The following is a 72089-nucleotide window of genomic DNA, read 5'->3' on the forward strand; positions in this document are numbered from 1 at the left end:
GGTAGGAGGAGCCGGGGTAGACCAAGGAGAAGGTACCTGGATTCGGTTAAGAATGATTTTGAAGTAATAGGCTTAACATCAGAAGAGGCACTAATGTTAGCACTGAATGGGGGATGATGGAGGAATATTACAAGGGGGACTATGGCCCAGACTGAACGCTGAAGGCATAATCAGTCTTAAATGATGATGATGATGATGATGGTGATGATGATTTTATAGCCGTTCCAGGTGGAGCATAGATAATGACGACGGTGATGTCAAAAATTTGGCAAGCTATGCCTCTACCTGATTCCAAAATTTCAATATTGCTCACTGGGATTCCTTCTCGTGATAGATTGGCCATACTTGTACCCTCGTCCGCTGCGGTGTTAACGATTGTCGCAAATGCTGATACATGAAAACTTTAGATAGACACTTCCTTTAACACAACTACATCAGCTTAATAAAGGCAACGCTTCCGGTCGAGGTTGTATACCAGTCAGGTTCCTCTCAGAGTATACCTATAAAATAGCTCCATATTTAGCAATTATATACGAGGGCAGTTCAATAAGTAATGCAACACATTTTTTTTCTCGACCAATTTTGGTTGAAAAAACCGGAAATTTTTTGTGGAATGTTTTCAAACATTCCCACTTCGTCTCGTATAGTTTCATTGACTTCCGACAGGTGGCAGCGCTGTACGGAGCTGTTAAAATGGCGTCTGTAACGGATGTGCGTTGCAAACAACGGGCAGTGATCGAGTTTCTTTTGGCGGAAAACCAGGGCATCTCAGATATTCATAGGCGCTTGCAGAATGTCTACGGTGATCTGTCAGTGGACAAAAGCACGGTGAGTCGTTGGGCAAAGCGTGTGTCATCATCGCCGCAAGGTCAAGCAAGACTGTCTGATCTCCCGCGTGCGGGCCGGCCGTGCACAGCTGTGACTTCTGCAGTGGCGGAGCGTGCGAACACACTCGTTCGAGATGATCGACGGATCACCATCAAAGAACTCAGTGCTCAACTTGACATCTCTGTTGGTAGTGCTGTCACAATTGTTCACCAGTTGGGATATTCAAAGGTTTGTTCCCGCTGGGTCCCTCGTTGTCTAACCGAACACCATAAAGAGCAAAGGAGAACCATCTGTGCGGAATTGCTTGCTCGTCATGTGGCTTAGTGTGACAATTTCTTGTCAGATTGTTACAGGTGATGAAACATGGGTTCATCACTTCGAACCTGAAACAAAACGGCAATCAATGGAGTGGCGCCACACCCACTCCCCTACCAAGAAAAAGTTTAAAGCCATACCCTCAGCCGGTAAAGTCATGGTTACAGTCTTCTGGGACGCTGAAGGGGTTATTCTGTTCGATGTCCTTCCCCATGGTCAAACGATCAACTCTGAAGTGTATTGTGCTACTCTTCAGAAATTGAAGAAACGACTTCAGCGTGTTCGTAGGCAAAAATATCTGAACGAACTTCTCCTTCTTCATGAGAACGCAAGACCTCACACAAGTCTTCGCACCTGAGAGGAGCTCACAAAACTTCAGTGGACTGTTCTTCCTCATGCACCCTACAGCCCCGATCTCGCACCGTCGGATTTCCATCTGTTTGGACCAATGAAGGGCGCAATCCGTGGGAGGCACTACGCGGATGATGAAGAAGTTATTGATGCAGTACGACGTTGGCTCCGACATCGACCAGTGGAATGGTACCGTGCAAGCATACAGGCCCTCATTTCAAGGTGGCGTAAGGCCGTAGCATTGAATGGATATTACGTTGGAAAATAGTGTTGTGTAGCTAAAAGATTGGGGAATAACCTGGTGTATTTCAATGCTGAATAAAACAACCCCTGTTTCAGAAAAAAAATGTGTTGCATTACTTATTGAACTGCCCTCGTACAACCACTCCATCACAGAAAGATCCGTACCTAATGACTGGAAAATTGCTCAAGTCACACCAATACTCAAAAAGAGAAATAGGAGTAATCCGCTGAATTACAGGCCTATATCACTAACGTCGATTTGCTGTGGGGTTTTAGAACATATAGGCCTACTGTATTCGAACATTATGAAGTACATCGAAGAAAACGATTTATTGACATATAGTCAGCACGGATTCAGAATATATCGTTTTTGTGAAACACAACTAGCTCTTTATACTCATGAAGTAATAAGGGCTATCGACGGGGGATGTCAAATTGATTACATATTTTTAGATTTCCAGAAGGCTTTCGACACCGTTCCTCACAAGCGTCATCTAACCAAACTGCGTGGCTACGGGTTATTGCCTCAGTAGTGCGACTGGATTCGTGATTTCCTGTCAGAAAGGTCGCAGTTCGTAGTAATAGACGGGAAGTCATCGAGTAAAACAGAAGTATTATCCGGCGTTCCCCAAGGAAGTGTTATAGGCCCTCTACTGTTCCAGATCTACACTCCTGGAAATGGAAAAAAGAACACGTTGACACCGGTGTGTCAGACCCACCATACTGGCTCCGGACAATGCGAGAGGGCTGTACAAGCAATGATCACACGCACGGCACAGCGGACACACCAGGAACCGCGGTGTTGGCCGTCGAATGGCGCTAGCTGCGCAGCATTTGTGCACCGCCGCCGTCAGTGTCAGCCAGTTTGCCGTGGCATACGGAGCTCCATCGCAGTCTTTAACACTGGTAGCATGCCGCGACAGCGTGGACGTGAACCGTATGTGCAGTTGACGGACTTTGAGCGAGGGCGTATAGTGGGCATGCGGGAGGCCGGGTGGACGTACCGCCGAATCGCTCAACACGTGGGGCGTGAGGTTTCCACAGTACATCGATGTTGTCGGCAGTGGTCGGCAGAAGGTGCACGTGCCCGTCGACCTGGGACCGGACCGCAGCGACGCACGGATGCACGCCAAGACCGTAGGATGCTACGCAGTGCCGTAGGGGACCGCAACGCCACTTCCCAGCAAATTAGGGACACTGTTGCTCCTGGGGTATCGGCGAGGACCATTCGCAACCGTCTCCATGAAGCTGGGCTACGGTCCCGCACACCGTTAGGCCGTCTTCCGCTCACGCCCCAACATCGTGCAGCCTGCCTCCAGTGGTGTCGCGACAGGCGTGAATGGAGGGACGAATGGAGACGTGTCGTCTTCAGCGATGAGAGTCGCTTCTGCCTTGGTGCCAATGATGGTCGTATGCGTGTTTGGCACCGTGCAGGTGAGCGCCACAATCAGGACTGCATACGACCGAGGCACACAGGGCCAACACCCGGCATCATGGTGTGGGGAGCGATCTCCTACACTGGCCGTACACCACTGGTGATCGTCGAGGGGACACTGAATAGTGCACGGTACATCCAAACCGTCATCGAACCCATCGTTCTACCATTCCTAGACCGGCAAGGGAACTTGCTGTTCCAACAGGACAATGCACGTCCGCATGTATCCCGTGCCACCCAACGTGCTCTAGAAGGTGTAAGTCAACTACCCTGGCCAGCAAGATCTCCGGATCTGTCCCCCATTGAGCATGTTTGGGACTGGATGAAGCGTCGTCTCACGCGGTCTGCACGTCCAGCACGAACGCTGGTCCAACTGAGGCGCCAGGTGGAAATGGCATGGCAAGCCGTTCCACAGGACTACATCCAGCATCTCTACGATCGTCTCCATGGGAGAATAGCAGCCTGCATTGCAGCGAAAGGTGGATATACACTGTACTAGTGCCGACATTGTGCATGCTCTGTTGCCTGTGTCTATGTGCCTGTGGTTCTGTCAGTGTGATCATGTGATGTATCTGACCCCAGGAATGTGTCAATAAAGTTTCCCCTTCCTGGGACAATGAATTCACGGTGTTCTTATTTCAATTTCCAGGAGTGTATATTAACACATAGGAGACAATCTGAGTAGCCGTCTTAGATTGTTTGCAGGTAATGCTGTCATTTACCGTCTTGTAAAGTCATCAGGTGATGAAAACGACTTGCAAAATGATTTAGATAAGATATCTGTATGATGCGAAAAGTGGCAATTGACCCTGAATTAAAAAGATGTGAATTTATTCACATGAGCACTAAAAGAAATCAGCTAAATTTCGATTACGCGATTAGTCACACAAATCTGATGGCTGTGAATTCAACTAAATACTTATGGATTACAATTACAAATAACGTAGATTGGAACGATCCCATTGATAATATTGTGGGTAGAGCAAGCCAAAGACTGCGATTCATTGGTAGAATACTTAGAAGGTGCAACAGGTGTACTAAAGAGTCTGCTTACACCACGCTTGTCCGCCCTATTCTGAGATAATGCTGTGCGGTGTGGGAGCCGCATCAGTGGGACTGACGGATGACATCGAAAAAGTACAAAGAGGGGAAGCTCGTTTTGTATTATCGCAAAATGGGTGAAGTAGTGTCACAGACATGATACGTGAATTGGAGTGGCAATCATTAAAACAAGAGAAATCAGGGCTCGCACAGAAAAATTTAAGTGCTCGTTTTTCCCGCGTGCCGTTCGAGAGTGGAACGGTAGAGAGACAACATGGAGGTGGTACATTGAACCCTCTGCAGGAACTTTATTGTGAATAGCAGAGTAATCACGTAGATGTAGATGTAGAGGATGACGCACGCGGTGTAGAGCATAACATAATCACCCGCCTCCTCGAAACTGCTTCCAAACAACGCGAGGAACCGGATAGCTGCATACAAACAGCTAGTGCGGATCCAAACAAACACATTGAGCCTACTGAAGGCGTGTCTTCGGACTTACCGTCACCCGTTCCGCAGCAAGGACTTTCACATACTGCTTACAGCCATGACTCGCCAACTCCGCCCTCTTCTATAATACTTCGGACGACTACACAATGGCAAAATAAAGTTAAAACAAATGACTCAGTGGCTAGGAGTAAGTCAAAAAGTAAAGTCAGCCCAAAAAATGGTACAAAAACTGCGGATGTAGGTTGGAAGTCCGACAGTGAGATGGACTGGGCTTCCAACGCTTCCCAACACCCATACGTCTCTGACGATCATGAGTCAAGCTTATAAGTCTTTGTCCCTGAACGTTAATAGAGTTAGGACAGATTTAAAATCCCTGTATTCGTCACAACACTCACTATTTGTCGAGGATTATTTGTTGCTAAAAGGTCAAGCATGCTTTCGAAACCATTTACGCTTCGAGTAGGCTCAAGAACTAATTTTCAAATTAATTTTCTGAGAAAGTATTCAGTTCAATGTAGGATGATGTTTTATGCCGGCCGCCGGCTTTAAACGTATAATTTGTCCAGCATTTCGAGGATAGATTGGAGTCACCACCGACTGTAATTGTATGAGCGGGATACTCATTTGAAATGAGACTCATGTTTCCTTTGAACTGTTCAGCAACTATATCTTCTCAGTCGGGGGTTGGTAAAACGATCCAAGTAATAGTTTAGTCCGATTGTCAGGTATAACCTCTACCCATACTATTTCACACGAACTATCTACTTCAATTTCGCTAGAAGGCAAACTACCTCTGACAGCAATAAATACTCCACCACCAATTGTATTTAATCTATCCTTTCTGAACACCGTTAGATCGTTTGACAAAATTTCGGCTGAAGCTATTTCCGGCTTTAGCCAGCTCTCTGTACCTACAACTATTTGAGCTTCAGTGCTTTCCGTTAGTGCTTGGAGCTCTGGTTCTTTCCCAACACAGCTTCGACAATTTACAACTACAATACCAATCGTTTCTACAACTACCTTACTGTGTTTTACCTGCCCACTTTTAGACGGACGCCCCTTCTGTGGTTCCCAGAGACACTCTGTGTTTACGATTATCAGTTCACTGACTTCCACCTCTTGTATGTTGACCACCTGTGGCGAGTCGAGAAGCGGCATCGCAACAGATTGCTGTAAACACTCGACTGCACTTGTATTGACGATTTCTGCGACGGGAGTTTTAATGTGAATTTGGCGGGTCGTAAATTAGCCACTATCGTCACTAGTGCGGCGTCGTTTCTTACCGACAGATAATGTAACACCGGCGGCTAAGGGGTGACTGGCCACGGTTTTCTGAGGTAAGGGTGGGAAAGTGCCTGTACCGAGATCGTTGTCCTCGGACACAGACGCTGTTGGTTGGGAGTCAAACACAGAAAGTGTCTGGTTTTGAGTTAGGACATCAGCCAATGTTAATCTTTGTCGTTGTTGCAGGTTGTTTCGAAGTGCGAGAACACGCCACGGCCTATCACCTCGTACATGGCCATTCTTGTTACAGATAAAACAAGTGCCTAATTGTCCATCGTAAATGACATGAGCCTTATAACCGCAAACCAGTAAATAGAATGGAATATTGACTTTAATAGCCATGTCAAGTGTGCGAAGCCCACTATAACATTAGAGCCTGTGTCGGCTCGACCATTTTTCGTTTTTAATCTGTTGGATGTCAACGTATTTGGTAAAGACATCTCTAAGAAAACATTTCTCAATCTCAGGTGGCAAATTGAAGACTCTCACTGTTTATATTCGATGTCAGCGTTAGTAATTGAAATTGTACTCACCGGCTGATCACGATGTCGGAACTCTGCTTTCCCACCAGTATTCACCAAAATTTTCTCTAGTTGTAACTGACCTAAAAACTACACAGAGAAACTGTATTCCACCATGTCATAATACACTGTGTGGACCTGGTCTGACGTGATGCCAATGATATCTACTATCCAGTCATGGATTTCTAGAGAACTCGGTTGAACATTCCTGGAAGATTTCTCAAATTCAAAACACAAGGTATTATTACGGGGTACAAAAAAAAATGATTCAAATGGCTCTGAGTACTATGCGACTTAACTTCTGAGGTTATCAGTCGCCTAGAACTTAGAACTACTTAAACCTAACTAACCTAAGGACATCAGACACATCCATGCCCGAGGCTGGATTCGAACCTGCGACCGTAGCGGTTACGCGGTTCCAGACTGAAGCGCCTTTAACCGCACGGCCACACCGGCCGGCTTAAGGGGTACACTGAGAGCCATAACTGCACAATACTGGGTGAAAAGTATTTAAACCGACTAACTCTGGGTGGTTGTAGGGGACAGCAAAACAAATATTTTACCATACTGTAATTTTTAGCTGTGAGGATTATTTAAACCGGCGGAAGCCGTATTACGCCCCTCAGTTGTTAGAGGGCGTATTACGCTCTTCAGTTGTAGGCAAGTGCTGTCCACCAGTGTAGTGGCGTATTGTCTCTGTTTACTAATGGATCGATACACCTGGAGTGAGCACACCGATATGGTTGGTGCGTACTAGGTAGCGCACCACAACGGACGAGCTGCACAGCGGGTTTATCTACAAAAATATCCTAATCGCAGCATCCCGCATCATACGACCTTTGCTGCTGTGTACCAACGTCTGCGTGAGACCTGGTCATTTAGCAGATTACCTCGACTGGGACGCCGTCACATGGTATGAACACTGCAATTTGAGGAAGCTGTCTTGCACATTGTGGAGCGGGAGCCTTCAATTAGCACTCGTGCCATTGCACGTAACATGGGGACGAATTAGACGAATGTAAGAACAGTCCTTCGAGATCAATTGTTACGTCCATTTCACTTTCAGCGTGTACATAACCTGGAACCAGTTGGATATCCACCCAGAGCACAGTTTTCGCGGTGGTACCTGAAACAATATGAAATGCATCCTACATTTCCATCCTCTGTGTTGTTTACCGATGAAGCAACGTTCGGGCGTGATGGAGACTTCAACATGCACAATGCGCATGTTTGGAGTGAGGATAACCCACATGCCACAGTTACTAGCGCTCATCAAGTGCGGTTCTTCGTTAATGTGTGGACCGATGTTGTTGGGGACTGTTTAATTGGGCCGTATCTGCTACCTAGGCCATTAAATGGCAGGCACTAATACAATTTTCTCACCGGAGCATTGCCAGAATTGCTGGAAGACGTCCTGCTCCCTGCAAGACAATGCATGTGGTTCCAACATGACGGGGCGCCGGAACATTTCGGTCGCCGTGCGCATCGATTCCTGGACCGACGGTTCCCAGAAACGTGGACTGGCAGAGGTGGTCCTGTACCATGGTCTGCCCGATCCCCATATATGCCCCCACTGGACTTGTTTGTGTGGGGAGAGATGCGCAACCTAGTTTACGCAACTCCTGTTGCATCAGAAGAGGATCTGGTTGCCCGCATAGTAGCAGCAGCAGGAACAATTCAGGATACTCCTGGGGTTTTTGGTCTTGTCAGACAGAAAATGAGCCGACGATGTAACCTTTGTTTACGTATCAATGGAGGCATTTTTGAATATCTACTGTAACTGAATTTGGGTTGTGTTAATGTGTTGTCTCTTTGTCATAAAAAAGATGAAAAAGTGTTTGTTGGTTAAATTAATTTGGCGCCAGACAGATCTTCCTCTACTGGTTTAAATACTCCTCATAGGAAAAAAATGACATTAAGGAAGAATATTTGTTTTGATGTCCCCTACAACCTCCCAGAAGCTGTCGGTTTAAATACTTTTCACCCTGTATGAGCGGCCGAGACCGCTGCGAGTTAATTAAGAAGCAAGGTCACAATCCAAGAATTTCGAAGCACTGAAGCAACGTCAGTCTCATATTAATGAATGGGGAATGGGAATTTTGGAACTAGTGGGAACCTGTCTTGTTAAACTGACAATTGGTGAGAGCAAATATGGGTTTGAAATGGAGCCATTCAGAAACATAGTGCAGGATTTTGTTGTATACATCTACGTGGCTTCTCTGCAAACACGTTTAGTAACCTGGCAAAAGATTCGTCGAACCACCTTCACAATAAGTCTCTGTTATTCCAGTCTCGTACAGCCCGCTGAAAATAACACCTTCTATGTCTTTCTGTGCAAGCTCTCATTTCCCTTATTTTATTATGATGATTCTTTCTTCCTGTGTAAGTTCGGCCTCAACAAAATATTTTCACACTCGGAGGAGAAAGTTGGTGACTAAAATTTCTTGAGAAGATCCCGCCGCAAAGAGAAACGCCTTTGTTTTAATGATTTTCACCACAAATTCTGTACCATATTTATTACACTGTCTCCCCTATTTCTCGATAATGCAAAACGAGGAACGTGCTCCCCTTGTCTGAAAGTTATCGACGTACTCCGTTAATTCTATCTGGTAAGGATCCCACATCGCGCCGTTTCACTCCAAAAGATGACGGACAAGCGTAGCGTAACCGGTCCCTTTACTAGTGTTATACCACTAAAACGCAATCTTTGGTTCGCCTTCCTCATAAAATTTTCTGTGTGTTCCTTACAATTTAAGTTGTTCGTAACTGTAAATCCTAGGTATTTAGTTGAATTTTCGGCCTTCATTTATCGTGTAACCGAAGTTTAACAGATTTCTTTTAGCATTTATGTGGATGACCCGACGCTTTTCGCTATTCAGGTTCAATTGCCCATTTTTACCCCGTATGTAGATCGTTTAGTGGTTTTGATTTTCTGACGACTATATTAAAGACGACAGCATCATCTACAAACAGCCTAAGACGGCTTCTAAATAGTTTATATAGGTAAGAAAAAACAGAAAGCCTATAACACCACCTCGGGGAACACCAGACATCACTTCTTTTTTACTAAGTGACTTGCTGCAGTCACTACGAACTGTGACCCCTCCGCCATAAAATCATTATGCCATCTGATAACTGAGACGGTATTACATAAGCACTTAATTTGTATGCAAAAACGCCTACCAGATTAATCAAGATAATAACCAAATAATTTTGCTGCCTGCAATATCATTTGGCAGTCCATGTTTGCAAATCTTTCAACCCTGTATATCCATTATACACTAGAAATCTGAATGCCCACTATGGATTTTATGGCAGTTCATTACTGACACAAATTTAAACACACAAAACACTCAAAAGGATACCAATATAGAACGCTGCCCATCGCTGAGGTATGGCAGTCAATGATTGGCAAAATTTTACCATATTCAGACATATGTTCTACCTCCAGTATGGCAAGTCTTTTATGTTGCCCACTCTGTATTAAAGGCAGTCCTTTGTTATTTTCATCATCAATACTTTAATTGCCTATGGACACATTTGGCAGTCCTTCTGAACGGACTGCCACCTTCTATTATTGCAGTTCTTATACTAATCATAGCCTGGAATTTATATATAATGTATATCTCATTATCTTATATAGAATCCAACATAATAACACTTGGCAATTCAACATCAAGAACAAGAACACACAATTGAAATATTATGTTTCAGAAAACTGAATATTAGTTGTTGAAGTGACTTCCATTAAGATTACCTTTGAATAGCATACTGGATGCAAACGAATACAGACATTCTAAGTTGTGGGTACCCATAGTAACCACCAATGCACAAACCAGTAGACATAGAAGGCAAAATTATACCCAACTCATAATAATAACAGTTACAATCACGATCATTACGTGACACACTATTGAGATGTTACTGCAGGTAGCACCAAACTAAAATTGGACATGGAGGGGCTTCTGACTTAACTGACGTATAAATACCGCTAATAAAATTAAATAATACTAGAATTACACTGTTTATACTCCCATTTATAGCATTGTATAAGATTTCCTTAGTAAGAATAACATTCCAATTATCTTTCTAATATGAGAAGAATATGGTGGGGACTCATAAACTGATACTGTATCGCTAGTCTAACTCTATGAATATTTCAGTAGTAAGATTCAACTAAATTTAATACTTAGCCTCACTCGAGATGGTTTATATTTTCATCTTACAAAGCGAATTACCCAACACTCAGCTCGATTGACCTCAAAAACTCGTTCATGATAGCGATCAAGACTAAATTTTGTTTCAAATAAGTTTCAGTTACGTGCCTTTTGCATCCCTGTGGAGCTGGTATTTTAGACAGCAACACTTACACAGTCTGGCACTGAAATTCTGCGCTTTTAAGAAACAGAACTAAATTATTAGTTTTTTTAAACAAAAATTCTCGGTTTTCTGAACACTTAGGAGGGGATCTTGCTCAGGTTCATGTTTAGGATAAAAGATACGGTTCTAAACATAGGTTTATAGCACTAGGATTATTATTAAATCACTCACAACAAATTAACGATTCCATGCTCTAATACATATCTGCATGCATGAAGTTGGTGAAGCAGTGGCGAAGTAGTGGTGGCAAGCGGCGTGGCGGCTAACACAACCCACGGCTCTTGATGTTTGAATACTCTTTACAATTTCTTCTTGGCGGTGGAATTTTAACGTGTTAGAGCCATTCCTTATTGCCGAGGGTACCATGCAACAGCCGAATCCGCATCCGTGGCAAAATTCATTGCGAAACGGCTTCCAATTGCCTCCCTTGGCACCCTCGATGGGTGCCGTGTAACTGCCTACCTTTCCCACCGAGGGGCCGCCCTGTTGCACCACCAAATTCACCTCTTACATTGCTCCAAGCCACATCCGTTGCGGTGGGGCTTCCCTTCATCTTTTACGTTATACAGTACCAGTGTCTTAAGCATGTACCAGCTTCCAATATACAATGTTTTCCTTATAAAGATAGATATATTATAAAATTTCATTATTTCAAACATAATTTAGTTTTTTCCACACATATATTACAAATATCAAATTTCCTGTCACAAATTAATGACCATAAGTAACAATGAACAAACACTTCATACCAGAATGAGATTTTCACTCTGCAGCGGAGTGTGCACTGATATGAAACTTCCTGGCAGATTAAAACTGTGTGCCCGACCGAGACTCGAACTCGGGACCATTGCCTTTATCCTTTCTTTCAGGAGTGCTAGTTCTGCTAGGTTCGCAGGAGAGCTTCTGTAAAGTTTGGAAGGTAGGAGACGAGGTACTGGCAGAAGTAAAGCTGTGAGTACCGGACGTGAGTCGTGCTTCGGTAGCTCAGATGGTAGAGCACTTGCCCGCGAAAGGCAAAGGTCCCGAGTTCGAGTCTCGGTCGGGCACACAGTTTTAATCTGCCAGGAAGTTTCAAACACTTCATAACCAGAGATACAAAATTCCATAGTAGAAACCTACTTATAACCGATACAGGGGTTACCTGTCCTAGTTGATATTGCTCTGCGAGATCTAAGGAGGAAGGCAGCTAAGATAACCTTTCTCAAGAACATCACATTTTTCTCCCTTGTATGAGGCTCTGCGACATCCACTAGGAAGGCAACTTAAGATACGAAAGCTACCCTGGGTTGATTTAGGAAGTATCATTTCCTTCGACGTAACCTCCAAGAGGCGTTAACGCTGGTACGAACACCCATCCAACAATGGTCATCTAGTTCAACAGCGAAGATTGAGGAATTGAAACTAACGCAAAAAAAACCTGATCGAGGGTGAACGACATCACGCCGGTAAGAAGGGTGTAGTTATACCTTGACAAAGTGGTGTTTTCGTTAATCTACTGACTGCGATTGCGGGGGGAAGAAGCAAACGTAAGAACGCATGCTCTACGATCATAGAACGCATGCTCTCCGAGCACTATAGAGTGATCTGAGGCTCCACAGTAAGTGACTCCGAGTTCCATGGACTGGTTATCGAATCTGGCCCATTTGATACACACCACAAGAGGAAAGTAAGTGATATGAACTGTGTCTCGCACTAGTTGGACATTTGAGAATATACGAATGCACTAGGCATTTTTTTGTTCCTTGATATTAAGGTAGAGGCAAATATGTCAAATTTTATAATAAACAACAGTACGAAAGTGCAAAACAACTGATGAAGTACGAATGTGTTTATAATCCTGTTAATTGATTCTAGGGTTTCAGCAGTTCATCGTGGTACTTGCCACTAGCATCTCCATTAGAGGATATAATAATCTGAAATGTGTTCCTGAATGATTGGGTTGCCTCGCTGTGTGATCTGTGCTATTTGTTTTGAACCTATTCACTTTCTTATGTATATACAGACTGAGGCGGCAAGCGAAAATTCGTACCAAGGCCTGGGTTTCAGTCTGGATCCCATATTTACATTCGATTGTGAGCTGTTATTCCAAAACATGGGGAGGGGCGGCAATTTTTCCGTGTGGTAAGGGGGAATTTAAAGTACACTGGGGCGGCAGTGAGAATTTAGACCGAGGAGAGAGGCGTGACAGGGAACCCGTGTGGTTGTGTAAACAGCTACGCCAAGGTGCTGTACCTCCCTAGTAAGCAGAAGACGCGGGTTCGGTTCACGGCCGTGGTACAAATTTTCACTCTCCGCTTCAGTCTATACTCACCGAAATTCATGTCTGTGTGAGCGAGTACAGTATCTGAAATAATATTTTATTTATTCACTTTCGACTCAGCTTATCAAATGTTCGAATGTTCAGATGTGTGTTAAATCCTATGGGACTTAACTGCTGAGGTCATCACTCCCTAAACTTACACACTAATTGACCTAAATTATCCTAAGGACAAACACACACACCTATGCCAGAGGGAGGACTCGAATCTCCGCCGGGACCAGCCACGCCGTCCATGACTGCAGCGCCTGAGACCGCGGCTCATCTCATCCTTGTAGTAATTCATTCAAATGTGTCAGTGACTTTTCTAGATCCTCTTAATTCTCAGGTGTAAGGGAAATTTGATTCGGTAATGAGGTTTTGTTATGTTATTTTCTGTTCCTTTTTTATCGCATGGAATGAATCGGCAAGCCCAGTTTTAGGCCCTTAGCCACCACCAAGAACTTTTTCAGACCTCCGTACACCACCTTAAGTGGAGCGGAAACAATAGCGGGCCGAAGTGTGAGTTACCTAGAGGAGAGTTACCAGTTTGTTGTATCACATAGGGGTGAACTCAAATTCCCGTTATTGTAGAAGAGAGTTTCCTTGGTTTTCTCAGGGGACAGCGATGGGAAGATAAGGTCATTCAATTTCCCGTCGGATGCTGACATCGATACAGCCGCCGCAGTTTGTTTTGGAGGAGCGAAGAGCTCAGATTACACGCCTCGCGCTGGCAGTTTTCTGACCAGTAGGCGATATCCGTGGGCAGAGCCATCGGCGCGCTATTGCACAGCAAACCACGTGGCGCGGCAAGCCGAAGTCAATTCCTGGTTGGAGAGGCCGCGAGGTGTACGGGGTCTAACTACGTCGGTCCTGCTGTGTCTCTGAATTTCTCTCGGTTCACGACTGGACTGTGGTTTCGTGCCTCATCACGAACGATTTTCAGTTTCTTATTATATGTTCACTCGCGATGTGAGCGAAAGTAGAGTAACTAACATTTCAATGTCTACTTAAAAAGTCTCCCCGTAGCAACGATACAGTTGTGGAAATCAGTGTGAAGGCACGTATATTTGTAGGAAATTAAACATTGTCGGTAGGAATACGAGGGTCACTCCAAAGGAAACGCACACTATTAGTTTTAAAATCCATTTTTTATTCTACATATTTGAAAGTTTTACCGTGTGTAGATACATCCTTGAGGAACAATATTTTCATTTCTCCACATAATTTCCATCCCTCTTAACTGCCTTACGCCATCTTGGAACCAGCGCCTGTATACCCGCACGGTAAAATTCTGGACCAACCTGTGTGAGCCACTGTTTGGCAGCGTGCACAATGGAGTCAACATCTTCAAACCTTGTTCCACGAAGAGATCCTTTCAGTATCCCAAAGAGACGATAGTCACATGGAGCCAGGTCGGGACTGTAGGGCGGGTGTTACAGTATTGCCCATTCGAGTTTTGTGAACGCTTCCATGGTTTTTTGATTGACATGTGGCCGTGCATTGTCGTGCAACAGCAAAACATCCTGCTTTTGCCGATGTGGTCGAACACGACTCAGTCGAGTTTGAAGTTTCTTCGGAGTCGTCACATATGCATCCGAATTTATGGTGGTTCCACTTGGCATTATGTCCACAAGCAAGAGTCCTTCGGAATCGAAAAACACCGTAGCCATGGCTTTTCCAGCAGTAGGTGTGGTTTTGAATTTTTTTTCCTTGGGTGAATTTGCATGATGCCACTCCATTGATTGCCTCTTTGTCTCTGGTGATAAATGATGGAGCCATGTTTCATCTCCTGTCACCATTCTTGCAAGAAATTCATCTCCACCATCCTAGTACTGTTCCAAAACTTCGCTGCATACCGTTTTTCTTGCTTCTTTGTGAGCCACTGTCAACATCCGGGGAACCCACCTGGCACAAACCTTTTTTAACATCAACAGTTTTTAGTATTCTGCAAAGATTTCCTTGCCCTATCCCAACGTAGCGTGACAATTCGTTGACGGTGATGCGTCTGTCAGCAGTTACCAATTCGTTAACTCTCTACACATTGTCTGGAGTGTGTGCAGTAAGAGGCCTCCCGCTGCGAGGACAATCCTCAATATTGCCGTGCCCGCTTTCATCACGTAACCTGCTTGCCCACCGACTAACTGTACTTCGATCGACAGGAGCATCTCCATACACCTTTTTCAACTTCGTGTAGATGTTTCCCACTTTCTCGTTTTCACAGCACATTTCTTTTGGAGTGACCCTCGTAGTTGTGCACATGGTATATTTAATAGTATGATATCCAGTGTACTGTTAAATGAGGTCAATTGGTATCGCATTTGACCCCAGTAACACAGTTCATAACAAGACATCAACGATTCAGTTGCTAGAGTATGGAGCTCGGTTCAAAGACAGTCAGCTTTTTACGATGTAGCTGTGTGTGTGTGTGTGTGTGTGTGTGTGTGTGTGTGTGTGTGTGTGTGTGAGTGAGTGAGTGCGCGCGATTGTACGTGGCTTTACTTCAGAGAGGAAGCAGACACCGTTAGTGACTATGTATGTAAACCATGATTACTACAGTGCAACGCGGAAAACAGTTATCATGTGACGTCAAAACAAAAACTGGTGCGTACAACCAAATGGGACTCTCTAATTGTCAAAGTGCCAAGAAGTTGAAACGTTCGAGTACAGTTATTGGTAATTTTGTTAGATTGAGTGCAAGGTATAGCCAGGAGGGAAAACAAGGGGAAAGTAGAATACTGCCTGAGGCATGAAACGATTACTTTTCCACAAGCCGGCCGAAGTGGCCGTGCGGTTAAAGGCGCTGCAGTCTGGAACCGCAAGACCGCCACGGTCGCAGGTTCGAATCCTACCTCGGGCATGGATGTTTGTGATGTCCTTAGGTTAGTTAGGTTTAACTAGTTCTAAGTTCTAGGGGACTAATGACCTCTGCAGTTGAGTCCCATAGTGCTCAGAGCCATTTGAACCATTTCTTTTGCACAAAGCAAAACCCACAAACCGGTATCCTTCTCAACTTGTTGCTAACGTACAGTTGCCAGTAGCTGCCAGACGTGTACAAAAAATTTTGTCACGTTACAGACGTTTGCATTCAAGAAACGACTGAAGAAACCTGCTCTAACACCCGAGCAAAAACTGGCTGGGCTGGAGTTTCCTATGAACTTATGTCATGGACACCAGACTGGGATGAAGTGGTCTTCAGTGATGACAATAAATTTAATTTAGATTGCTTTTATTTCAATATTGTTGGCACGATCGGAGAACGGAGTAGTAGCTAACACTGAGTAGAAACTTTGGTTGCGGAAATATTATGATTTGGGCAGCCTTGTACTCTGAGAGTAAATCACGCATTGCACAGTGAAAAGCAAGAAATGATTAGAATATCTGGGGACCTAGAGGATGAAAGTCTAATTTTTCATCAAGATAATGCATCTGTGCATGTATCTGCTACAACCAAAACCTGATTTGAAGACAGGAATATCAATGTCTTGTCCTGGTTTGCACGTAGCCCCGATTTGAACCCCGTGGAAAACCTATGTTGAATGATAGCAAGGCGTGTTTAGCGCAATGGAAGGCAATTTGAGATCGATTTGAGCTGAAAAGAGCGATACGAGATGAGAAGGTGACAGTTTCATTACCAAAACTACAAAACCTAACCTAATCGATGCCAAAGAGTAGCTCTTAGGTAATTAGAAAAACGGAGATTCGATACAGTACTAACAATGCTATAATGCAACAGGACAGTAAGGGCCTATTTCAATCCAGGAAATGTAAACACCTAATTTAGTGACTCGTCTTATGACAGAAACTACGTAATTTTGCCGCGATTGTTAATGCCTCATATGTATCTACTACTTTCATAATAAATTCGATACATATATGCTACAGATGATGTTCTGTTACTTCCTTAGAAACCCTGCCTTTATATTGATTTCCATTAAAATACCGTTTTGTCCATAGTATTGAGATTGTAATCCTTTTAAGGATCAGAACTGGAGCTTAACAATTAGGAAAATATCATGTATCACTGTAAGTAAAACTAGTTAATTTCACACGGGATGCCATTTACTTAATTCATGATGCGGTCGTTGGCCATAACAACCAAATTTGCCGTCACGAATTCATGTGCTCACAACAATAAGCAGTATACAGTCCACACGTATATTAATACCAACTGAAGACATGAAGTCTGTAAATGAGTCTGCGATCATCTTATTGCACTTTATTTCTAAAGGTCCGTCTTGATCACGTAAGTTGTGCAATTCTTAATTACCTGTATCAGCTATTTTCCAAAAACTGGAGCCTTACTATGTATCTACTTGTACAGACACTGCTTTAAAGCTAATATTACAAGCTGACAACTGTATATGAAATTTTATATGATCTGAGGATGACAACAGACAAAACCAGTAATGGTGAGTAATCGTACAACTTACGTGATCAAGATGGACCTTTAGAAATTTTAGCAAAGTAATACCAATATGTTGCGAAAATACTTTTCATGTTCTGTTAACTATAAGTAATGTTTCTAACTTGTAACTGCTCTTAGTTGCACACAGACTGGTGCTAAAACACAGCCGCCTGTTGTGGTCGTGGGGTTCTAGGCGCTTCAGTCGGAACCGCGCGACCGCTACGGTCGCAGGTTCGAATCCTGCCTCGGGCATGGACGTGCGTGATGTCCTTAGGTTAGTTAGGTTTAAGTAGTTCTGAGTTCTAGGGAACTGATGACCTCAGATGGTAAGTCCCATAGTGCTCAGAGCCATTTGAACCAATTTGCTAACACACAAACTCATTGCTGCAGGTAAGACGATCATCCTACGACTAACTAACGGCACGCACATCATATCTTGGGGTAGTCTATGCGAAAAGCTGGCAATGCACGTAGAGTTTCGGGCTATGTCTTTTCTCCCTTAAATATTATAGTCATATTAGAAGTGGTGTATATGATTCTTCGTACGTCTTTTTCAAGCGTGAAATTGTCTCACGCGGTGATGGCTATGTAAAAACGGGTTAATTATATTCATGTTACCATACAGGGTAAGGTTTCTTTGCCACGGCTCGCATCGTGAGTGACTGAATCGTTCTTTGCATGTGCTTGGCCCGCACTGTGCGCTCACTAGATAAAGTAAAACATTTTTATGTCGTACACTCTTTTAACTGAATTGACTAACAAACAAATAACTGAACACAACAGAAACGCCAAGATGCGGAATGAGCATGCAGAGACCAATTTATTCTCCCTCTTTTATTGGACACTCTCTTTGGTAGGTGATAGATATCGTCTGTATTCTGTCTGAGGTGATGGAAAATGAAGTAAACTTGCTTAACAGATAACTTGCATCCAGAAACATAATCATTCATTACTGAAACTAAACGTCAGATGCAAGACGACCACGAAATAGAATACCATATGCTACTTTAGTCTCTTACATATCAATAGAGCGAAAGAGTGTCGTGAGGCATCAGTATAAAAAGCCTCATATTACTAAAGATAATCTCTGGTTCGTGAAAACATTACGGACGTATATGCAAGTACTCAATCCGTACAGACAGAGATTAGCAAGGGAGGAAACTGTAAATCCACTTTGATAGAGAGTATTACGGTCGCGAGTCACACATCTATTGTTTTGAAAGTTGGCATTTCTAAAACTCCTGAGCATGAACTCTCTCTTTAAGCATGCTGTTAATAAAATGCAAAAGTCTGAAACCAAATGGCATCTGATACTACGCTAAAATCAGTCGCCTTCTTAATCAGTACTGTTTCCATAGCAGAGGAATTAATTTTTGCATTATAGCTACGCTTGATAACCTAAAGAAAGGATTCGGCTGAAGACTAGTCACGGGACTTCATAGTCCGACTATCTAAGTGGTTTGCAAATGTCTTAAATGCAAGATGTTAAACTCCACACAAACATAAGTAAGCTTCAAACGCAGTAGTTGAAACAAGTAAAGGAAATCAGTCCATAATTCCACTGGCGCTGATGTCACCAGGTTTGAACGTGAAAAAGCTTATAAATTTCAATCGGAGTTGACACATAACATCTAGGACAACGTGGGTAATCACCGATTTCTCGAGGCAGGGTGCTCTCACAGAAAATTCACAAACCTCCTCAACAAGCTGTGTTCAGAGTGAATTCCTTCTGGAGGGGCGGGCCTCAAACCAACCACCTACGCCCATTAAAATGAATTATGCACTAATACAAACAGAGGGGCTGAAAACGTAAAGGCGGTACGTGGTCACAGGTCGAAACAGAGAAAAATTTCTAGAATATACTAGAAAATTCTGCACGTCATCCTACAGAAACAATCAAAAAATTTTATTTTAAAACAGCGGCAAATTTCGTGTCCGCTGTTGAATCTTGCAACCGCCAGCCAGTTTTAAAGAAACCCAACAAATTTGGCCCAGTTCCAGAGAAAGGAAGAATGGAAACAGATGCCTCTAACTTACAACTAAGTCGCCATTTTCCAATTTCATCAAGGTGTCTACACACGAACTTGGAATATGCGAGGCGAAGAGACTGCTGATATTAGCAGATGAAAATGGAAACAAAATAAAGTGTCCAGCAGAATTCCTTTCCTACAGCATCTGCATGTGGTACAAAAACACGTATTCAGTATGAAAGCTTGTTCTCCGGCCTTTAATACTCATCCTGGTAGGAAACCTAACTAAAAATACGGTTTTGAGTATCAAACGCGCTTTAAATAGCTTCAAGTGAGCTTGGCTAAACTGAACACTGAACGTCTCCACGCATTCCAGCCTATCTTCCTCCCTTGCCGCCGGCCGGTGTGGCCGAGCGGTTCTAGGCGCTTTGGTCAGGAACCGTGCGACTGCTACGGTCGCAGGTTCGAATCCTGCCTCGGGGATGGATGTGAGTGATGTCCTTAGGTTAGTTAGGTTTAATTAGTTCTAAGTTCTAGGGGACTGATTACCTAAGATGTTAAGTCCCATAGTGGTCAGAGCCGTTTGAACCATTTTTGACGTCTTCCAGACAGGCCGGCGGACTCAACATTCCTTACATTAACCGAAAGTGTACTGCGTTGTATATTAAACGAATCACCCATTTGTTGGACAAGGAACCTCTCAGCATAACGAGTTGGCTCTTCCGAACCTAAGAACCCACCGATATGCACCCACCCATTGATCTAGGTAAAATACACTCCTGGAAATGGAAAAAAGAACACATTGACACCGGTGTGTCAGACCCACCATACTTGCTCCGGACACTGCGAGAGGGCTGTACAAGCAATGATCACACGCACGGCACAGCGGACACACCAGGAACCGCGGTGTTGGCCGTCGAATGGCGCTAGCTGCGCAGCATTTGTGCACCGCCGCCGTCAGTGTCAGCCAGTTTGCCGTGGCATACGGAGCTCCATCGCAGTCTTTAACACTGGTAGCATGCCGCGACAGCGTGGACGTGAACCGTATGTGCAGTTGACGGACTTTGAGCGAGGGCGTATAGTGGGCATGCGGGAGGCCGTGTGGACGTACCGCCGAATTGCTCAACACGTGGGGCGTGAGGTCTCCACAGTACATCGATGTTGTCGCCAGTGGTCGGCGGAAGGTGCACGTGCCCGTCGACCTGGGACCGGACAGCAGCGACGCACGGATGCACGCCAAGACCGTAGGATCCTACGCAGTGCCGTAGGGGACCGCACCGCCACTTCCCAGCAAATTAGGGACACTGTTGCTCCTGGGGTATCGGCGAGGACCATTCGCAACCGTCTCCATGAAGCTGGGCTACGGTCCCGCACACCGTTAGGCCGTCTTCCGCTCACGCCCCAACATCGTACAGCCCGCTTCCAGTGGTGTCGCGACAGGCGTGAATGGAGGGACGAATGGAGACGTGTCGTCTTCAGCGATGAGAGTCGCTTCTGCCTTGGTGCCAATGATGGTCGTATGCGTGTTTGGCGCCGTGCAGGTGAGCGCCACAATCAGGACTGCATACGACCGAGGCACACAGGGCCAACACCCGGCATCATGGTGTGGGGAGCGATCTCCTACACTGGCCGTACACCACTGGTGATCGTCGAGGGGACACTGAATAGTGCACGGTACATCCAAACCGTCATCGAACCCATCGTTCTACCATTCCTAGACCGGCAAGGGAACGTGCTGTTCCAGCAGGACAACGCACGTCCGCATGTATCCCGTGCCACCCAACGTGCTCTAGAAGGTGTAAGTCAACTACCCTGGCCAGCAAGATCTCCGGATCTGTCCCCCATTGAGCATGTTTGGGACTGGATGAAGCGTCGTCTCACGCGGTCTGCGCGTCCAGCACGAACGCTGGTCCAACTGAGGCGCCAGGTGGAAATGGCATGGCAAGCCGTTCCACAGGACTACATCCAGCATCTCTACGATCGTCTCCATGGGAGAATAGCAGCCTGCATTGCTGCGAAAGGTGGATATACACTGTACTAGTGCCGACATTGTGCATGCTCTGTTGCCTGTGTCTATGTGCCTGTGGTTCTGTCAGTGTGATCATGTGATGTATCTGACCCCAGGAATGTGTCAATAAAGTTTCCCCTTCCTGGGACAATGAATTCACGGTGTTCTTATTTCAATTTCCAGGAGTGTACATTACAAACTACGACATGTTGAAACCTTCCCGTCTCTTATTTACCTTTCTTGTTACGCAACCTTCCCTTTTACAATAAACTATGAAACCTTTCCTTAGGATTTCTATCTCTTGCTTAATAATAACAAATGAAATCTTCCCTTTGAAATTTATTCTCTTTCTCAATCTTCGCATACAAATTTAATTGCTACTTTTTAAAAGTGATTTTCGGATTATTTCGACGAATCATAGAATGTGTCTGCGTCGTGTGGCCCTCAGTCGTTAATGCAATAACCCAAAACTGATCCCAACCATTTTTACTGTTACTGGATCGCCATCTGACTGCTACATCGAACTGCGACAGGAATATACTTTCTCTGGTTTACTATAATCTATTAACAGCTGGTGGGCTGTCATAATAAGTGGCTGTATTTATTACACATTCGATGAGGGTCTGGAAGGTTTCTCGGGCAATGGCGGCCCATTCTTCATTGAGTACTGTACTGAGGAGAGCTATCGATGTCAGTTGATGTGTCCTGGCATGAAGTCAGCGTTCAAAGCATCTCGTACCGGCCCGGGTGGCCGAGCCGTTCTAGGCGCTTCAGTCTGGAACCGCGCGACCGCTACTGCCGCAGGTTCGAATCCTGCCTCGGGCATGGATGTGTGTGACGTCCTTAGGTTAGTTAGATTTACGTAGTTCTAAGTTCTAGGGGACTGATGACCCCTGATGTTAAGTCCCATAGTGCTCAGAGCCATTTGAACCATTTTTGGAACCTCCCTTGCCACTTTACAAACTAGTATGGCAATTAAATCGCTGCCTACCTAGGAATCACTGCGCTGGGGAAAATAATTCTACTTTGGAGGTGGCGGGAGATGGCTTGGAGGAGAGAGGGGGTTTCCTTTAGCGTCACGAATGATCAGCTAGACGAAAACTCAGATACAGCCCCCGATATCACAAACGAAGGGTGATCACTAAAGAGATACGCAACAAGACACAGTCCCGTTAACAGAACAACATCTCGAATATACTAATGTACGAAGGAATATAAGGAAATCGTTATGTCTAAGAAGGGAGAACTGTTGTTCTCCTGTGCGTGTTGCAGGGAGAGTGGAGAGAACTTACGATACAGCCCGGAGCGGTCCACTGTGGATACTGTGATTGCATTGGTCTCAAATGTCTACCTGATTTCGCTCAATCAAATAAGCATAAACGAAAGAACTGGAACGTGACGTAACGTGGGCCAAACCCGGTCATGTCAAGCCCAGGAGGAGACTTCACATATTCGCTTCAACGAAGTTACGAACACCAACCAGATGCGACAGCACAGCCCACACCTCCTCTGTCCTTCAGTGCTCCGTAGGGTACGCGCCTCAAACTCGACGTACTCCGTGCTGGAATCACACGAGTAAGTCAGGTCATTCTGTGGTTCTGTCAAGTGGGGGAAAACAAAGTATGTTGAAGCTGAAAGTGACGAATCACACGCCCTTCTTCTCTCCTGTTACAATTTTCCTATCACTTGCTCTATTTATTCCTTACTCTTCCGTTTGCAGTCCCCAGTCTTTCGCTAGCGTTAATTTCACATCAAAAGGTAGATGGCAAAAGTCATTACATTTGTAAATGTCCGATCACCTCAAGGCTTACTAAACTGTGTTCGCCTCTCTCATACACTTTGCCTCCTCCTTCTTCCCGTATATGGTGCTCAGTCGCATTAGAGAGGATATATACTTCCGGTGGATTTGAAGCACTTCAGCCATCGGTTATAAGGGGACACGCGCTATTCTCGCTCGTTTACGTCCTACACTTGTTTGTCATGTCCAAAAATGGCACTCTCTGCACAGAGTAGTATGGTGACATTTACGTTGAAATTAAAACCGCCTATATTTCTCTCACTTTTAGTTCAACATTTGACTATTTCCCTCAGGCAATTACCACTGTCTCACACCCAAAGTAATATTCTCTTTCAGGGGGTGGGGAGAGATTTCGTTAAATCTGCCATACTCAGGTGGGGAGGACAGATTTCGTTAAAGTCAGCCATCTTGCTCACGCAAGACACGTCTTTGTCAAGGCCGATGTAGCGATCTGTTTCAGAATGGCGGAAGCTTCCATTCCCATTTGAAAAACGAGACTGACGCACAGATGATGTATTCATCATTCAATATGAAATGGACTACTAACTAACTCCGTCCGAATAGACCATTAAGGCACAATGGTACCGACCGGCCGCCGTGTCGTCCCCAGACAACAGGCGTCTCTGGATTCGGATGTGGAAGCACATGTGCTCAGCACACCGCTCTCCCGGCCGTATGTCACCTTACCACACTGGAGCCACTACTTCTCAGTCAAGCAGCTCCTCAGTTTACTGACTGCAGCCCACTTACCAACAGTACTCGGTAGACCGGATGGACACCCATCCAAGTGCTAGCCCACCCTGACAGCGCTTAATGACGGGAACTAGTGCTACCAATGCGGAAAGGCACTTGCCGAAATGGACTACTAGCCACCTTCAAATAACGTCACAATAAATTTATGAAAGACGGAATTACGCAGATGGTGTAAAAGCAGCAGTAGTAGCATAATGGCGGCGTCAGGACACTTTTGATATCAAATTGATATGCAAATTAATTAAACTGATCAATTAATGAAGCCCTCTATCGCCGACCACCGCATCCGGCCACGCCCACTCCCAACCCCGATGTATGTGACGTGTTTTCTCAGAATTCATGTGTGCCCCAGCCCTGTCTTCCAACTGCCCCCCCCCCCAACCTCCCCCCCCCCCTCCAACCAACCCTATTGACGGTAATTTCTAATTTTGGCGGTAATTACGAATTTTTGCGGGAATTTCGAATTTTCGTGGAAATTTCTTTGTCCCAGGGCTGTGCTGACATCCCCCCTCCCCCCCCCCCCCGGAAATTGGCGGGAAATAAAACTGACGGTTCCCTTTCCGGGACTCTAACTTCGTCCTCCTGGGCGGAAAGCCCAAGTGCACCTCTGTAACACAATTAAACCACCAGAGGTGCTTGGAATTGGCGGGATATTAAAAATGGCTGTGCCCTATCCGGGACTCGAACCATAGTGTTACTGGATGGAAAGCCAAAGTGCACCTGCAACACATGGATATTGTCCAGATGTGGGAGAGGAAGGTTAGGTTAGTGTACTTTATTTATTTTGGTCGGGAAACTGACGCAAAGATCGATCCTAAATACATAATTGATCACAAAGTTCGGGCCTAATTACACAACCATATGCATAGTGTTGCACAAGTATGGCATATTCATTTGTCTCAGAATGAACGAAGCTATGCCGCCCGACCAGAAAATTAATGAATTTACGCTAGGTTTTCGTAGCTGTACTACATGTACAAGCAATTTTGGAATACAGAATGAGCGTGAACCGGGGATACAATCTTTTATTTTTCGTCGAGGCAACATTCTAATGTATGTCTATTGAGGTAATAGTGACACGCGCGAGTTGACTGCTGTCTTTGACGCTTTCCTGGTAAAAAGAGAACCAGCTGCCTCTAAACTTACTGGCAGTTTCGTTAAAGGACGACAGAGAGTGGATGGAGGGATAGAGTGAGATGGTGTTGTAACAACGTAGGATTTAATGGTAGACTGATGACGCATACTGGAAAGAGAGAGGGGCATGTCATTTGACCATTTTTCCCGTTGTTTTGTCGAGATGCATCAGTTGTGTGACATAACCTGCGTTCGTCTGGCATACAAGAACGTGTTATGTGCATGACTTAGAGCACTGTATACTTGCGATCGTTAACAGCAAACCTCTAGGTCATCAAAGGACTTCCATCCTGTTTCGACACATTCCTTTAGACGAACGAAGATTTATGCGAGGCACTCCATGCCTCTGCCGCATCTTGGACATAAAATCGAGTCTTCAGTTTCATAACTACGGTGACTAAGTTAGCGACAGGTGTTTGTGAGACAGGTTGCAACGTATACGTCTGCTTGACAGATGTCCTGTCTATGCAGTTAGTGGCGACATGACGTGTAATTTCACATGTCAGACATCGCTGCTACGCTTTTGTCTCATTCCTTGTAAGAGGCATTCTCTGTTAGTAAAGAGCATTTTATATATTTATTTATTTATTTATTTATTTATTTATTTATTTATTTATTGATTTATTTAACCTGGCAAGATTAGGGCCATCAGGCCCTCTCTTACATCTAACCAGGCATTCTACTTATTTTACATTCATACGTTTTAGTAGGCATGTTAAACTACATCTAGTACAAAAAGTGAAATAAACAATTAGAAAGGTACACCTGGAAAAATACATACATATAGAGTTTATATTCGTAGATCATAAGTACTGTTATAATTAGACATTATTGAAGAGACAAATTTTAGATAGGAGTGCTGGCAGCAGGGAGTATGAGGGAGACTCATGGTGAAGGGAGGAGAAGAACAGAGATACATGATGAAACATAATTACGGAAGTATAAAGGAAAAGAAGATTGCGTGGCTAATAGAGATAGATGAAGAGGAAGGCATCTCAGGAGCAAGATAGGAGACGCTAGCTTTGCTATTTGACAGATGAGAGGATTGGCCTGGTACGTTAATTTTATGGAGAACTTTATGAGGATGATAGTAGGAAATGCTTCAACTTCTTCTTAAAAGCAGCAGGAGATTGAATTTTGCGCAAGGTAAGGGGCAGTTTGTTCCAGAGGCGGACAGCGGCAACTGAGAAGGAGTTTGCAGAAGTTTATGTTTTGTGAGTGGGCACAGTTAGGATACCAAATAAGAGTGACCTCGTCTTTCGATTATGATGGCATGACAGGTTTTTAATATCTGAAGCAAGGTACTGGGGTGCTTGCGCGACGAGGAGTCTGTGAAGTAGACATAGAGTGTGGTAGTCACGCAATTTGTCCGGCCGCAGCCACCCTAGCTCGGAGTATGAAGCACTAACATGATCATATCGGCGAATGTTGCAGGTGTAACGCACACAGGCATTCATGGTTAGCTCTAGCCGTCTTTTGTTTTCACTACTCGTGCCTTGCTGAATTACATCACAATAGTGGAGGTTCGGTAGAACGAGTGCTTGCACGAGCTGGCGTTTCAAGTCCTGTGGAAATATGTTCCGAAACTTTTTGAGAGCATAGAGACAAGCAGACGTGTTTCGGCACACTGCGACTGTATTCTCCGCCCAGTTGAGATGCTCATCCAAAGTTACACCCAAGTTCTCCACTGTTTTCTGATATGGTGTTGGAGTACCGTCGAGCAGAATAGGAGGTAGCCGTTCACAGAAATCTGAACTTATTAATTTCTGATGGGCTATTAAGATTACTTGCGTCTTTTTTGCATTTAGTTTAAGCCCCAGGTTTTTCGCCCATGTCACTCCTGAAGACAGATCATCATTCATATGAGCGATTGCAGTGTTTACGTCTTCAGGTCTGACGCTTAGGTAGAGTTGGAGGTCGTCGGCATAGAAATGATTTTTACAGGAGGACAGAACCGACGAAATATCGTTGACATATAAAGAAAACAAAAGTGGTCCTAAGACTGATCCTTGTGGCACTCCCGAGGAAACATGTTTCCAGGAAGATTTTTCATTTACGCAGACAACACATTGCTGTCTGTCTTTTAAGTAGCTTTCAAACCGTCTCATTGCACTATATATGACTGATGCGAAGATAGAATAATTTCTGAACTGTCATCGGATGTGAACAGTGGGGGCTATACACCTTTGGGAAACTATATTGTACGTGTATCGCAAGGAATCGATGTTTTAAGGAAGTAATTATTCAAAAATGGTTAAAATGGCTCTGAGCACTATGGGACTTAACATCTGAGGTCATCAGTCCCCTAGAACGTATAACTACTCAAACCTAACTAACCTAAGGACATCACACACATCCATGCCCGAGGCAGGATTCGAACCTGCGACCGTAGCGGTCGCGCGGTTTCAGACTGTAGCGCCTAGAACAGCTCGGCCAGGGTCATTGCACCAAACGCCAGTTTAGTATCTGGCACAGACGTCGAAGTCGTGGAGGAAAAAAAGTGTATGGCAGTGTACAAAGCGTGTTACAGAAGAAAAAGCGGTGTATCAAACAACGAAACAGGGTCCCTCTCCTGTGACTGATAACATGTGGGAGAAGGTTGTTTTACAGTACAGGCGATGAAACTTTACACTAGTCTGTCCAAGCGACGCCGATCACTGGCCACCTGCTCCAACGGATAAATACCTGTAAATGTTATTGGATCGCCGTGTATGCTTGATGCCAGCACATAGACGGTATTCGTTTTCGATATATCGGAAGAGAGAGATGCGGTAAAAATTTATCAGATGAAATTAACGAAGCTTTTATAGTTCGTGATTTTTCTTTGTTGGATGCTAAGGAATAACGATGAAGGAATGTTTGGGTGATAGAAGCCAATGGTTCCTGAGGGACACAGGTCTGCTTCATTGTTGAGTCTTCCTAATTTTCTCAGCAACTGTTCGTACTGTCGTCGTGTTGCAGGAGCAGGCTTCATTTGATGCTGGCCTTACACATCGTACATAGGTGGTGGAGCTACGACAACACGTTTCCACCCAGTGGTCAAAACAAGCTCCTACATCATTGACTCAGCTCACTCTGTTTCCACACAGGTTGCAGAATATGGTGGATATTGCTCTCTCCGACTTGTAGGTAAAATTGCTAAAACTGTTATCGCTATAAACTGTGGCGTGTATTACAGTACATCGATCCATACCAATGGCGTCTTACCACTCCCGACCGTCCATTCGGTATGCTGTTCACTACCGCATGATGATTGACTGGCACCATTTGGCTGAGTTGGAGGGAAACTTGACGGGACACTGCATATCTGCTACTTGTCGCTGTGGAACATGGGATTAAGTGTAGAGGTCATCACCTAAATACAGTTGTTCAGAAGCGTTCCTCATTGGTACCGACTCGTCCTATTTCCATATGCTGCGATACCCTACCGTGTCTCTTTTTATTTTTTATTGTTTTTCACCAATAAAACAACAGTATCTCTTTATATTTCCGCTATCTCACACGTGTTGTGAACAGCACCTTCCAGCAATGGTCAGCACTGGAACAGTAATCATGTACATGACTGAAAAATGAAGGAACAATTCTTTTGGAAATGGAGCATCCCCTACGCTTTCGATACGAAGATGCGATTAACTGTACACGTAATTACCCTCGAATAAATGTTGGAAGCGCTCTACAATGCTACAACTCTTGCAGCTTCCATATGCTGCGACGTCTTCCTCATTTTTGTCAATGAGAAAGATCGCATCTGTGTTTTATTTCTACCAGGCTGTGGTGTGGTATCTGTATCGTTTATGTCATGCAGTTTTCTGTGAGCCAGGGGATCGAAACATACACTCCTGGAAATTGAAATAAGAACACCGTGAATTCATTGTCCCAGGAAGGGGAAACTTTATTGACACATTCCTGGGGTCAGATACATCACATGATCACACTGACAGAACCACAGGCACATAGACACAGGCAACAGAGCATGCACAATGTCGGCACTAGTACAGTGTATATCCACCTTTCGCAGCAATGCAGGCTGCTATTCTCCCATGGAGACGATCGTAGAGATGCTGGATGTAGTCCTGTGGAACGGCTTGCCATGCCATTTCCACCTGGCGCCTCAGTTGGACCAGCGTTCGTGCTGGACGTGCAGACCGCGTGAGACGACGCTTCATCCAGTCCCAAACATTCTCAATGGGGGACATATCCGGAGATCTTGCTGACCAGGGTAGTTGACTTACACCTTCTAGAGCACGTTGGGTGGCACGGGATACATGCGGACGTGCGTTGTCCTGCTGGAACAGCACGTTCCCTTGCCGGTCTAGGAATGGTAGAACGATGGGTTCGATGACGGTTTGGATGTACCGTGCACTATTCAGTGTCCCCTCGACGATCACCAGTGGTGTACGGCCAGTGTAGGAGATCGCTCCCCACACCATGATGCCGGGTGTTGGCCCTGTGTGCCTCGGTCGTATGCAGTCCTGATTGTGGCGCTCACCTGCACGGCGCCAAACACGCATACGACCATCATTGGCACCAAGGCAGAAGCGACTCTCATCGCTGAAGACGACACGTCTCCATTCGTCCCTCCATTCACGCCTGTCGCGACACCACTGGAGGCGGGCTGCACGATGTTGGGGCGTGAGCGGAAGACGGCCTAACGGTGTGCGGGACCGTAGCCCAGCTTCATGGAGACGGTTGCGAATGGGCCTCGCCGATACCCCAGGAGCATCAGTGTCCTTAATTTGCTGGGCAGTGGCGGTGCGGTCCCTTACGGCACTGCGTAGGATCCTACGGTCTTGGCGTGCATCCGTGCGTCGCTGCGGTCCGGTCCCAGGTCGACGGGCACGTGCACCTTCCGCCGACCACTGGCGACAACATCGATGTACTGTGGAGACCTCACGCCCCACGTGTTGAGCAATTCGGCGGTACGTCCACCCAGCCTCCCGCATGCCCACTATACGCCCTCGCTCAAAGTCCGTCAACTGCACATACGGTTCACGTCCACGCTGTCGCGGCATGCTACCAGTGTTAAAGACTGCGATGGAGCTCCGTATGCCACGGCAAACTGGCTGACACTGACGGCGGCGGTGCACAAATGCTGCGCAGCTAGCGCCATTCGACGGTCAACACCGCGGTTCCTGGTGTGTCCGCTGTGCCGTGCGTGTGATCATTGCTTGTACAGCCCTCTCGCAGTGTCCGGAGCAAGTATGGTGGGTGTGACACACCGGTGTCAATGTGCTCTTTTTTTCCATTTCCAGGAGTGTATTAATATCAGTTTAGCGGCAGCTGACACAGGTCTCTAAGTCATGGTAGAAAAAACAAAGTGTATGGTGCTGTACACTAATTGCGTATTAAACTGCTTACGAAGGAGCTATGCAAGAACCGTCTCGGGTGATTAGTAGTCTGTTGGATATGATCTTCCTACAGTACAGGTGATGAAACTTTACACCAGTCTGTGGAAACGACTTTGATCACGATCCACCTGCTCCAATCGATAAATATCTGTATATTTAATAGGATCGCCACATATGTTTGGGTGACCAACATTAATGCGTTGTGAGTGACACAGCTCTCCTTCGGGCCGGCCGAAGTGGCCGTGCGGTTAAAGGCGCTGCAGTCTGGAACCGCAAGACCGCTACGGTCGCAGGTTCGAATCCTGCCTCGGGCATGGATGTTTGTGATGTCCTTAGGTTAGTTAGGTTTAACTAGTTCTAAGTTCTAGGGGACTAATGACCTCAGCAGTTGAGTCCCATAGTGCTCAGAGCCATTAGCTCTCCTTCGGACTACCTGTATGTAGTTTGGAGATGTGTCTCAAAATCTTCGTCCTTCCTGCATGCCATGTGTGGTCCGTAGTCTTCCTAATTCATCCAACAAGAAACACCATTGTAACTGCTTGTAGTGACTCTTCTACTACCTCGTGTTGGAGGGGAAGGCTTCGTTTGGTGCTGGTCTTCCACACTGTACACGGGTGGCTTAGCGATGACACCATGTTCCTATTTCCACCGAGTGGTCAAAACGTGCTCGTACAAAATACATATGTCTTTCAAAGTTTTACTGACCTTCAGAGTAGTCACCAGCATTGTGTATAAGCCGCTGACAGCGATGTAGAAGTCGTAGGATACTCAGAGCAGTGCCAGTTGTGGTGAAAGTTCGACTGGCGCGGTCCATTGCCCGACGAATTTGTAGCGGTTCTGAAGGCAATGCCATGAAGTGTTTCCTTCAGTTTCGAAATCGAGTTGAACTTACGAGGGCTTAAGTCATGGGACTGCAGTAGGTGGTGTAGTACTTAGCAGCGCCATCAGTCAAACAAATCAGTAACAGCTTGCACTGTACATGCTTGAGCATTGTCCTGCAAAATGATGGTCAGGCCCTGCAGAGAGGGTCATCACTTCATTTTGGAACACAACCTACGACCGTACGTATAGCACTCTCCGACTCCGTACAGGTCAGACTGAAATTGGGACGATCACATAGACTGAGCTACAGGGAGGGCGGGGAAAAGACTTGGGATCGCTTACAAGATGCAGAAGGACTGTCTAAAAACAGCGCTGGAATTGTTGGTGGTGGGATCCTTAGCAGATAGGTTCGAAAGAAGAAAAAAGGATGACTCCTTTCGAGATACGAGAGTGGTACGAATATGGTGCACCACCGGCTGTAGTCATAAAACGTCGTCTCTACAATCTACAAATTGTATACGTGGTAGAATGGATAGAACTGATACCAAATCGCAGACAGCGTTTCTACCTGAAAGTGTGACACTATCAGCGAGTCGTGTGTGCAATGTCATTTCTCAATAGTATTCCTCGAAAGGAACATCGTGTTTCCTCCATGGTTGTCCTAGCTGGTGAGTGTAATCCGACTGCTGAAAAAAAAGATCAATTTAATTAACTAGCCTATCAAACTGATATCAATGACATGCCGCCTGGCGGGTGGAACAGAGGGTTAGGGCACAGCAGAATGATTCTTGACTAGCGTTTCTCATTTTTCGTTTTGGCGATATCTTTTAACGAAATTTTAATCTCCCACCTACACAGGGCGAGACAGGCTCTTACGATTTCTTTCGTAAACGCTAGTATGATATAGCATCGCAGTGGTAAATGGGGCCCTGTCATAGCGTACAAAATAGCTACGTTCTCTTGAATTATAGCTTCTTGTTGTCAAACGTAAAGCGAATGTGTGTGGCAATGGCGTGAAAGATTGTGTGAAATGTTTGTAAAACACTCATGCATGACAGTTTATTTACAGACACTGAACGCGATGGAAGCTCACAGGTCGTGTAATGTCTTCAACAAGCGGGAAGAATTTGCTTAATATAGGTTTTTTTCTTTTGAATTCAAATTTTCGCTTTTTCTTTACTTCGATGTCGGTTTCGAAATAACGAGGACGTTCTGCGGTGATTGGTAGCTCACGCATCAAAATAGTTTTTTTTTTTTCCTGATTTCACCCAAGGTGGGCATGTCTGCTGATCATTTGTGATCTGTGGCGGTACACTTCGCTGGACGTTACAAAATAATGAGATGCGACTGCAGTCGAACGTAAATACTACGCCGATTTTGCTCATAAATCTAAAAGAAAATGGAGTTCACCTATTTTCGTGCAAAAAGGACATTTTTTATGGTCACACATGTGTTTTGCTTTTTTAATATATGTTTGATTAGAGATGCTTTGACGTCAAATACAACTGTTCTCCATCACCGAACGACGGGCTGCTGCGGGCGATTGGCCGTGATGGGGAGGGGCGGGGGGGGGGGGGAGGTTGTGTCCGCTGTGGTGGTTACCGGACAGAGCCGCTCTCTGTTCAGGGGGCGGCGTGTGTGGGCCCTGCCGCTGTATTCTAGACGAACAAGTCGCACTTGAGGCGGCCATCCTTTTACACTACTGGCCATTTAAATTGCAACACCAAGAAGAAATGCAGATGATAAACTGATATTCATTGGACAAATATATTATACTAGAATTGACATGTGATTACATTTTCACGCAATTTGGGTGCATCGATCCTGAGAAATCAGTACCCAGAACAACCGCATCTGGCCCTAATAACGGCCTTGATTCTCCTGGGCATTGAGTCAAACAGAGCTTGGATGGCATGTACAGGTACAGCTGCCCATGCAGTTTCAACACGATACCACAGTTCATCAAGAGTAGTGACTGGCGTATTGTGACGAGCCACTTGCTCGGCCACCATTGACCAGACGTTTTCAATTGGTGAGAGATCTGGATAATGTGCTGGCCAGGGCAGCAGACGAACATTTACTGTATTCAGAAAGGCCCGTACAGGACCTGCAACATGCGGTGTTGCATTATGCTGCTGAAATGTAGGGCTTCGCAGGGATCGAATGAAGGGTAGAGCCACGGGTCGTAACACATCTGAAATGTAACGTCCAATGTTCAAAGTGCCGTCAATGTGAACAAGAGATGACCGAGACGTGTAACAAATGGCACCCCATACCATCACACCGGGTGATACGCCAGTATGGCGATGACGAATACACGCTTCCAATGTGTGTTCACCGCGATGTCGTCAAACTTGGATGCGACCATCGTGATGCAGTAAACAGAACCTGTATTCATCCGAAACAATGACGTTTTGCCATTCGTGCACCCAGGTTCGTCGTTGAGTACACCATCGCAGGCGCTCCTGTCTGTGATGTAGCGTCGGGGGCAACCGCAGCCACGGTGTCCGAAGTGATAGTCCATGCTGCTGCAAACGTCGTCGAACTGTTCGTGCAGATGGTTGTTGTCTTGCAAACGTCCCCATCTGTTGACTCAGGGATCGAGACGTTGCTGCACGATCCATTACAGCCAAGCGCATAAGATGCCTGTCATCTCGACTGCTAGTGATTCGAGGCCGTTGGGATCCAGTACGGCGTTCCATATTACCGTCCTCAACCCACCGATTACATATTCTGCTAACAGTCATTGGACCTCGACCAACGCGAGCAGTAATGTCGGTATACGATAAACCGCAATCGCGATAGGCTACAATCCGACCTTTATCAAAGTCGGAAACGTGATGGTACGCATTTCTCCTCCTTATACGAGACATCACAATAACGTTTCACCGGGCAACGCCGGTATACTGCTGTTTGTGTATGAGAAATCGGTTGGGAACTTTCCTCATGTCAGCACGTTGTAGGTGTCGCCACCGGCGCCAACCTTGTGCGAATGCTCCGAAAAGCTAATCATTTGCATATCCCAGTATCTTCTTCCTGTCGGTTAAATTTCGCGTGTGTAACCTTCGTGGTGTAGCAATTTTAATGGGAAGTAGTGTACATTGTACTGTTTAGTCGACTATACACGCTACTGTGTTGGCATGGTAGCGTAACCTTAAGGCGACCAGTTGGTAGAGAGCTGAGTGCGGATCTGGACCATTCTCCGGATGGGCGGCGTTATGCCTGTAAATTTCCCTTTTGTGCTAAGAGGGGCCACATCAAAGGCTTGCCGCATACCGGGAGGGTCTGCTGGGGTCTGCAGCAGTATGCAGGTCGGGAGAAAAGCAGCAAATGGCACGACTTTTGAAATAGCCATCTGGAGCGTCCTCCGGATGGTCGGGGATATGCTACTTAATTTCCCATTCGTGTTGTCTAGGACCGCCTACTTACGTTGGCGGCCGGATTGTGGAAAGCCGAGTGCGGCCAGCGAATATTAGTATAAGGTTTTTACCCTTTTACAGATTCCTCTTTCGCCTCTCATTTAGTTAACTGATGGTATTGAATTTACGAATCTTGTTGCATAAGTTTTACGCCAGTAGTTAAACAAGAAGAGGCGTGTTTATTTGTTTCGACGTTAGCTAAATGCAGGGATCGAACATACTGTAGTCCCATGAGCAAACAAAATGATGGTAGCTTCCTTTGGTTGTAGGAAACCGATGAAAATTTCTTGTAATGTTACCGGCTTGCTGCAACACGGAGCAATCTTTGGATGTTACAAGCGTTCGGAACATATGTTTACTCTTGATAACGTTCCTCGAACTGCACCTGTGACTGTTCAGAGCTCAGTTACTCTCACATATCGAACTCAGTAGTGAAGTATCCCGTGGCATATTAGTTTCGGAACTTGTTACTCTTTCTTTGTATATACATATTTCGTTTCAGAAATTTTCTAACCGTTAAAGTTATAACTACAATCAACGGGCCATAGCTGTAGGATCTTTAATTAATGCCATAATTACAATCGACGGGCCATAGATGTGCGTTCTTTAATTGCTGTAGGATATGGCTCACTGGAATTACAATATATGAAATATTGGTTCACTGTAGTACTTGAATGATAAAAAGATTTACTTAACTTGATACGACCCTTTGCCACAGGAGTAGCTGATAATTTACAACTGCCATTGACTGTTTAAGCACTGGTTGTTGCTCTAATTAAAAAAAAAGCCTTTTGAAGTGCAGTTTTCAACATTTATGAAAATACATTTCCATCTGAGACTTGAATAACTCTTTAGTCCTAGTTGATGGTGTTGACTGCTTCAGCTGAGGTCACGAACTGGGGCAGAACACTTCCTTGCTCGGCTCTACATTGGCCTCAGTGTGAGAGCGCTGCAGTGCTGAAAGAGAGAGAGAAGTGTCCTCATCAGGAGCGCATCCCATCCGTCGATAGGGATTGTAGTGAAATCTTACTAACATATCAATGTGCGTTGCTGACTTTACTGATACCGCAACTGTGAATATTGTTCAATTCGTAATGCTTTGTGGTTACATTTAACGTTGATCTTTCCATTTTCCGATCATCTCTACAGGAAATTACTCTCGCACCTTGGTTCTGCTGTGTTTTGGAGAGTAGTGTAATGAGAAAAACATTTCAATGAATTTGGAATATAGAGTTGGTTAAGTATCTCTGCCATAACAGTACACTCACAAGCCTACTGTAGGCAGTGCTGCCAAATGTATCTAGTAAAGACATGCATTTAGTTTCATTCATGAGCTGGAAAATTTATCTACAATTTTATGAGCGTGTTTATAGAGTATCATCCATGTTCATCTGTACAGATAGTGTTGAAGGTTTGGGAAAACGTCTGACTCTGGAATATCACATTCTGAAGCCAGATGTTCAGAGAACGGAGCGGACCCAATTTGACACCAGAGGGCACCAGGCAAGCTGGCAGGAGTGGGTCGGCGGCTGTGTCCAGCAGCCAGTGTGCACTCAGGAGGCAACCGGCTGCCACTGGCAGAGAGGCGACGCTGAAGTCGGATTCCTGTAATTTTTTTGCTGTCAGTACGTAATAAATTCGATATAACTCTCAAAATGTCTCGAGAAAATCGACTTTTAACTTCTCGGATTGTCGGTGATATCTTAAAGCAAGGTAACTTCTCTTTTACAAGAAGCGTGGGTCTGTAGTCAAGTGCTAGCAGTCACGTAGGCTTCCTGAGTTTCATTCCTGCCCACTGGAAATTTTTAAACGCAGATGCAATCTCTACGTGCGATTCCGTGAAGCATAAAATAGGAAAATATTCAAAAATCAGTAGCGCTCTAAAATTGTAATCACTAGACCACTGGTTTGAGTCTCGCTTCATTTATTATTTTTCCCCTTTTTCTTGTAAAGCTCAGTTACCCTAAATTCATATAAAATTCATCAAATAAATGCTAATTAACACGTATTTGATGCTCATTTTTATGAAAAATACCCTTCTTATTTTTAATTGCATTCTGGACACAAAAAACCAGTGTTCATAGTAAATATGATATCTTAATTACCGATATACTAGGAAAAAATACTCTATAAAGATTTTTAAAATTAGAAACAAATTACATATTTTCATCCTTATATCGCTCATGGAATACGAGATTCTCTTCAAATATTTGCCACAGCCGGGACTCGAAGCTAGGCCGACCACGTGCTAACCGAGCATTCCACCACAGCGCCGTGTCACCCGTTGACAAAAGATGTTTTTGGGTATTAGATACTCGGTAAACCTTCACAGAGAAATTTGCTTGAGGAAAATCGATAGAGAAGAGAATCGAAGGGCTTGAGATAGGGTGCTATATAAATGTTGGAAAATTAGGTGGACCAGTAAGAAGGAAATAAGGGAAGTCTCCACAGCATCAGTAAACGGACGAACGCGCGACAATTCTGACGAGACGAAGGAATTGGATGATGGGTACTAGACAAAACCGAAGAGGGTAAAAAGCGTAGAGTAAGACGGAGATAATAGGTCAAAAAATAAAAGAGGTCAACGTATGCGAATGTTAGTCTGAGATTGGGAGGTGGGCACAAGCGAGAAATTCATGGTGGATAACACTAAATCTGTCACAAAAATGAGGACACAACAGAATTTTAAAGATTTGAAGGATTTTGCGAGAAACGATTGCCACGGAAGATACCATCATAGAAAGCAAGGTCTTACGAATCGCGATTGCAAATCATGTACTCACAGTGAAAGCTAAAGAAGCGCTGGAAAATGTGAACAAACGGACGCAAGAAAGAAAACAGAGAATTCATGAAGCGATACTCGAAAGAGAAGGAGAAAAAGAATTTGTCAAAGCAGCTTTAAATCCGCTTTTTAGTTGGGCGTAAGGAAGAAAGAAAAGTTTAACTTTTTTTTGCGGGGCTTGTGTTGTACGTCCCCCCTTCCGTCCCAGCTTGGATCCGTGCATGTGACCACGATGGTGAAGCACAAAAAATTTAGCACCAGTTGATCAACAGCAAACGAGTGGCGAACTTCAGCCTCTCGTATAGTTTCCAGGATTCAACGAACACGTTTTGTCGACGGTCGCCGACGCCGGAGTCTCTTCCGCACGCCGCGCCGCCTGCTTCCCGCTCGACCGCGCAACCCGCGCCACAATCTGCATAACTTGGCGATCCAGTGTGCGGGACACAGCTGGCCGGCCGCTCCGCGCCTTCTTTGTGCTCTGTTCGCCGCCGCGCATACGAAATGCCCCCTGGCAGCCTTACACGTGCCAAGCCAACAACCTGACGTAGCCAGCTGCTACATGAGCTTACTACCTTTATATACTAGCCGAGTGCTAGAAGCTGTCCGGGTATGCATTTATTCAAATCTGTTCTTAGTCCATTTCCTCCTCCTCCTCCTCCTCCTCCTCCTCACTCTCCCCCCCCCCCCCACCTCTTCAAACTTCGCGTTATCACGATCACCCCAATACGACAATGGTGGTTGTTACACCCACAATACCTCTTTCCAGATCGTAACTAATACGTGTACGGAATTTGACTGATATCGTTCCCGGGGTTGAGCACGGGCCCTTTTACGCGTGGATTTGCCCATGTACACAATGTACACTACTGTTAAATATACACTAATGGCCATTAAAATTGCTACACAAAGAAGAAATGCAGATGATAAACGGGTATTCATTGGACAAATATATTATACTAGAACTGACATGTAATTACATTTTCACGCGATTCGGGTGCATTGATCCTGAGAAATCAGTGCCCACAACAACCACCTCTGGCCGTAATAACGGCCTTGATACACCTGGGCATTGAGTCAAACAGAGCTTGGATAGCGTGTAAAGGTACAGCTGCCCATGCAGCTTTAACAAGATACCACAATTCATCAAGAGTAGTGACTGGCGTATAGTGACGAGCCAGTTGCTAGGCCACCATTGAACAGACGTTTTCAATTGGTGAGAGATGTGGAGAATATGCTGGCAAGGGCAGCAGTCAAAAATTTTCTGTGTCCAGAAAGGCTCGTATAGGACCTGCAACATGCGGTCACGCATTATCATGCTGAAATGTAGAGTTTCACAGGGTTCGAATGAAGGGTAGAGCCACGGATCGTAACACATCTTAAACGTAACGTCCACCGTTCAAAGTGCCGTCAATGCGAGCAAGAGGTGACCGAGACGTGTAACCAGTCGCACCTTATACCACGACGCTGGTTAATACGCCAGTATGCCTATGAGGAATACACGCTTCCAATGTGCGTTCACCGCGATGTCGCTAAACACGGATGCGACCATCGTGATGCTGTAAACAGAACCTGAATGCATCCGAAAAAATGACGTTTTGCCATTCGTGCACCCAGGTTCGTCGTTGAGTACACCATTGCAGGCGCTCCTGTCTGTGATGCAGCGTTAAGGGTAACCGTAGCCATGGTCTCCGAGCTTTTAGTCCATGCTGCTGGAAACGTCGTCTAATTGTTCTTGCAGATGGTTGTTGTCTTGCAAACGTACCCATCTGTTGACTCTGGGATCGAGACGTGGGTGCACGATCCGTTACAGCCATGTGGATTAGATGCCTGTTATCTCGACTACTAGTGATACGAGGCCGTTAGGATCCAGCACGATGTTCCGTATTACTCTCCTGAACCCACCGATTCCATATTCTGCTAACAGTCATTGCATCTCGGCCAACGCGAGCAGCAATGTCGCAATACGATAAACCGAAATCGCGATCGGCTACAATCCGACCTTTATCAAATTCGGAAACTTGATAGTACGAATTTCTCCTCCTTGCACCAAGCATCACAACAACGTTTCACCAGGCAACGCCGGACAACTGCTGTTTGTGTAGGAGAAATCGGTTGGAAACTTTTCTCATGTCAGCACGTTTTAGCTGTCGCCACCGGCGTCAACCTAGTGTGAATTCTCTGAAAAGGTAATAATTTATATATCACAGCGTCTTCTTCCTGTCGGTTAAATTTCGTGTCTGTATCACGTCATCTTTGTGGTCTAGCAATTTTAATGGCCAGTAGTGTATTTCAAACATATTTAGCGTACTTCAACGTCACTGTACACGTATTTCATCCGAATATGTAGCAAATTTCGCCTTTCTGTTTCATTTAGACGCAGCTTCATATTTTTGATGTCTTACTTCGTGAGCTATGTATCGTACGATGATATTATATTGCAAGTACATAGAGTGGTACAACTGGCTGCTACGTGAGAAATGTGAGTAGGCTTAGTAGTAATGAAGAAATAATTTCAAACCTCATACATGATGTGGCAGTTTTACACCCATCTCAGTGTTTATGATGTGACAGCTCTGCACTATGAGCGTTCAACCATATGCTTTTGTAGGTTATTTACTTACATATTTGAATACTCATTGAGAAATGAGTTGCGAATAGAGTTGCTAGTAAAGAAGTGATAGATTAAAAGCTCATGAACGCTGGGGTATTTTTTCACACATCTATATTTGTATTACGTCACGTTTCCTGAGCTATGAAACGTACAATTACGTAATTTTGCTGATACATTCAGTAGTATATGGGAGTACTGTCTGAAAATAGTGTTGCGACTACAGTTAGAATTACAGAAGCAATATTAAAAAGTCATGCTTCATACAGCAGTTTTACTGAATCAGCAGCGAAAATATGGTAAGCTGTATATTTACTTTTTCCCTTCATCATTTTGTTGGGGAATGTCAGAGAGACAAAGTTTCTCAAAGGTTTGAAATTATGTGTAAACCTAGGACCAAGTAACTTAGTGCTCTCATCCTCAAATACTGGATTACTAAAGCATTGCTATTCAAATCTCGTGTGCTACACTGCAGTCCAGACTACTTTCAAGAAAAAGTTCAGCAAAGCATATCTTGTATCGTAAAAATTATATGGCATTTCATAATGAATTTAAGCTTCATACCTATAATAATCACCGTACTTCATCTTTGCATTTTAATAATTGGAGCGATTTAGTAATTGGAGCGATATAGGTGTTCGTTCTTTCCACGCTCTGTACGAGATTGGAATAATAGACAATTGGGAAGGTGATTCGACGAACCCTCTGCTAGGCAGTTAAATGTGATTGTAGATGTAGATGTAGATGTAGATTAAATACAGGAAAGCCGTCATCCGATTTTTCCTTGTCACCTGCATACATCATGAACTAAAGTGCACAATTACTAACGAAAGTAATATATTTACTGCTTTACCTGCTTCTGTGTTCTACAAAGACCTTATCTTAAGCCTAAATGATATTTGATAAACATTTCTAATAGATTGCGGTGTATTCCCTAATCGCAAGCTAAAGGCAAACATACCTGAAATTTGCTCTCGTGAACTAAAGAAAAAGTGTACAAGGTACAAGTGCGAGCAACACTCGCGCTTTGAGCGTCAGCACGACCTTAATTATGGATACAGATAATAATAATTGTTGCTTGTTTCTCAATGTACTGGTGCAGATATTTCAATTGGACGCCACTTCTGCGACTTGCATGCTTCTATCCTACGCCAGGTACCGAACCGTCGATTGGAGTCCTACAGTTTAACGTGGTACTCGAAACACGCGTTGTTTTTGCGAATCTTCACATTGTGCAGACGTGAAGGCTAGGTTAAAACAAAAGACTGAAAAATCCATAGTATGACCGATATTCAATATCGCGACCCCTCGATTTCACATACACACTTTACCGGCCTTACCTCTGTACCACCAAGTAGATATGTATGTGCATGCACTGACAAGCCAGAAAATTAGACCCCTTCCCACCGAGACGTTGGATGTCGCCTGGTGGACTTGCGGGCACGTGACGTTGTACATAATTATGTAAGAGGAGCAGACGCAGACGGGGTGTCACCATGATGAAGATATGGGCTGTAAATAAGGAAATCAATTGAGGTTAGCTACTTTGACAAAGAGTACACTATTACTACGCAGAGCCTGTGAGCTAGTACCTCTAAAACGGCGAAGCTGGTCGAGTGACCACGGGCTACCGTCGTGCGCATCTACAGCAGGAGGCTAAAGGTCAGCGAAACTACAATCCTGGAAATGGAAAAAAGAACACTTTGACACCGGTGTGTCAGACCCACCATACTTGCTCCGGACACTGCGAGAGGGCTGTACAAGCAATGATCACACGCACGGCACAGCGGACACACCAGGAACCGCGGTGTTGGCCGTCGAATGGCGCTCTAGAAGGTGTAAGTCAACTACCCTGGCCAGCAAGATCTCCGGATGTGTCCCCCATTGAGCATGTTTGGGACTGGATGAAGCGTCGTCTCACGCCGTCTGCACGTCCAGCACGAACGCTGGTCCAACTGAGGCGCCAGGTGGAAATGGCATGGCAAGCCGTTCCACAGGACTACATCCAGCATCTCTACGATCGTCTCCATGGGAGAATAGCAGCCTGCATTGCTGCGAAAGGTAGATATACACTGTACTAGTGCCGACATTGTGCATGCTCTGTTGCCTGTGTCTATGTGCCTGTGGTTCTGTCAGTGTGATCATGTGATGTATCTGACCCCAGGAATGTGTCAATAAAGTTTCCCCTTCCTGGGACAATGAATTCACGGTGTTCTTATTTCAATTTCCAGGAGTGTATCATCAGACGTTATACAATTGGACGTCGTCGACTCATCACAGAACGTAGGGTTCAAAGGGTTGTCTGCTCTGTAAAGTAGGATAGATGGTGATGTGTGGCATATATACCAACAGAGCACAATGCTGGTGCACATGCAGGGGTTACAGAGCACAGATTTCTTTGTGTATTGTTGAACATGGCAAATTCTCAAGAAGATAGACAAAAATGAATGCATAGCCATCACTGGAAATGATTACACTTTTAAGATGGCACTAAATAAAATTAATGCAGGGTTATTCCATGGTAAATTCTCAGTACCAAGCAAAATTTTAGATCCACTTCAGCATTACAGTTACCAAGGCAGGTTCAACCTTTAACGAGGAAAAGGATGCAGATACATCTCATTATAACCAGAACATTAAATAATACCAGAGAGACACAAAAATGAAGGCTGTATCTCCCCCATCGTGTGGCAGTGAAACCTGGTACACGAAGGGAAAAGATTCTAGTCTTGGCCAGGAAACCGAAATGAAATTATAGCGAGGAGCCATAGGTTGCACATGTTGGATAGGATTCCTAATGAAAATCGTAGACAGCACAATATATTTGCAGTACATAACGAAATAGAATAACATGGAACTGGAATATCTGCAACAAATAGATTAGATTATATTAGATGAGATTAGATTAATTATTCATTCCAGACCCATACAAGAGGGAAACCTCCTGGGTGTGGAACTTGTCAGATAAACACATTACAAAAACGTAATTAGAACAACTTGAGTTTCACTAATTTTAATGATGCTCAGTCAATAAGCAGTAAAATTATGTAAACGAATGAAATTTATACTTCTAATATTTAGAGATTTAATATTTACCTCTGCTTTCATTGAATCCATCATTCAGACATTTGCTAGTTTCTTGGCTATTGCAAGCAAGTATTGTCAAAAATTAAAGTATGATAAATTTTCATTAAAATGGTCTGCTGCACTTGTTGAGAAACTCATGGATTCAATAGAAGGAGTTCGCCACGAAAAATTCCTTTAAATTATGTTTAAATTGTGCCTTGTCTGAAATTACACTCTTAATGGTTACTGGTAACTTATTGAAAATATGCGTTGCTGAATACTGGACTCCTTTCTGGGCAAGAGTAAGTGATTATAAATCTTTATGTATATTGTTCTTATTCCTAGTATTGATACTGTGTACTACGCATTTAGTTGGAAAAAGAGATGTATTACTTACAACAAACTTCATTAAGGAATAAATACGCTTCTAAGCTGTGGTTCATATGCCCAATTCTTTGAATAGTTTTCGACATGATGTTCTTGGATAAATCCAAGTATTACTCATTACTCTTATTATACGCTTCTGCACGCTAAACATTTTTTCTCTGTTTGTGAAGCTACCCCAAAATATGATACCTTATGACGCAATGGAGTGAAAGTAAGTAAAATATGCCAGTTTTTTTATATTTATATCTCCTATGTTTCACATCATTCGCATTGCAAACACAGACTTGTTTAGGCGTTTTAGCAGTTCGTTAGTATGTTTCTCCCAACTGAATTTATTATCAAGTTGTAATCCCAAGAATTTTACACTCTCAACTTCTCCTATTTCCATGTCATAATATTTTATACACACACCAGAAGGAAATCTCTTGGAAGTTCTGAACTGCATATAGTGGGTCTTTTCAAAGTTTAATGACAGTGATTTGGCTATGAACCACTTATTAAAGTCAGTAAAATTTTGATTAGGTGCCCTTGATACATTTATATTTGTTTTACTATTTATTGCAATGTTTGTATCATCTGCAAATAAGACAAACTTGGCATCTGGTAATGTAACAGATGACAGGTCATTAATATACACAAGAAACAGTAGTGGACCTAATATGGAACCTTAGGGAACACCACAAGTAATTTCTTCCCAGTCAGATGATGTCTGATTGCCTACTGCTGAAGTGTTATGTAATGACACCCTTGGTTTTCTATTAGTAATATGTGACTGGAACCACTTTCCATCACTACCACTGACGCCCTAATATTTTAATTTACTTAAAAGAATGTTGTGATTCACACAGTCAAACGCCCCTGACAGGCCACCAAATATGCCAGTTGCCTCTAATTTGTTGTTCAGTGAATTAAGGACATTTTCGCTGGAAGTGTAAACAGCTTTATCAATATCAGAACCCTTAAGAAACCCAAACTGTGCTTTTGACAGTATGTTATTTTCACCAAGGTGCTTAAGTAGGCGCTTGAACATAACCCTTTCAAAGGTTTTTGAAAAAGCTGGCAAAAATGAGATCGGTCGGTAATTTGATGGCATTTCTTTGTCCCCTTTCTTGTGGAGAGGTATAACTTCAGCATATTTAAGCCAGTCTGGGAATGTTCCTGTGACAAGTGATTGATTACACAAATAACTTAAAATACGACTAAGCTCACATGAACACTCTTTTATTAACTTTGTTGATATGTTATAATAACCACTAGAATGCTTTGATTTCAAGGACTTTATGATGGATTCTATTTCTTTGGGTGAAGTAAGTGTCAATTCCATTTTACTGAGATTGCTTGCACGCACTGGTCTCAGACATTCCATTGCATTATTTACTGAACCTGTGAACCACATGCCTTCAGTAACGGAGACAAAATACTTGTTTACATGGTTTGCAACACAACATGCGTTTGTTACCATGGTTTCATTCATTTTGTCTCTGACTTAACTATATAACATATTGTTTTTATTTTATTGCTGGATGTATTTATCTTCTTCTCATAATGCTGCTGTTTAGATTTCTGGATAACCTTCTTCAATATTTTGCAGAGCAAACAAGGGAGCCAAAACGACCTCACAACCCAAAGGAAAGACAGACATAAAATATCCAGTTAAACATGAAACTGAGGCCTCAATATATGGAGGAGCCTAATATAAATAAAAGGCAAAAGGATAAGAAAAGTAAGTCAAAGACCCAGTCTGATTAGGCTCAAACTTCAATCATGATACATAACGTTAACGCCCTTGCATGATGTAATTTGTAACTACTGGAAGTTATATAACTCAGCCACTGAAAATATCTTTGTCTTCTACGATACAAGAAAAACTGAGACCAAAATTGTAAATATTTCTCTTATATTTAGGAAATTATTACATGAATAATTCAAAAATACTGAATTACGTTGTATTTTTCTTTCGCTCCACTTATTAAACTACCTACGGCTCTCAGTTAGCTTGGAAGACGATTAATTTGGTAATTCTTAATCGATAGCGAAAAAAAAGTAATATTTTCCCTCCATTTTTAAATGATTTGCTTTTACCAAAAATAAACACTTTTATTATGATTTCCAGTGATTAGAATCATAATAAAATGTAGTCAAACACCAAGAAAATATTTTGAGATTCTTTAATGTAAAAAAGTTTACTTCTAACTCACATTATCGTTACAGCGACAGTAATAGCAACAAGTCGCAACAGTAAAGACATGGACTCTGCTTTGATTTCGTCTCGATGAACGTAAATGTAATCTACTGATAATAGGTTCTTTATATAGAGATTTTGTCTTGCTATTAACTATAGATTACACACAATCAAGCATTTCACAAATACTAATACCAAGAAAAGTTAAATTTCATTTCATTTCTTCGTGTTATACGAGGTCACATAATCTGTATTGTTCAGGAAACGAGAGGACAATTCTCTTTTAAGTTCAGGTGTGACGTCACAGACCTATGGTTGGGGAGCGTGGTACATGGGTGTTACGGGAATCGGCACTCATCGCTGCCGACGTAAGCCGACATTTAACGAGACAATATCGTGAAAGACGAGTAGTCTGAGTAAGCTCTGTACCTTGACCTCTTACATCACCTGACCTCGGTCCTCTACTGTCTTTTACATGGAACATCTCAGAGGCGATGTGACAGCACTCTCATTAACACCGTTGAAAAAGTGTAGCAGTCTTTTGAAGCCTTACTAGTTTACCCAGACGGGTTCCAAAGAATTCATATCGCAATGGAGAGAACATTGCGGTATTGCATCTGAATAAGTGGAAAACATTCTCCAACAGCTACAAGTGTAGTAATATAATTATAATGTGTGGAAACTGCACAGTGTTTCCATTTAAGATAGTTCGTGGCTAATATTTGACTCCATATTTGTGGCGACTTTATGGAAAATTTTCCATTCTATATACTTTTATACTAAGTAGAATCCTCTATTGTATTAGTATCAGAGACGGATCGTGATCCCAAATTCGCAATCATCACGCAAACGGCTCCTTTGCAGAACCATGTTTACTGAAACGCTTTCGATTCCATTGTCTAATACTACCTCCAGTATCTGTTCTTGCTGTTGATAATGATGTTGTTGTTGTCGTGGTCTTCTGTCCTGAGGCTGGTTTGATGCAGATCTCCATGCTACTCTATTCTGTGCAAGCTTCTTCATCTCCCAGTACCTACTGCAACCTACATCCTTCTGAATCTGTTTAGTGTATTCATCTCTTGGTCTCCCTCTACGATTTTTACCCTCCACGCTGCCCTCCAATACTGAATTGGTGATCCCTTGATGCCTCAGAACATGTCATATCAACCGATCCCATCTTCTATTCAACTTGTACCACAAACTTCTCTTCTCCCCAATCCTATTCAATACCTCCTCATTAGTTATATGATCTACCCATCTAATCCTCAGCATTCTTCTGTAGCACCACATATCGAAAGCTTTTATTCTCTTCTTGTCCAAACTAGTTATCGTCCATGTTTCACTTCCATACATGGCTACGCTCCATACAAATACTTTCAGAAACGACTTCCTGACATTTGAGTCTATACTCGATGTTAACAAATTTCTCTTCTTCAGAGACACTTTCCTTGCCATTGCCAGTCTACATTTTATATCCTCTCTACTTCGATAATGATAATGATAATGATGATGATATACTTCGTATTTGCAAATTATGAGACAGAAAATTTCGCTAAATGCTTTACTCCAGATTTTCCGATCTTTCAGAAATGCATCGTTTATAAGTTAGGCGCTAAGTAATGTTGATGATAGAATGACAAAAAAAAAAGAATGGGTAGAACATGTGTCCGGTTGCTTTATGAGACTGCTCTTAATGAGGGTTCCGGAAGAAACTGAAAAGCCGGCTTCCACGGATGTACCTTCTTCGTGAGAGTCGTACAGAAGCAACGCATTGACCTGTGTCTGATGTCAAACTGACCAGAGATATTTTGCGTTAGTTGCACAAATTGTCTTTAAGAAATGCCATATGACATTACGTTTTCATGCACATGGCAGATTTGGCGATTCATGCAATAATGTACTGACGGCCTGCGCCCATAATGACAATGCGGGCGCGTCTGAATTGTTAGTCTCCTCTTTAAGCTTCTCTTACTTATACGTGGCATAAAGATTAAAAATGAGGCAGTACACCGCGGTAGATGTGAGAGCTGTTGGAGAGACGTATTGCTTTTTCTCAACTGTAGATTGCTAGGTCTGAATCGGCAGGATTCGGTAATGTTTCAGCATACGGACTTTCGGGTTTGCTAACCTTTGCCAACAACCGGTATTGTTGTTCAGCCTCGATACATTTATTATTGAATTTAAACTTTAGTTTATGGATGAGGTATGGAAGTTATTGGTGTCTGGGAAAGTATCATATTTTTTTTAAGATTATTTTCCAGATCCAGTCCCTTTTATTTAGCACAGCTTATTCGCTTCACGCGTTCCGATACTACGCTAACATCATCAGGTGCTGTACATTAATCTTTATAATGCATTTCTCTGAAGCGCGATGAGGACTACTTGCTTCATGCGCCAGTGTCCCTGCCAAGAAGGACTTACTTGTTTTAACGTCCACCATTAAGTAGATTGCATGCGAAATAACCTCAGTGAGATTGTGCAAAATAATTTTATTTAAATAAATAAACCTTATTTCATACGGTTAAATTTCAGTACAAAGCCTTAGAGCCAGGATAACGAAACAGACCTCATTACACTTCAAAAGATTCTACAAGTATAAATTAGTATTGATTTTTTTTTCTTTTTTACATCAATACAGACAGTCCAAAGTTCAGGCATCAGTCTATCATTGTAACAGTTTCTGAGATGTTTAAGGCAAACTACATGGAGATGCTGAATACAAATAAATATGTTAACCTGCTAGGTTAACAATCCGGTATCTAATAAATCGAAATAAACAAACACATCCTCCCAACCACCCCTATCCATACACCCATTTGCACACACACATACACACACACACACACACACACACACACACACACACACAAAACACACACACACCCACACACACATTTATATTATACTAGCCGTTTATAAGTGTCCATATTCATCTTAGTCTAGAGTGAAAGAAAGAAACTCTTGATGCATATAGACCAGCTCGCCAAGTGGACAGCGTAATTATGTTCTTTTTATAAGACAGTCATAGCTTATGTTTGACGGCTTTGATATCCCCACAGTCGCAGTACGCCGGTGGTGTGATGTGGAGCTGCTATAGTTGAATTTCAACCTGACAACGATTATTACGATTTGTCTTTCGTTCCTTGCGCCACCCAAGCTCCATTTCAGAGCTCACTTTTCAGCATATAATTACGCATTCTGGAAATGTGGGTGCATTTGTTTGTAGCATGTACCCAAGTGCCTTCGGCCTGCCACTCCTTGATCCATTTGCTTTAGGCCTTATCTGTAACTAAAGGAATCAGTTCATTAGCTGGAATGCACCACTGTTGTATGGAATTCTTCGGTTGCGTCCTTAGCCTGTTGACTAGATTTCTCACACTGTACAATTCAAGCAAAGCCCCTGATCCACATAAATACTACATCGGTAGTGGTTCTAAGGATCTCTGCTACTTCAGCAGCTGTTTATTATGATAGATAACAACTCCCTTTACCAACTGGTATCACTGTTTGCACTGCTGACAACGATTCCATGAGCAGTAGTATGTGTTTAGCTGTTACAGTGGTGTCGTATTTTAGAGCCCTATTAATAACTGGGAGTTCATTCGGGTAATATGGTGCCTCTTCGGTAGGAGAAATATTTCACTTTTTTATTTTTAATATCTACGTAAGCACAACCGCCGGTGCCTTTGCAGGTAGACCAGTCGCAACACACACACAGAAACTGACTACGATCAGAGAAGACTTACTGAACTGCCGTTATTGATTACTTGGTTCTCAGAGTAGACCAGATTGATTCATACATCTGGTACCTGCTTAAGATGCTGGTACTATTGCTGACAGTGGTGTTCTTCGAATGCAGTTCTAGTACTTACTTAGCGTTCAAAGTGCCTGTACAGGGCGTGGAGCTGATTTATGGGTCCGATTACGATCGGTGTAGCACCTCAATGTAAGGTCACATGTTTTGTCATCTCATCCCTAAAGCGTTCATGGTGTTCCAAAATAATTTTTCTGCAGATATATTTTCTATACCATAGTAAAAGGGCTTCCATTTTTTTCCATTAAAGTGCGTTCGTCTCTCCTATGCACAGCAACAGTGCTTGTACTGATATCAGTCGTCTGTGTGCAGCAGCCGCATGGAGGCTCTGCCATACAAAATGCAGATGTAATCTGGGTGAGGTCACAGCAGTGCACGATACATATGTAAAGCTATTACGCGTACCGGTATATACTCCATGAGTTTCCCGTCGTAGCTCGAAGTATATTCAAAGCACTTTCATCCTTAGTTTTGACATGGGCAGTGTGGCGGAACCACAAATACTTATTATCCATATAAAGCGCACATATTAAACACATCCTTTAAAGGTAATCTGACAAGGACCTAGTATTTCGCATTCAATAGTTACGAATATGTGTCGGGAGTACATGCTGGCTGTCATGTTACTAGCTGTAATGGCAAACTCAGTCACCTGTTGCCAGTGTGTATTGTTTCACTCAAATTATTTTAGTGGCCTACAAGGAATCATCAGTAGCACAAATGCATAGAAGTCAGTATACTGATGTATGCTAATTCTGCTTGACAGGATACGTCTAAGTTCACTGATAAAATGTTACAAAATGAAGAGAAAACTGATCAGTCTGCCAGTACCATAACGGCCGTCGTCACTCCGATAGTGCTCTGATCCGAAAACAAATTGACCTCATTTACTGTAACAGGGACACAACAATGGATACGAAACTTTGTGATAGCTGCAAGCATTTGGGCAGGTATACCTAAAAGGAATTTTTAGTACAGAATGACTTAACCTATACCTTTCACAAATCACTTACCTCACAAAAATCTTCGTTACTCGAACTACTGCAATACAGCTAGCGCCACTACTGCCAGCTAAGTAAAAGATATATATATATATCCAGTCTTACAACTTTACTGTCTCTGTCCAGATCATCCGCTCTCAAAACTCCGCCATCTCACTCCCCACATCCACCACTGCTGGCGGCTCACCTCAACTGCGCAACACTACGCGCTGTTAACATCCAGCTGCCCAACACTACAATAGCAAATTCCAACAATACCACCCAGCCACAGACTGCGCACAGCACAACCAGTGATTTTCATACAGAGCGCTACGTGGTGGTGGCGTTACCAGCATAAGAACCTAAACAGCCTACTTACATAGCCCCAATGCTCACCAAAAGAAATTGTACGCAATTGTTTTGGGCACTGGCCAATACATATTTCTTAAAACTTTTTCACAATTACAATAACAAAGAAATCAAATGCACACATTTATTGATAGAATGTTGGTCAAAAGATCATATTTTCTCACAGTCCATAAAGACAGTCCTGATCGTTCATCACAGTAAAATTGCAGTGTTATTCTCAAAGTATGAGCAGTAAAAGAAAATGCACACGGAAGTAGTGGATTTCCATGCAGTCTTGAAGAAGTAGTGTTGTACTTCCAACGGAAAGACAGTGCTTACTCTTGACATGCAGACAGGTAATGGGCCACAACAGAGCAAAACCCACAGCAGAGTCAGTCGAAGTTTTGAAGAATATTGGTAGGTAGGTCATCACAGAGCAGACCCACTGTAGTCCTGGTAGAGATTATGGTATTGGTGGGCCACCAGAGGTGCAGACCCACTGCAGTCCTTGTAGAAGTAATGGTATTGGTTAATCATCAAACGTGAAGACCCACTTCAGTCCTTGTAGAGACGGCCAGCAGCCATCTGTTGCGACTGTGCAGGTGCACAATCACCATCTAAGAGTCTTGCAGACAGTATAGCAAGTCCATAAATCACCACTTGTGCACTCACAAAGTGTTTGGAGTTGATCCTAGAACCAGCAATGCTGTTAACCAGTCCCTTGCTGAATTAGGAACTCACGTTCAAACACTAACAGTCCCTTTTTTTTTACATATTGTGCATATACTATGACCAACAGAAACGTGTGCACTGAAATGAAACTTTATTTGAAGAACTGCAGTCTATACAATTATAAATTTATATCATAAGAATACAATTACAAAGGTACAAAATACATCATTAAAGAACATTATAGTACAGATAACATTTGTAGTAATACAGGTTTTACAAAAGAATAGCAATAAACATTTGCATCAGTGTTACAGGAATTATGACATAAGAAAATAAATAAAATAATGAAAATAGTTTTCGAAACATTAATTTTACACAAGAGCATTCAAACCGAACAGAATAAAGAAAGTCTAAACATCTTTACAAAGTAAATAACACATTATTAATGCAAATTATATTTAAGGATAACAATATTCTTCATCATAGTGAATGTGGCTGAGTATTAGAAAAATTCTACAATGTAAGTCTTATCAGATAAACATACAAAGACAGGACGAACACAAATACACAAGGGTACACCAACACATAGTGGGATAACCCAAAAGGAAAGGACAGGTTTGCTTTACTGCAGCATTTTGCAAACATATTTTGCAAACAAAACTTTTTTGGAGATCTCCCTTCGTTCATCATTATTCCCAAAAACTCCTATATAAGCCTGCTTTCTGTATGCTTTTCATCCTCTTTTAAAATAATTCTTCTTCATTGTACAGTACCTTTTCTTTTACAAACGTTTTTCGTATAACTTCTCAATGCATTTCTTCCAATTCATCATAACTCATACTCTTATATAGCCTACCCCCTCTTAATCTAACTTAAATCTACTGAGCTCGAATGCATAAACTAAGGGATGAGGCAATGCAGCAGTGCAAAACAATTAACACAAACAGCAGTGACAAAAAAAAGAAATTGGCAAATCAAGCAGCAGAATATCTAAATTAGCAAAGCAAATGCAACATTACCACTAATACAAGGCAATGTGCAGCAAACAAGAAAAATAAATCAGTAGTAAAACTGGGTTAACAGAGTAATACAAAGGGAAATTCAGTAACACTATACCTGGCAAACAGCAGCAGCAAATGCAATAACTTATATCTAAACATGACAAAGCTCACACAGAAAAAATATTACATTAAAAATGGCCATGTTTAATAACTATGTCACATCTTAATACTAGAGTGATGCATCACGAGAACTTACTCTAGCAGACAAGTTACCAAATTGTAAAAAAAATTAGTTATGCAATTCCTGTGAAGGGAAATGTCTATTTATGTTTCCTCGTTTTCTTGGAAGTAGATTATAAAATTATGATTTACTGGATCTGTAGGCATAAAAGAACTATATTAGTACATCTATTAAATTTTATTTTAACCAATGCTGCAGTGCAGCTAGAAACTACATATTAAACAAAATGAGCAATCTCTCAACTAGAAAGACAATAGATGTAAAATGTTTCTCATCATTTCATTAGGCATTTTAGTAAATACCATAAATTATGAGCTCCACAGTGTAATCATACGTTTTCACGCCATATGTTTCCAAGTAATGAGCGTGTCGTATTTGCGATGCTTTCTGTAAAGGAATGTCAATAGCGAGGTTCATGGCCTCTTTTTTCTCCACGTAATGGCTTTCTTTTTTCAGGCGACTATCGCTCAGCTGTGCGCCCACAATGCATTACGTCAATGTTACTTAGCTTTCTTACCGAAATATTTATGACAGCAGTTTGCTACAGTGACAGTTTGATACAAAAAAAATTTCACAAGTCGAGAAATTACAGTAGAAATTTGGAGAAACAAAATCCTATAAATATAAGTGTCCAAAAAATTTTCGCCGGCATTGTGATACATTCACGCATATACACACATTTTATAACCCTTAAAGTACAATTCTTAGTTTCCAACACCCTTTTTCACATATCATAGTCCCTAACCACTACTCATTAGTCCTTACCTTATTACACATATACATATTCGTCGACACCTCTTCAATATTTCGTCATCAGCTTATTGATTGTAAACATACCTCAACAGCATAATACACATCGTCATCGTAATAATAACATCATAACACCTCAGTCAAATCTCAAAAACGTCGTAGCTTTCTGCAATAATTTCAAAACTTTCAATAAATTCAGCTGCCTCAAACATACTTCAAAAATCATGATCCCATACCAACTACATCATTCAAAGCTCTCATAGTATCACAATGGTTCCGAAAAAATATGAACAGTTCACAAAGTACATACAAAGTACAAATTCATATGTGTGAAGTTATCCAACTGTGTAATTACGTAAACATTGGTCACTGATGTAGTAAAATAAATGTTTGTCTCTCTCAGTTAAATGATCAGATAGTTGTGTAATTTATGTGTTAGAGAAATATGGTACCGATGTGTAAAGTTGTATAAGCAGATACCATATTAGCTAGGGCTCCTTGTGCTTGCCAAACACATGGTACACAAAGTAAGCGTGTACCCCCTGAGAATTAATGTAATTATACCCTCAGGTGTTACAGATTACAACAATGGAATGAAATGTGTCAAGGAAAACCTTTCTGTCATTGTAATTCAAAAATCTTTAAAAATAAATGTTTTAAGTACAAAATTAATCACTCAAATACGTGTCCTTTAGCGCTAAATGTGCGTCTTGCTGTAAGATAATTCCGTGGAAGTGTCGTAGTTATAGTCCTCCGAATCTAAATTCTGCAGAAGTCAATGTACTTACCTCATCATAAACAAAAGTGAAATGGTTTGCGTATAGATATCGTAGTTATTACGTACATTACCGTGATGAAGAAAGTACTACACTGTAACGTATTGCTGTGCTACCAAAAAAAGCTGTCTCATTTTAGCTATACCACAAAAGTTACTACTAAAACATGTTGTACTTACCAGAAGAATTCAGAAAAACTTTGCAGATATAAAGCAGATACAGCATAAAAGCAACAATGTAAATTGTGTCACACTTTAGTAGCGTCATGATATAATCGTGTAGCTGTCAAAGAAACCAAATGCTAAGTCATCTTTAACCCCACAGAAAGTACTTCAAATAAAGAATGTCTTTTCAAGTAAACTAAAATGTTGCATGAAAATCTCATTAGCAGTGCCGGTATATGTTCTAAGTATGTGAGCCTTATAGTCGTTACGTGATCGTGCAACTAACAAGGAAGAATATACACACAGAGTAACACTGTGTCGTTTGTTCACTATAACAATGCATTCGTAAATAGTGTCTAAATATGTTCCCTAGGTTCTTGACTGGATATTTAACTTTAAACATTGCAGATTATCTTTCAATAAACGTATTTACAAGTGAAATGTGGTGTAAACCTTTACTCTTCCTAGTACACAGAGTTTCAACTTCAACGCAATTAGCATGTGGTACACGTCGGATTCTGTAAGGTCCATTGTAAACTAGAAAGAAATTGTGACTCAAGTGTTTCTTCTTATGTGACAATGAATGAGCTACAATGAGAACTTTCTGACCAATATATAATTTCTATGCAGTTGCTTTACCGTGTAGTTTTCTCCTTTTGTCTGCTGCAGATTTTATATTTTTAATAGCCAAATGAATTATGTCTTTGTGTCGTAGTTTACGTGTTTTCGGAAGAGGTACAAGCTCTCTGATACTGTTCGGTTGTTCTTCATTCCATAGTACAAGAATAGGTGGTAAAGCTGTGGAGTCATGAGGCATTTCATTCAGCATGTTTTGAAATAAGTGTAAATATCTGTCCCAATGCTGATGCTTTCTGCGACAATAAAGTCTGCAAAGCTTATTGATTTCTTTCATAATCCGTTCAGACGGGTTACAATGTGGCGAGTACAATGAAATTAAAAAGGTTTTATTTTATGGTTCCTAAGCATGCGTGACCAAACAGCAGATCTGAATTGCGGTCCGTTATCTGAAATGACTTTACTAACGTGTCCAACTTCACGTAAGAAATTTTTAACAAAGGCGTTGGATACAGACCGTCCAGTGGCTTTACGTAACGGAGTGAAAGAAACAAATTTTGAAGTAAGTTTATCAGCGACTAGAACGTACGAAAATCCATTCGATGTTCTGACAAGGGGTCCCAAGAGATCAACAGCAGCAAAATCTTTTAATTTAGAAGGAATTATGGGAAACAACGGAGCACGATGTGGGTTAGTAGATGGTTTCGCCTTTTGACAAAGTTTACAAATAGACAAGACTCTTCGAATTCTCTTTTCCATATTGTTAAAATAACAAGTCGTTCGAAGAATATGATAACATTTTCGTGGACCAAAATGTGCGTAGCTGAAATGAATGTACCAAATGAGCTTATTAACAAAATCGTCTGGAATGCGAAGTACCCATAGCTTGTCAGCAATAGTGCAGCGTTTGAAGAGTACGTTGTTTCTAACCAGATAATAATGCCGAATCTGAGTGTGTGTCTTTTCATGCCATTTACTTTTGATGTCTTTCCAAATCGGATCTGATTCTTGTTCATGAGCAATGCCCTTTAAAGATGTGGTGATGAAGTTTTCAAAGGCGACTTTCTGAATGTAAAGAATACTGAAATTGTTCTAGAGGTTGCCTTCTGTGTTACTTTTCTCAAGCCCAGCCCGTGCGCGTGACAGTGCGTCCGAAACAATGTTCTGCTTGCCGGGAATGTACACTATTCTGAAGTGCAATCCTTGCAGAAACAATGTCCAACGTTTTAACCTGTCATAATTTAATTTTGAAGACATAAGAAATTGTAATGCACGATGATTACTGTATACTTTTACGTGCTTACCAGAAAGAAAGAAACGGAATTTGTTAAATGTCCAAATGATAGCTAAATCTTCTAATTCAGTAACGGAATATTTTTTTTTAGATTTTGTTAGCACTCGGCTAGCAAAAGCAATGGTTTTCTGAACAGTAGTGTCATTTTCTATGGTTTCTTGAAACAAATCGGCACCAAGAGCAACTTTAGAAGAATTCGTGCTAAGGCAGAAATCTTGTGACAGATCTGGATGAGCTAGTATTGGCGCGTTGAGTAGCGATTCTTTCAAAGAATTGAATTCCAGCTGTGCTACTTCGTCCCAGTTCCCAATAGTATTTTTTCCAGTGTGAGAAGAAAGTTTTGACGTCACTAGAATTTGCATATTCAGAAAACGACGGTAAAAATTTACGAGACCTAGAAAACAGCGGACTTGTTTTTTTTGTGGATGGAACTGGAATGGCTCTGATTGCTTCTAACTTTTCAGGATCCGGCTGAATGCCTTCAGAAGAAATAATATGTCCCAAAAACCAAACCTTTGACCTACCGAATTCAGACTTTTCCAAGTTAACTGTAATTCCAGATTCAGCAAAAATACGTAACAAACTGTTAAAGATGCGACTATATTGTTCCCATGAGGCTTCTGCTATTAGAATATTATCCACATATAAGGTGATGTGACGTTTTAAGAAATCAGGTAATGTGGAATTTAGTCCGCGAATGAACGCTGCCGAAGAAATGTTCAAACCAAAAGGAAGTTTCCGAAATTGATAACAAACGCCGAAACAAAGGAGAGCTGTGTATTTTCTACATTCTGGATGAAGTTCGATCTGATAAAAGCTGGATCTGAGATCAATAGAAGACAACACCTTTACACCATTAAAATTTTGAAGAAGTTCTTCCACCGTTTGCGGCCTGTCTGTTTCAGAAATGATGATAGTATTGATTTGTCTCGAATCTAAGACAAGCCTGATCGATACATTTTTCTTCTCAACAACATGTAATGGATTGTTGTATGATCTTACTGCATGCTCAATAATGCCCTCGTCAAGCATAGATTGTATTTCTGTTCTAACACGGTCCCTATGATGTGCTGGAATTACGTATGGTCTAACACAAAATTTAGTATGCTCACTAACACGAAATTGGTATTGAAATCCCTTGATTGTTCCTGTTTTGTGTGTAAAAACTGTGGAATGTGCTTGTAAAATCTCAAAAAAAATCCTGCCTATGAGTGTAAATTTTTTTTTTTTTTTTTTTTTTTTTTTTTTTTTTTTGTTTTGTTTTTGTCCACAGTCTACTGACTGGTTTGATGCGGCCCGCCACAAATTCCTTTCCTGTTCTTACCTCTTCATCTCAGAGTAGCACTTGCAACCTACGTCCTCAATTATATGCTTGACGTATTCCAATCTCTGTCTTCCTCTATAGTTTTTGCCCTCTACAGCTCCCTCTAGTACCATGGAAGTCTTTCCCTCATGTCTCAGCAGATGTCCTATCATCCTGTCCCTTCTCCTTATCAGTGTTTTCCACATATTCCTTTCCTCTCCGATTCGGCGTAGAACCTCCTCATTCCTTACCTTATCAGTCCACCTAATTTTCAACATGAGTCTGTAGCACCACATCTCAAATGCTTCGATTCTCTTCTGTTTCCCACAGTCCATGTTTCACTACCGTACAATGCTGCACTCCAGACGTACATCCTCAGAAATTTCTTCCTTAAATTAAGGCCGGTATTTAATTTAGTAGACTTCTCTTGGCCAGAAATGCCTTTTTTGCCATTGCGAGTCTACTTTTGATGTCCTCCTTGCTCCATCCGTCATTGGTTATTTTACTGCCTGGGAAGCAGAATTCCTAAACTTCATTGACTTCGTGACCATCAATCCTGATGTTAAGTTTCTCGCTGTTCTCATTTTTACTACTTCTCATTACCTTCGTCTTTCTCCGATTTACTCTCAATCCATACTGTGTACTCATTAGACTGTTCATTCCGTTCAGCAGATCATTTAATTCTTCTTCACTTTCACTCAGGATAGCAATGTCATCAGCGAATCGTATCATTGATATCCTTTCATCTTGTATTTTAATTCCACTCCTGAACCTTTCATTTTTTTCCATCATTGCTTCCTCGATGTACAGATTGAAGAGTAGGGGCGAAAGGCTACGGCCTTGTCTTACACCCTTCTTAATACGAGCACTTCGTTCTTGATCGTCCACTCTTATTGTTCCCTCTTGGTTGTTGTACATATTGTATATGACCCGTCTCTCCCCATAGCTTACCCCTACTTTTTTCAGAATCTCGAACAGCTTGCACCATTTTATATTGTCGAACGCTTTTTCCAGGTCGACAAATCCTATGAGAGTGTCTTGATTTTTCTTTAGTCTTGCTTCCATTATTAGCCGTAACGTCAGAATTGCCTCTCTCGTCCCTTTACTTTTCCTAAAGCCAAACTGATCGTCAACTAGCGCATTCTCAATTTTTTTTTTTTCGATTCTTCTGTATATTATTCTTGTAAGCAGCTTCGATGCATGAGCTGTTGAGATGATTGTGCGATAATTCTCGCACTTGTCAGCTCTTGCCGTCTTCGGAATTGTGTGGATGATGCTTTTCCAAAAGTCAGATGGTATATCGCCAGACTCATATTTTCTACACACCAACGTGAATAGTCGTTTTGATGCCACTTCCCCCAATGATTTTAGAAACTCTGATGGAATGTTATCTATCCCTTCTGCCTTATTTGAACGTAAGTCCTCCAAAGCTCTTTTAAATTCCGATTCTAATACTGGATCCCCTATCTCTTCTAAATCGACTCCTGTTTCTTCTTCTATCACATCAGACAAATTTTCACCCTCATAGAGGCTTTCAATGTATTCTTTCCACCTATCTGCTCTCTCCTCTGCATTTAACAGTGGAATTCACGTTGCACTCTTAATGTTACCACCGTTGCTTTTAATGTCACCAAAGGTTGTTTTGAATTTCCTGTATGCTGAGTCTGTCCTTCCGACAATCATATGTTTTTCGATGTCTTCACATTTTTCCTGCAGCCATTTCGTCTTAGCTTCCCTGCACTTCCTATTTATTTCATTCGTCAGCGACTTGTATTTCTGTATTTCTGCTTTTCCCGGAACATGTTTGTACTTCCTCCTTTCATCAATCAACTGAAGTATTTCTTCTGTTCCCCATGGTTTCTTCGCAGCTACCTTCTTTGTACATATGTTTTCTTTCCCAACTTCTATGATGGCCTTTTTTAGAGATGTCATTCCTCTTCAACTGTACTGCCTACTGCGCTATTCCTTATTTCTGTATCTATAGCGTTAGAGAACTTCAAACGTATCTCGTCATTCCTTAATACTTCCGTATCCCACTTCTTTGCGTATTGATTCTTCCTGACTAATGTTTTGAACTTCAGCCTACTCTTCATCACTACTATATTGCGATCTGAGTCTATATCTGCTCCTGGGTACGCCTTACAATCCAGTATCTGATTTCGGGATCTCTGTCTGACCATGATGTAATCTAATTGAAATCTTCCCGTATCTCCTGGCCTTTTCCAAGTATACCACCTCCTCTTATGATTCTTGAACAGGGTATTCGCTATTACGAGCTGAAACATGTTACAGAACCCAATTAGTCTTCCTCCTCTTTCATTCCTTGTCCCAAGCCCATATTCTCCTGTAACCTTTTCTTCTACTCCTTCACCTACAACTGAATTCCAGACGCCCATTACTATTAGATTTTCGTCCCGCTTTACATACTGCATTACCCTCACAATATACTCATACACTTTCTCTATCTGTTCATCTTCAGCTTGCGACGTCGGCATGTATACCTAAACTATCGTTGTCGGTGTTGGTCTGCTGTCCATTCTGATTAGAACAACCCGGTCACTGAACTGTTCACAGTAACACACCCTCTGCCCTACCTTTCTATTCTTAACGAATCCTACACCTGTTATACCATTTTCTGCTGCTGTTGATATTACCCGATACTCATCTGACCAGAAATCCTTGTCTTCCTACCACTTCACTTCACTGACCCCTACTATATCTAGATTGAGCCTTTGCATTTTCCTTTTCAGATTTTCTAGTTTCCCTACCACGTTCAAGCTTCTGACATTCCACGCCCCGACACGTAGAACGTTATCCTTTCGTTGATTATTCAATCTTTTTCTCATGGTAACCTCCCCCATGGCAGTCCCCTCCCGGAGATCCGAATGGGGGACTATTCCGGGATCTTTTGCCAATGGGGAGATCATCAAGACATTTCTTTAATTACAGGCCACATGTCCTGGGGATACACGTTACGTGTCTTTAATTCAGTGGTTTCCATTGCCTTCTGCATCCTCATGTCGTTGATCATTGCTAATTCTTCCGCCTTTAGGGGCAATTTACCACCACTAGGACTGGAGAGTGCCCTGAACCTCTATCCGCTTCTCCGCCCTCTTTGACAAGGCCGTTGGAAGAATGAGGCTGACTTCTTATGCCGGAAGTCTTCGGCCGCCAATGCTGATTATTTATCAAAATTTAGGCAGTGGCGGGGATCGAACCCGGGACCGAAGACGTTTTGATTATGAATCAAAGACGCTACCCCTAGACCACACCATGGCAGAGTCGAAATAGATAGATTATTCGCGTTCTGTTTTTAACTTGTAGATCAGCTTTTTCAAATTTATAAAATTACTAAAAATAAGGTCACTTGTACTTAGATTCCAAATTTAAAATTATATGAAAGAAAGAAAAGTGAGAGCAAATCTAAAAGTAAAAATGATGATTAGAATAACAAAGGGCTAAGAATAACAAAATCAAGTGAAAAAAACGTGAAAATTCATTTCGATAAAAATTTAAAATACCTAACGAGACTCGAACCCAGAACCTTCAGAAGATGAGTAATGTACTCTAACCCTATTAAATTACGAAAAGTTTTGTCGTTGATTATCCGCAAACGAGGACCAACTAGGGTGAATGGCTGGAGGATGAAGATATATGCCACTGTAACCCACATCATCATATAGATAGATGATTTCAAAAAAGTCGATCCCACCTCCGTAGGCCTACATTTACTAGTGAAATAAAAGAAATAAAAACTGATTCATATCAGGCGATCAACTACAGCAATGAGTAAAGAAGGCAGGATGAATATCGAAAACAATTTCCATCACAAGCCTGTCGATTTATATGACGTAGAACTATCAAAACAAGTAATAAACCTACTGCGAAACCTGTCTAGAAACACCATAAGTGTAGTAAAACTAGCACTGGTATGCAATACGTAGTCAGATAGTTTCGTGTCCCATGATTTATTTTCATGACATGTCGTTATGATCTGAGAGGAGTAATTTCACAATTACATCGCCAATTAATTTGTAAATAGGGCTACCATCTGGATATTTATAAGCTCTTTCTTTATCAATGTTATTTTTAATTAGACTGCAACACACATAATCCCGTTGTATGCAGCGATTGCAAAATGCAGACAGTGGTGATAAGAACAGCAGTCGATTACGAAATCCTTCGTTTTATTACAACAGATCTAAGTTTCAACTATTACGAGTACAAATTTATCTTCAGGTTTTCCGCATGACCTTTTGGATTAATGTCACCTGTTGTTAGAAGCACAGAATTTGTCTATGTAGTATTTGAATCTTAGAGTTACTGTAATAAAACGATGGATTTGGTGATTGATCCCTGTTCTTTCCTCCATTGTCTATTATTGATATTATTAAACATACAGATATGACAAAATGGCTCTGAGCACTATGGGACTCAACATCTTAGGTCATAAGTCCCCTAGAACTTAGAACTACTTAAACCTAACTAACCTAAGGACATCACACACACCCATGCCCGAGGCAGGATTCGAACCTGCGACCGTAGCAGTCCCGCGGTTCCGGACTGCAGCACCACCGCGGCCGGCCAGATATGACATAATGATTCCTTTCTACCAGCTTCCAATATTACAACCACAGAGATTCCACCACTGAATAGAAGGCGTTATCAAGGTGATATTTTTATAGTTTGTTTTCAAATTTCAATTTCCATTCCGTCAGACAGTTTACGTCATTGGGTAAGTTATCAAATAATTTAACTGTGGCACTGTGCATCCCTTAATGTACTTAAGACAACCTTAATGTGAAGTAATGAATTTCATTTTTCCTTGTGGTATTGTAATTATGTGCATCATAAATGCAATGGATTATTTACAACAAACTTCCAGATGGGTTAATATAATGTGAAGAAGTAGTCAGAATGCCCAACATCAGAAGCAGATGGCTATAGGATGATTGTGATTGAACACAACATATTATTCTTATAGATTTTCTTGGAGATGAGTTCCCATATGACATCAGTGAGTGAAAATTTGCAAAATGTATCAACTTATTTATTTGTCTGTCCACAAGACTTGCAATGACCCTAACTGTAAATGTTGCATAACTCAGATGTTTTAGGAGTTTCAGAAAGCCCTTTTCCCAGTATAAAATTTCAACAATAAGGACAAATAAGAATTTTGAAGTTTCCACCCTATTTACTATTTCCTCACAATGAGTTACACTCATGGTGTGTTACACTCCACTATATGGCAGAGCTGAGGGTGAGACCATTCGCAGAAATCCAATCAATGATACTTCTAAGAACTTTCTTTAACATTCTTCTGTTCTTGGATGTTTGCTTGGACTGATTTCAGTACTAGTGACATCTGCAAAAAGACCTTCTATAATGGTCAGCAAGGTAACTGGTTACAGAAGAGATAAAATGTTTAATATGAGAGGACAACATCCACACCCTATTGGCAGAATAACACATCCCACCTCAAGCTCCTGCTCTCAGCCCCCCACCAGCACCCTCCCTCCCCCGCTACACACACACACACACACACACACACACACACATACACACACACACAGACACAGACAAGTGCGTGTGCGCGGCTACGGCGTAGAAACTCGCCCCAAACATGCTAAATCCTAGGAAAAAGGAAGAACACGGTGAACAAGTGAGCAACGTCAACAGTATCTCTCTCCTCTACGGGTGTAGCAACATTATATTTCCTCAATTTCGTTATGTGTACTTACTTCACCCAAATGGCGTGAAAAGCAGTGTATATTACTACAACTCACAAAGAAACGCACCAAAGAGATACAATACAATGGAAAACGTATGGACAATACATTCCCTATCCTTCCTCTAGGAAAAAGTATAGATACACTATGTGATCAAAAGTATCCGGACACCCCCAAAAACACAAGTTTTTCATATTAGGTGCATTGTGCTGCCACCTACTGTCAGGTACTTAATATCAGCGACCTCAGTAGTCATTAGACATCGTTAGAGAGCAGAATGGGCCGCTCCGTGGAACTCACGGACTTCGAACGTGGTCAGGTGATTGGGTGTCACTTGTGTCATACGTCTGTGCACGAGATTTCGACAGTCCTAAGCATCCCTAGGTCCACTGTTCCCAATTTGATAGAGAATTGGAAACGTTAAGGTACACGTACAGCACAAAAGCGTACAGACCGACCACGTCTGTAGCCTGACAGAGACCATCGACAGTTGATAAGGATCGTAATGTGTAATAGGCAGACGTATATCCAGACCATCGCACAGGAATTCCAAACTGCATCAAGATGCCCTGCAAGTATTAGTTAGACGGAAGTTAGAAAACTTGGATGTCACGGTCGAGCAGCTGCTCATAACCCACAATACACTCCCTATCCTTCCTCATCAAGCCAGTAAATGCCAAACGACGCCTCGCTCGGTGTAAGCAGCGTAAACATTCGACGATTGAATATTGGAAGAACGTTGTGTGGAGTGACGAATCATGGTACACTATGTGGCGATCCGATGGCAGGGTGTGGGTATGGCGAATGCCCGGTGAAAATCTTCTAACAGCGTCTGTAGTGCCACTAGTAAAATTCGGAGGCGGTGGTGTTACGGTGCGGTCGCGTTTTTCATGGAGGGGGCTTGCACCCCTTGTTGTTTGGCGTTGTACTATCACAGCACAGGTCGACATTGATGTTCTAAGCACCTTCTTGCTTCCTACTGTTGAAGACCAATTTGGGGATGGCGATTGCGTCTTTCAACACGATCGAACAACTGTTCATAATGCACGGCCTGTAACAGGGTGGTTACACGACAATAATACCCCTGTAATGGACTGGCCTGCACGGAGTCCTGACCTGAATCCTATAGAACATCTTTGTGATGTTTTGGAACGCCAACTTCGTCCCAGGCCTCACCGACCAAAATCACTAACTTTCCTCAGTACAGCACTCCATGAAGAATGGCCTGCCATTCCCCAAGAAACCTCCGAGCACCTAGTTGAGTGTATGTCTGCGATAGTGGAAGCTGTCATCAAGGCTAAGGGTGGGCCAACACCATACTGATTTCCAGCAATGCTGATGGAAGGTGCCACAAACTTGTATGTCATTTTTAGCTAGATTTCCGGATACTTTTGATCACATAGTGTACAAAATTACTTTTTTGAAAATGAATCGCACTCATCCTACTAGTACATAACAGATGACCATCTACGAGGTGCATTCAAGTTCTAAGGCCTCCGATTTTTTTTTCTCCGGACTGGGAAGAGATAGAAACATGCTCATTGTTTTAAAATGAGGCCGCGTTCATTGTCAATACATCCCAGAGATGGCAGCACCATAAGGCAGACGGAATTTTACTGCCAGCGGCGAGAATGAGAACTGTTTTAAATACTTAAAATGGCGACGTTTTCCTTACTTGAACAGCGTGCAATCATTCGTTTTCTGAATTGGCGTGGTGTGAAACCAATTGAAATTCATCGATAGTTGAAGGAGACATGTGGTGATAGAGTTATGGATGTGTCGAAAGTGCGTTCGTGGGTGCGACAGTTTAATGAAGGCAGAACATCGTGTGACAACAAACCGAAACAACCTCGGGCTCGCACAAGCCGGTCTGACGACATGATCGAGAAAGTGGAGAGAATTATTTTGGGGAATCGCCGAATGACTGTTGAACAGATGGCCTCCAGGGCTGGCATTTCTGTGGGTTCTGTGCACACAATCCTGCATGACGACCTGAAAATGCGAAAAGTGTCATCCACGTGGGTGCCACGAATGCTGACGGACGACCACATGGCTGCCCGTTTGGCATGTTGCCAAGCAATGTTGACGCCCAACGACAGCATGAATGGGACTTTCTTTTCGTCGGTTATGACAACGGATGAGACGTGGATGCCATTTCTCAATCCAGAAACAAAGCGCCAGTCAGCTCAATGGAAGCACACAGATTCACCGCCACCAAACAAATTTCGGGTTACCGCCAGTGCTGAAAAAATGATGGTGTCCATGTTCTGGGAGAGCGAGGGCGCAATCCTTACCCACTGCGTTCCAAATGACACTACGGTAACAGGTGCATCCTACGAAAATGTTTTGAGGAAAAAATTCCTTCCTCCACTGCAACAAAAACGTCCAGGAAGGGCTGCACGTGTGCTGTTTCAACAAGACAACGCACCCGCACATCGAGCTAACGTTACGCAACAGTTTCCTCTTGATAACAACTTTGAAGTGATTCCTCATGCTCCCTACTCACCTGACCTGGCTCCTAGTGACTTTTGGCTTTTTCCAACAATGAAAGAAACTCTCCGTGGCCACACATTCACCAGCTGTGCTGCTATTGCCTCAGCGATTTTCCAATGGTCAAAACAGACTCCTAAAGAAGCCTTCGCCGCTGCCATGGAATCATGGCGTCAGCGTTGTGAAAAATGTGTACGTCTGCAGGACGATTACGCCGAGAAGTAGCGCCTGTTTCATCGATTTCGTGTGAGTAGTTAATTAGAATAAAAAATCGGAGGCCTTAGAACTTAAATGCACCTCGCATGAATTCTTCAAATACATAAAAGCAACCGAGTGTGCACAATCCCATCTTTAAAATCACTGCAGCTTCATGTGAGCCACCACTTCTACTATTTCTTGTGCCTATGTCTCGGATAGGCGCAGGGTCGGTATTGTTGTGTATGTGATTTAAGGGATGGGCAGATGCCCTCCTTGATGTTACCCCGTTACACTGCGAGACGGAATATGTGTACCTCAACTTTTTGCGTGAGATTGAGCTAAACATTACGAATTATTTACGAAACGGCTGACTGTAGTGGCACTTGGGTACTTCTCCGGTGTTCTTCTAGTGGCATGCGGGAAACCGCACAAAAGCTCGCCGGCACACCGACACTCGTCGTCAAGCCGCCAGGCGGATTCGACATGTGACTTTTCCAGATCCCCGTCCTGGAAGCGAAGTTATCTGGGTGGGTACAAGTGAGTAACTGACACCAAATAAAACTGCATATGTTATAGTTTTTAGACGTAAAACACAAACAGAACGGAAAGTTTATTATAATATTTTACAGAAAGAAAAAAAAAAGGAGTCACTGAAGATCAAACATAGGTGTCGGAACAAGTTTGCTAAGGAATTAAAATTGGAAAAACGTAGTTTCCCCGATGGTAAAGTTTCGAAATTCCAAATTCCTTCAGAGAATGTTCTGTGATCGCAGGAGTGCACAACAAAATTACAGTTTTCGTGTGCCTCATTGGATATCGCTAATACCATCTCATGCTGTAACATGTCGCTGATTTCTTTCAAATTGATTCCTCTCATTTAATTCTGTGAATTAATTAAACTAAAAGCACTCCGTCTGCTGGCCACAAGTGGCCCATCTGGACCATCCGACCGCCGTGTCGTCCTCAGTTGAGGATGCGGATAGGAGGGGCGTGTAGGCAGCACACCGCTCTCCCAGTCGTTATGATGGTTTTCTTTGAACGGAGCCGCTACTATTCGGTCGAGTAGCTCCTCAATTGGCACCACGAGGCTGGGTGCACACCGAAAAATGGAACGGGTGTATCCAATGTAGCAAGGCCGTTGCCAATTCAATTAAAATGTGTTCCAAAATTCTGTAACAATTAGAAATAATATTTAACAGTTGTGCTTACTCTTCTATCAACTACTCGAAACGTCTCTCAATTCATGTAACCCAACCAGTAAAACTTACGGTCAAAAATTGTGTATTTTAAGGAGATTTCTACCTATTTCAAGTTAAACAGTTATCTACCTCTATTACTGGCGCTACTGCATTCAGAAACCAGTGAAACGTACTGAAGAACATTATAGAGACGTGATAAAGCAATGAAATCTCACCGCCTCCAGTAACAATCTGTCTCACCTTCTTGAATACATGAAATTGTAATGAAATCTAGACCTTTAGCTGTTTACAGGCGTTGATAATCATCAACGAGGAAGCTCTTTGCAGGAGTCACCAGGAGAATGTTGTTCTATTTCTCAGAAATTAACAATAATTAGCTATCTACGTCTACATATACACGTGCACTCCACAAACCGTTGTACAGTGTATGGCGGAAGATACATTGTACCAATGTCATCGATTTCCGTTCCCATTCCATTTCATACTGAGCAGGAAATCAATTACTTTCAGTGTGTCCCTCTGTTCTTGAACTAATCTTTCTTACCTTACTCTCACTACCTCTACGTGAGTTATCCTATAATGGCTGTGCGATTTAATTTTATTGCATTCTGCGCTGTTTTTGTGAATTCGAGATCGATTGCGACTAGTCAATCGATTCCAAATATATTTTTTCAAATGGAAACTCTTTTGTGGACTATAAAAGATAATACTATGTTATAGATGTGGTTATGGTGAAACGTTATAGACATAATCAATCACTGTAGGAAAAAAAATCTTGAAATTAAGTGTCCGTTTCCATGCCGGTTTCATTGCTTGTATTAACTGTACCAGTATTTTCGGCAGTTTCAAGTTCTTCTAATTAGGTTTCTCTTTCACAAATCAGTCTCACATTTTGTAGCACACCGGAAGTCGTAACCACGTCTTATTCACAGTGACGTAATATAGTTTGTGTGGGACTCTCGAGATCTTGATACAAGACCGTAGCGCACCCCAATTTTAACATTTATTAGAAGTGCCTGTTGAAACAATTAAGATATTTCAACTGATGCTCTAGTTCGGACTATGTTGATTATAATAACTTTTATTTAAAAGACGATACCATAATTAACTAAAGTATCGATAAAGATACATCGTTAATTCGAGTAACATTTGGCTCAGACAAAATCCAGTTTCAGTTTGACAATACTCTGATGAAAAGGAATCGTTTGATAAGCATCTTAATATCATTGCGTACAATCTTTATTTTGACATTTTTGCAATGGTATTTGTTTTTCACCGTTCCAGCCCCTATCAACTCGGTTCAATCAACACGTTAAAAAAATACACAAATGGAATTGGAACGAACATAGATTTGTCATGGACTCTCAAAGAGCTATTTGAATGCATTGAGCTATGCACGTAATTGGCGAAAAGGATGAATTAAAATTTTGTGAAACATAGTTCTTTTCATAAGACGTGTCCTAACAATTACGTTTGGCTTGCCTGACGCTATGAGTATGTCGTCAAAACACAACGAAATAATAAAGCAGTTTGGATGATGATGAGAAGTGTCCAGAGAATGCTGATGGTGCTACGCCAGTGATTCTCATTTTCCCTATTTGTTACATAATGCGTTGGGAACGCTGACTACACCAGGGACAAGAGGTGTTTCTTTTTCCTACTTGGACAGTAATAAAACAATCATTACTCTAATTTTTTGTTTGGCCTCTATAAATCCCAGATTACCGTAACAATAAGATGGATCCGTGGGCCTACAACCCTGGGAAAGATAAGTATATCCATGGGAAGTTATAACACTGCAACCGGTTTTACGACGCTTGTGCAATCAAATACTAAGTTTGGTTTATTACGCACTATTCCCGAACAGAACAAATAGTCCTGTCACGGAAAAGCCACATATAACACCTCTGTCCGCTTCTACTATACCATAACCTTAAAGTTGGAGGCAGGTCGTGAAATTAAAACTATCTTGTTAAAGGAATTATGGTATAAAGCCACAGAGCAGTGTTACCCTTTGAGAGGATTTTTGTTATGTTGACCGTGTTGTACCTAACGGAGGTGGCTTATCGGAAGTGAAAGTCAGAATTACGTAAATATTTAAACAGTAACAATCAATATTTTACCTATCTAAACTGTTCAAAGAATAAGGAAAACGGTCGCTAGCCTAGTTAGGCAAGCGGAAGATTAACATTCTTGTTCAAGAAAATAAGTATGAGTAACTTGAACGGACAAACACAACCTATACTTTGCGACACGCGAGTGCAATGAACTCTGGCAACTGAATACAGTACGTTCACGTTAAGATTGGAGCTAACAGATCAGAAGAAACTATTTGCATAAATATAACCTTATAACACTATACGCTATTACTTTCAGGGCTTATTCAAACTGAATGGTCTTTATAACACACTATTAATATTCACTGTAGAATCATAAATCGGACATAGGTTCAGTATTACTTTTCAAACGTTTTCCTAGCTGACATAAAATTGTAAATGTAGTTCACTGCAAAATTACGAACTGGTCACAGATTAAGTCTCTCTCAGCGAAATAATTTTCTGTTTAGAATGAAAGTAAAATGGAATTCACTAACAGCTTACTTCTCACTGTCTTTTGAATAAAGAAGTTATTGTTTTCATAAATAGTGGTCTTTCTATTAGTCGTTATCTGGCATGAGCACAATAGACAAAATGTTGGCCCAATTACGCCATTAATATGCACTTTTAATACACAAGAGGAGCCCAATATTGTACAGAATTTGACTTAAATAGCAAGAGTAATTAAAACTTCCTATAATTTAGTAACTTTGTGCATTTAAACTACTTTCAATGGAGGGCGGCCCTTAATCTTGACCACTGTAGCAGAGCAAACTAAACTCACTTTCAGTACACTAGAGAAACAAATACTTAGCAAACATGAACATATAACTCTCAACAATACTTTAGCGTGGGAGGGACCCTAAGTGGTTATGTGACTGGGGATAAATCACGGCAGGTACAAGAGGTCAGTCAAATTTTACCTTATATTTGGGTTCACTATAACATCCTATGACCTGATCCTTCACTGTACATTACTATAGTGTTCCATTACAGTGTATAAAATATTCTCGGTATTCTTGCCGCGTCAGTTCTAGATAAAATCTCGAGCTTTCGACGATTACCTCCATCGTCATCGTCAGGAGCTGACAGTCTCCACTGCTGCTGTGGTAGCCTCTATATAGCCCGAAGACGGCTTCTGATTGGTCGGCTTATGATTGGTCGGCGACTACGTGCTGCTGTCTCAGACGGTGCCACTGTGTGCGCCGGTGGCGCCACAGCTTCCGTTTGAACGTAAACCTTGGAAGGAACGTCTCTGCTGCTTCTCTGCATCAAGCGCTAGTTTCCACGCACAGCTCAGATGGTATCCGCTATCGCGGTTAAAGTTCTTTTGGCTCATTCTAATTTCAACAGCCTCCTTAATAACAGAATCCCAGTACGTGGAGGCATGGGACAGAATTTTAGTTTCATCGAACAATATTTTGTGTTTGTTCGTGAGGCTGTGCTCCGCAATTGCCGATTTCTCCAGCTCTCTATTTTTAATATGGCGTTGGTGTTCTGCACAGCGGTCGGAAACGGTACGAATAGTCTGACCTATATAATTGCTTCCACACTCACAGGGTATATTATAAACTCCAGGGACCCTGAGGCCGAGATTGTCCTTATCAGGGCGCATCATTTCCTTAATTTTCTTAGGAGGACGAAAAATCGGTCTTATACCACGTCTACGCCGAACTCTTCCTATTTTGCTGGAAATTGCGCCACAAAATGGAAGAACCACAATCGGTGTTTCATCCTGTGAGGTTGCAGCATTATCACGTTTCCTTCTTTTGGAGAACGCTGCCTTTATATCGCGTGCACCATAGCCGTTCTTTCGGAACACGTTCTTCAGGTGATTAATCTCGGACCTTAAGTGGTCCTCGTCAGAAACCAACGTGTTCAAAACGGCTCTCTTCTGAGCAGGGTGATGGAAACTCTGTGCATTCAGGTATAAATCGGTATGCGTCGGCTTACGGAATACAGAGTGGCCAAGACGCCCGTCCGTCTGTCGTTGTACTAAAACGTCTAAGAAAGGCAGTCTCCCTTCCTTCTCCATCTCGACAGTGAACTGGATGTTCGAATGGATGTTGTTCATGTGTTCCATGAATTCTTTGAGAGCTTCTTCGCCGTGTGGCCAGATCATAAATGTATCGTCAACGTAACGATAAAATAAGGATGGGCGGAGGGGAGCCGAATTTAGTGCACGTTCTTCAAAATTCTCCATAAAAAAGTTAGCCAGTGATGGAGACAACGGAGAGCCCATTGCCATACCGTCTGTCATTTCATAAAATTTATTACCATACAAGAAGTAGGTGGTCGTCATCACGTGCCGGAACAACTTTATAGTTTCAGGAGGAAAAAGATCCGCCAGCATTTTCAAAGTGTCCTCCACAGGAACTTTTGTGAACAGCGACACCACATCCAGGCTGACTAAAATGTCATTTGGACCAACTCTAATATCTTTGATTTTCTCAATGAACATCTGGGAGTTTTTGATGTGATGTTCACACCGGCCAACTATAGAGAATATTTTATACATAAGAGCCGCCGCGAAAAACTTCGTTCCCATACGTTCCATTACAGTGATTGCGCAATGTGGTGGCGCTTGCATGTTTTCGGGTGGATTTGCAGGTACAATTGCTGGACTCTG

Source organism: Schistocerca cancellata, chromosome 9 (assembly GCF_023864275.1).
Source record: "Schistocerca cancellata isolate TAMUIC-IGC-003103 chromosome 9, iqSchCanc2.1, whole genome shotgun sequence".
NCBI classification, from domain to species: Eukaryota; Metazoa; Arthropoda; class Insecta; order Orthoptera; family Acrididae; genus Schistocerca; species Schistocerca cancellata.